We start from the raw sequence: 72,089 nt of genomic DNA, 5'->3' as shown, positions 1-72,089 counted from the left end.
TTCAGATCTCTCAAGCAAGGATCAATGACTGTGGCGGAATATCGGGACAAGTTCGCCCAACTATCACGCTACGCTCCTAATGATGTAGCGGATGACAAGGATAAGCAACGCCGTTTCCTCAAGGGACTCTATGATGGACTGTAGCTCCAACTGATGTCTAATACTTATCCTAACTTCCAGTCTTTGGTGAATCGCGCAATCGTGATTGATGATAAGCGCAAGGAGATGGAAGCTAAGAAAAGAAGGCTCCAAGGGCAAGCTTCTGGAAGCAACACTCGCCCACGTGCTTATCCCCAGCAAGGTTTCCAGTAGAGAAATCAAGGACCAACTCACCAGGGAAACCATGGTCAGTATCCTCTGTGGAACCAGTTCCAACAACGCCCTCAGTACCAGCAACTGTTTGGAAATCAACGTCCCCCGCAACAGACTAGCAATCCTGCAACACGCCAAGGAGTGCCCAACAATGCTCCTGTGAAGAGTGGTACACCCAACAATCCCAATGCCTGTTACCGATGTGGAGAAGTAGGTCACTATGCTCATCAGTGTCCTAAGAAGCAGAACCAACAAGCACCTCAGAACCAGACCAACAATCAGAAGTTCAACGCCCGACCACCTCTCACAGCGAAGGTGAACTATGTGTCATCTGATGCAGCTCAGGAGACGCCTGAGGTCATGCTGGGTACGTTCAGCGTCAACTCTATTTCTGCTACCGTACTTTTTGATTCTGGTGCTTCGCATTCTTTTATCTCCCAAGCTTTTGTTAGAATGCATAGCATACCCTTGTGTGCCATGAAAAATCCTATACTAGTGAATTCCCCGGGAGGTAGTATGCCCGCTTCTTATTGGAGCCCCTCAACTAGCATTTCCTTAAGGGGGGTAGACTTCAAGGTGAAGCCTATTGTGTTGAGAACAGCGGGAATTGATCTTATCCTAGGAATGGATTGGATGAAACAACACCGGGCAGTGATTCAGTGTCAGGAGAAATCTGTGGTTGTGACATCACTCAATGGGGATAGAATCTGTGTAGAAGTGGTAGTGCAAGCTCAGCCTATAGCCACAGTGAATCAGCTAGATGGTGAAGTCAATGAACAAGATCGTGTCGTGGAGGAGTTCCCGGATGTCTTCCCCGATGACTTGCCAGGTATGCCACCTGACCGAGACATTGAATTCATTATTGAATTATTACCTGGAACTGCACCAATAGCTAAACGTCCATATAGAATGGGAGTTAATGAATTAGAAGAGCTTAAGAAACAACTAAAAGAGTTGCAAAAAAAGGTTTCATACGCCCCAGTTCTTCCCCGTGGGGGGCACCTGTGATCTTTGTGGATAAGAAGGATGGTAGTCAACGGATGTGTGTGGATTACCGCTCACTTAATGAGGTTACCATCAAGAATAAATACCCTTTGCCTAGGATTGATGATTTGTTTGATCAATTGAGAGGAGCCCATGTGTTCTCCAAGATTGATCTCCGATCTAGGTATCATCAGCTTAAGATTCGGAACTCGGACATACCCAAGACAGCATTTACTACACGGTATGAATTATATGAGTACACTGTTATGTCTTTTGGATTGACCAATGCACCTGCATACTTCATGTATCTGATGAATAAGGTGTTCATGGAGTTTTTGGATAAATTTGTGGTAGTATTCATAGATGACATACTAATATTCTCCAAGACTAAAGAAGAACATGCGAAACACATAAGGTTGGTCTTGCAAAAGCTTAGAGAACATAAGTTGTACGCTAAGCGAAGCAAGTGTGAGTTTTGGTTAAAGGAAGTCTCTTTTCTGGGTCATGTTGTCTCCAATGGTGGAATAGCAGTGGATCCAGGCAAAGTGCAAGATGTACTGAATTGGAAACCACCAACTACTGTAAGTGAGATTCGTAGCTTTTTGGGATTAGCTGGTTATTACCGAAGGTTCATTGAAGGCTTTTCCAAGCTAGCCAAGCCCATGACAGCTCTGTTGGAAAAGAATGCTAAGTATGTATGGTCGGATAAATGCTAGGCAAACTTTAAAGAGTTAAAGAAGAGATTGACTACAGCTCCAGTATTAATCTTGCCCGATTTAAGCAAGAACTTCTCTATATATTGTGATGCATCCCGTTTGGGTCTCGGATGTGTGCTTATGCAAGAAGGAAGAGTGGTTGCATATGCATCTAGACAACTAAGGAAGCATGAGTTGAATTATCCTACTCATGACTTGGAATTGGCAGCTGTGGTTCATGCTTTAAAGATCTGGAGACATTATCTGATTGGACATAAGAGTGATATCTATACTGATCATAAGAGTTTGAAGTATATCTTTACCCAATCAGATCTGAATCTAAGAAAACATCGTTGGTTGGAATTGATCAAAGACTATGATTTGGAAGTGCATTATCACCCGGGAAAGGCAAACGTCGTAGCTGATGCACTTAGCAGAAAGAGCTATGCCAATGGAATTCAGATAACATCTATGTCGGCAGAGTTGTGTGCTGAAATGGAGTATCTCAACTTGAGTCTGGTCACTAATGCAATGGAATTGGTGATAGAGCCTACTTTGGAAAAAGAGATACGCAAAGGTCAATTGGAGGATGAAAAACTTAAAGAGATAGCAGAGAATGTAGTGCTTGGAAAGGCTCCCGGATTCAGAATGGATGAGAATGGTACTCTTTGGTTCGGGAAAAGGATATGTGTACCTGAAGCGAAAGCTATCCGTGATGCAATTCTGCAAGAGGCCCATGAGTCTGCTTATTCTATACATCCCGGAAGTACCAAGATGTACTTGGATCTCAAGGAGAAGTATTGGTGGTATGGTTTGAAGAGAGATGTGGCAGAATATGTGGCTTTGTGTGACATTTGTCAAAGAGTGAAAGCTGAGCATCAAAGACCTGCAGGGTTACTACAACCAATGAAGATCCTTGAATGGAAATGGGAAGAAGTTGGTATGGATTTTATTGTAGGACTGACTCGCACTCAAAGAGGTTATGATTCAATATGGGTAATAGTGGATCAACTCACCAAAGTTGCTCACTTTTTACCAGTCAAGACTACCTATAATGGTGCAAGATTAGCAGAGTTGTACATGGAAAGAATAGTGTGCTTACATGGTGTTCCCAAGAAAATTGTGTCGGATAGAGGCACCCAATTTACATCGCAATTCTAGCATAAAGTGCATAGATCCTTGGGGACAAAGTTGAATTTCAGTTCTGCTTACCACCCACAAACTGATGGACAGACTGAAAGGATCGACCAGATTTTGGAAGATATGTTGAGAGCCTGTGCACTTCAGTATGGTGATAGTTGGGATAAGAGTCTGTCTTACGCAGAGTTCTTATACAACAACAGTTATCAGATGAGCCTCAAGATGGCACCTTTCGAGGCGTTGTATGGACGTAAGTGTAGAACACCTTTGTTCTGGAATCAGACTAGAGAAACTCAAGTGTTTGGTCCCGATGTCCTTAGAAACGCGGAAGAACAAGTGAGAATGATTAGAGACAATTTGAGAGTAGCTCAGTCCCGACAGAAGAGTTACGCTGATACCCGCAGAAGAGAGCTGACCTTCGAGATTGGTGATTATGTGTACTTGAAAGTGTCACCAATGAGAAGTGTGAGAAGATTCAATATGAAGGGAAAATTAGCACCAAGATATATAGGACCTTTTAAGATCCTAGAGAGACGTGGAGAAGTAGCTTATCAGTTGGAACTGTCTGAGAGCTTGTCCGGTGTGCACGACGTGTTCCATGTTTCCCAGTTGAAAAGTGTCTGAGGGTACCAGAAGAACAAATTCCTTTGGAAGAACTTGCTGTCAAGGAAGATCTTACTTATGAAGAGTATCCGATAAAGATCTTGGAAACTGCCGAAAGAGTTACGAGAAGCCGAATCATAAAGATGTGCAAGGTGCAGTGGAATCGGTATACAGAGGATGAAGCTACTTGGGAAAGAGAAGAGGATCTGAGAAAGACTTATCCCCAACTGTTTGAGTAAGCAATCACCCGAATCTCAAGGACGAGATTCATCTTAAGGGGGGGTAGAATTGTAACACCCTAAATTTGCATTTTCTAGAAATAGCCAAATTGATTTATTTAAGCAATTTTGGTGAGCATTGAAATATAGGAAACAAATAATTTTTATAAAACTAAAATCAAATATAAGATTAAGATTAGCTACAAGTGATGCATACATGCTGCTGCATATTTATTTTTGTGATGAATGGTTTTGATTCAAATTCCAAATGAATTCAAAATCTAATTGAAAATGAAATTTGGAAAATCGTTGGAAAAAGGAAAAGAATTCTTTTTTTCTTCTCCCCCTCCTTCCTTGTTTTCGGCCCGCTGGCCCCTCTCCCTTTTCCCCGCTCGGCCTGCAGCCCAGCCCAGCTCTCCCCTTTTCCCCGCTCGGCCCAGCACCGCAGCCCCAGCCCAGCAGCCGCGCCAGCCCAGCGTCGCGCCAGGCAACCGCCCACGCTCCCACGTGCCCTGTCGCTGACGCCCGGGCCCCGCTTGTCGGCGCCGTCTTCATCCCCGCGCGCCTCGGAACCGCCCGCGTCCGGCCTGGCCGCAACTGCTGCCCACGATCAGCGTCGTGGGAGCGCCCCCCCCTCGCGCCCTTGCCTCTACAAAAGGAAGCCGAGGTCGTCCCCGCACCCACTGCTGCTAATCCCCGCTCCCTCTTGCGTCGCCGTGCCCGAGAGAACCGCCGCCCCGAGGTCTCCGAGCTCCCCCGTCCGCCTCCGCGCGAACCACCGTCACCGAGCCCCCTCCGCTCCGATTTTTCGCCGTGGTGAGCATCGCCGTACTCTCCCCTCTCCTCCCATGCTTTTCGTTTCTCGTTTCTTGGCTTCTCGAGCCCTGGCCGCGAGCTCCGCGAGCCGTGGTCGCCAGCCATGGCGGCCACCGCTCTAGCCGCCGTTCCCGGCTGCCGTAACAGCATGGCCGCGACCCCCCTTCTTCCCCCGCGCTCACCGGTGCCCTCGGATGTCCGTTTGGTGAACCCTAGCCCCTAACCACGCGCGATCGAGTCCTTCACGCTGCTGGCCATGGCGCCTGGCCGCCTGGGGCACCGTTTCGGCCAGCCCCCCCTTGTTCTCCCTCCTCGGTTTATTCTCAACCGCCCATCGCGAGATCAACGGCCAGGATTAGAAGTTACCCCTTTGCGTGGCTGTTCTGCAAAAGTGTCCCTGGACTTTTCTAAGTCCTAACCCGTAGTCCAAAGCGTATTTCCCCGAATGCGCATTCTCGATTGGAAAGCGTAAACTCCACGGCTTAAGTCAAAAATACGTTTTCAGTATTTACAGAAATGCCATTTGAACTGTTTCGCTTATAAAATTGTCGTTTTAGCTCCGAATTGATCCATTCAAATCGTGTTAGCTTCGTAATTTCATAAGCTACATGTTGGAGCTACTGTTAGTCAAGTTTGGAACTTTTTAATTTCATGATTAGATTTAATTAAATATATGGCTATAGGAAAACCCGTTTAAATCATAACTTTCGCATTTTAGCTCCGTTTTTCGTGAACTTCGCGTTGACGTGATCATAGCGAGACGTAGATTAGTTTTACAAACATTTTATCTTGATTTCAATACTATTGATGTACTATTCTAATGATAGGAATGTTTGCTTTGCATGAATGCTTTTGGAATGTTGTATGTTGCTGTGTTGGTCGCGTTCAGACGGTGAGGAAAACGTTGGAGACCAAGAACTCTTCGACGACCAGCAGGACCAGCACGAGTTTGTGAACCAAGGCAAGTATAGCATGGGCCTTCCTTGCTGTCCTATTTCACTTTAATCAATTACTCATTTGCATGTGTCTAATTTTGATACCCGTAAGGACATCCTAGTGATTGTTTATCCTGTTCCTTGTCTCCTATGGGTTAAATGCATATGGGTAGATTGCTAGTGCTCTAACTAAACTTGATATACATGTTGATGAATGATACTATGGAACAAAGTGAGTAACATGATTTATAACAACTGTTCCATAGGGCGAAAGTGCAAATGACCTTTGTTCATGTTGCTCCCGGCCCTCCATAAGGACTTATCTGTCGGCAAAAGCTGGGACTGACAGTGCAACCGGGAGAGTCATATGGCTCTGACTTTAGCTCAGTAATAGGATCTTTCCTAGCTAGTTAGAGGTTACCTTTTTGGCGCAAATGGGGCTTGCCACTTTGGGTATAGGGCTGCCTCTGTTCCTATGAGTATAGCCGCGATGGATATGTGCCATAGGAAAGGGGGGTTCCTACATCTGCCTGCCAAGGAAACCTAGCGGCCCTAACTTGTTAGGGAAACCTATGAAATGGCTTCATAGTGTACCCTGCCCGCTCACCTTGGTAGTGACATGGGAGTAATTAACCCGGGCATATGGGGATCACGACTCGCAGTGAATGTGCACCACCTCTGCAGAGGGTAACAAACTATTATAACAGCCGTGCTCACGGTTACGAGCGGCCCGGAAAACTCACAGAATAACTAGATACTTGATGATGATCTTATAAAGTTGTTTAATGATGATATATGGTACACATGACTCTGATATATGTTCTTATGGGAATTAAATGGGAGCTTAAGCAAAACTTGATAATACTTGAGAATAAAAGTTTGACCTATTAAAAATGCTAACTGCAGTAAACCAGAGTCTATCCTTTTTGAGCTTCATAACCCCATGTTAGCTTGCTAAGTACGGAATGTACTTACACTTGTTTATTTTCTTTACTTGGATAAAAATCCCGGATGGGTAACAGATGACAGCGGGTATGAGGATTTCCCGGAGGATTATTAGGCTTGTGGTCAACCAGTTGACCTTCCCTGTGATGACGCCCACGAGAGTTTTATTATCTTTTTATTTTTCCGCTGTGATGTATTAGACTAAGTTTTATTATAACTCTGATGTATGAGACACCGTGATGATACTTTATGTAATTTGTCAGCTTGTGTGTGTGATTGATTCCTGGGCACACATGAGTTTTCTGCATTCAATTTTATCCTTAAAATTGGTTGTGACACCCTAGCCTGGCACCCTAGAGCCAATTTTAGCCTATTTGGTTGCCTAGAAGTGGGCTGGGGCCTGGCTAGGGCTGGCCATCCGTACCCCTTTAGCCTAGCCAGGATTAAACACCCTAATCGGTCGTTTTTCTGAAGCCTGGCTTAGCTAGGCACCGGTCCCCGTTCTCCTCACCTTCGACGCGCTCACCCTCACCCGCGACCCTGATCTCCTCCATCGCATCGGCCCTGCTCCCCTCCACCGGGGCCGGCCATGCTCTCCTTCACCGCTGGCGGCGTGGAGCCATGGCCACCGTGGAGGCCCCGCCGGAGCCGGAGCAGTGGCCCAGAGCACCTCGTCCCAGTAGCCGTGGCTGCCATGGCAGATCTGCACGGGCAGCAGCAGTGCCTTCTCCTTCACTGCAGATCCACAAGGCCAGCACGAGCCGCTGCCGGCTCGTGCCTTGCCGAGCTCGTGTCGTGCCTTGCCGAGCAGTTGGCCCCGGCCCTCCTCCTCCCGGTTGTCCGCTTGTCACGAGCTCGGAGAGGGGCACGCACGGTGAACCGGGGGAGCCATGCTGCACCGGTACTCGGGGACCCGTGGTCAACGCCGGTCGTGCCCCTGCTTCTCCATGGCCGAGCTTCGCCCTATCTCGAGCTAGCCAGCAAGGAGAAGGGTCGGCCATGGCTTGCTCTCTCTGCTCGCCTCAAAGTTGTTCGACGAATTGCTTTAAAGGGGATGAAGTTACCTGCACAAAGAAGAGGTGACTCTATCCAAGCCAAACCAGCCGACCAAACAAACTAGTTGCTAGCCAGGCTTAGGTAGTGTAAGCAACCAAACAAGTTTATCTTGGCTTGCTAGAGGCAGGCTAAGGCTCTAGCTTATTTCCTAGCCAGGCTAAAAGGAAACCAGAAAACCAAACAACCCTTTGACTATAGGAGCAACGGCCCTACTTGAGCCATATCCTACTTTTGTGGGATATGTTGCAAAAATCAAGCTCTAGTCTAGCATGGACACCAGTTGCCATTTTGCTTGACAAAACAACCTACACTTTGCACTGCGCATTGTACAGCATGTTCGGTTGGCTGATTCATATCGTTGCTGGTTCGTGAAGAAGTACTGCTAACTGGTTTATGTGAGAAAAAAATAATATTCCAACTGAAAATTTACGATCGTTTACGATAAGCCAGAGCTAAACGAACGGACTGTGTAGTCTCGAGAGAGTGAGTGCGGTATCGGGCTGAGATCATAGCGATCGACACTTCGCACGGCATGATTCGTTCTCGGCAGCTGGGCTTGCAGGTGCTGCAGGCCTGCTCTGTCAGGCCGGGGGGAGCCAGCCAGGCGAGCAGCCAGTAGCGGTTGGCCTGTGCACGCTCGCTGAGCTGTGAGCGGTGACGTGTGAAGGGCGCGTGCCACTGGGCCGGTCACCAGCAGCCTTGCCCGCTCGCCGGCAGAAATCGACCATCACGCGGGACCAGGCAGCGGTCGACGGTCGCTGACTATGATTAGTCCAAGATTGGATGGGTCCGAACTAGCTAGGCGGCACGCAGCGGGCTTTTACTGTTTCATTGCCATTCCACTGCACTGCCTGCATTTCGATCATGTCACGTTGGACTCGACCTTTTAATAATATTCTCCTCCGGCCTAGCTACTGCTTTGGAGTAGCCACATATACGTTGTGTGCAAGGCCTTTATAGAAATGTAGCATTTTCCACATGAATCAAAATTTTGAGGACTACAAGGGAAATTATTTTTAATATGGCTTCTTATTCTCTTCACATGCTACTATGTGTGTTCATCTTTGTAAGGAAGACGATGCTCCTCACGACACAACACAAATAAATAGGCATGTTTTCGGTTCAAGCCCAAACACACCGTAACTAAGCTTTGACAAGTGTGGTTTACCTACAGCAAAAGAATCAGCCGCCTTAGTAGCAATTGCGTCTATGAAATGCTAAAACAATGTGCTAAGAAAGAATGTTGAGCCACAACCGTGGCAACGAACCAAATTAGATACCTAAAGTATTTTTAAATTGTGGTCTGGCACTGTTTGGCAATGAACTCACAACCATACCATTCTCCTATAAAGACAGATTTAGGGGACTAAAAGAGTTACGGCTACTTGTATCCATCTACTCACGTTACCGATGTTGACAAATAATTATAAGAGAGAGGCGATATACATTCGCAGATAAATCTGGGGACTACAACTAATCAAAATTGTCCATCTTTTAACACAATACTCACATAGATGATTTCTTATCTTTATATGGTTGTGATATATAGAATTTTGATACTCATTACGCTAGATATACTTTCCCACCAAAATTCATAGTTTTCCCTTCACAGTGTGCATGTGTGTTTGATATGTGCTTAGTTCAAACTCTGCCTCATGTGTTCATTCTCTACAATACTCATATTCATGCTTTCTTATCTTTGTCTGAGTGTTGATAGATTTTAGTTACCAATTACTTGATATTCTTTTTCATCCCCTTCATAGTATTTCCCCTTCGCATCACGCCTACAAGTGAGTTAGACATGTATTTAATTGAAACCTTATTTTGAACAATGTGCTTGGCATGGAAATCAACATGTGTTCATTGCTTCGTGCACGCGCACACACACACACACACACACACACACACACACACACACACACACACACACACACACACACACACACACACACACACACACACACACATATACATACATACATACATACATATATAGCTATTTTTTTTCTATATTAACAATCATACAATTGAGGTCTCTGCGCTTATTTCCTATATCAAAGCATATATAGGTGTGATTTGGAGTATTTTTATAATGACATATGTAGGTTTAGATGCAATTTTAGGGTTATTTGGTTTTATAATAATAACGAGTTAGGTAATTTAGATGCAATTTAGGGATAGTTTACTTAGATAATTTTTCATAATGACATATGTGAATAATATAGTAATGATTGATTTTATTTTTAAAAATGTTAGATGTAGATAATTTAGATAAATATTTAAGGGTATACTTTTATATTAATTTCATACTGATATGATAATGGTGGCTGATTTTTTAATAAAACATGATAGATCTGATGGCTATTATCATTAAAGATGATTAGAGTATATTGAAATTGATGACAAGGGTTTATATTTTTTACAAAAAATTCTAGAATTTATTTTCTTCCATGGAGGCTAACTTTAGATTCTACTAGAACCATACCACACGTTGCCGCTACATTTTCTTAAAAATAAATCTATTTTATATATAGCATTACTATATGGTATTCGGTATAGTGTGTGTGTGTGTGTGTGTGTGTGTGTATATATATATATATATATATATGAATTTGACTTGCATGTTATTTTATTATATCGGATCTAGTAAAAAATCGTAAGCTAGTAGAAGAAAAGCCAATAGAATATTTGATCACGTTATACAAGAGTAGGTGACGAAACAAATAGCATATGTAGATGACTTTACATTAATAGATTAAAGATTAAAAATATTGCACATAATAGAGATGACGTGGACCTTTTTGTAATTAATAAGGGATGATATGGATAGCTTGCATGAAAGGATTGCAAGTTAGTGGGACACTTAGTGGAGAATGATGTGGACACCTTGCATGAAGAGATAAACATCTAGTGGGATTTAGCTTTATAAGATAGTGTATATATATATGAATTTGACTTGCATGTTATTTTATTATATCGGATCTAGTAAAAAATCGTAAACTAATAGAAGAAAAACCAATAGAATATTTAATCACGTTATACAAGAGTAGGTGATGAAACAAATAGCATATGTAGATGACTTTACGTTAATAGATTAAAAATTAAAAGTATTACACATAATAGAGATGACGTGGACCTTTTATAATTAATAAGGGATGACATGGATAGCTTGCATGAAAGGATCGTAAGTTAGTGGGGCACTTAGTGCAGAATGATGTGGACACCTTGCATGAAAAGATAAACATCTAGTGGGATTTAGCTTTATAAGAGTATATAGATATAGATATAGATATAGATATAGATATAGATATAGATATAGATATAGATATAAAGATTCTTGTTGAGTTGCTAGGCAAAGGAATTAATATGTTCCAACCAAACCCTATGCACCTATACAAAAGGCCGCTCCACATCGTGCCTTCATCTAGGACCCCTCTCCTTCTCTTCTATTTTATCTAAGCTTTTAGTTCTTGTTTGCTTAAAACTAGTCCAAATATGACGAAATCAGATGACTTTTGGTCGGAATCTTGTTACCTGCGATGACTTCGGTGTTTACTACGACGAGGTCACAATTGCAGGCGTCAATTTCATTGGTAGGAAGCCCATATGTGGTCATTATCTGCAAGGAGAGGGGTGCTCCTGAGCACTTCTCACGAGGACAGTAATTTGTTGTCATCAATCTCATCGTCGATGGTTACGAAGAGAAAATCAGGCATACATGGCGAACTAGGGGTTAAAGGTGACGTATCTGCGGCATGTGTTATAACAATGATATATACAGCCGATGTTTTCTCATTGTTTTGGATGCATTTTGGATTGATTTCGTAATGCTGGATCTTGTGGCATGTCCAGTATTTAGAAGTTGATTGTTGAATTTAATGTAAGGGCTGTACTTTGGTTTCTAGGTTCAGTATGCTCTATTCTGCATCAAGTAAAGCTGACAATGAAAAAAATTTGGATAGTATACGGAGTTCTAATATAATTTCCGCTCCACTCAGAAGAAAAGGAAGAAAGCAAAACCTAGTGATACAAGGCATGGTTTCAAGAGAACACTTCCCAGTAAAAGTGAACGGGAACGGCAAAGCACGCGTAGTACGTACGCTCCTCCCGTCCCGTGTAATCAAGTACCTGCACCAAACCATCTGCGGGCACTGTATACGTCCCATTTCCTCTCCACCAGATCGTCGCGAACGGTCACTGACAAAGGGCCCAGAGTGAGCGGCTCATCAGCATGCATGGCCCCGCCTGGCCGGGTGCGATCTGGGACAAGGCAAATCGTCCGTACCCGACTACGCGTGTGCCAGTGTTTCACCAGTTTTTGCTAGGGTTTTCGTCGACATCCATGTAGCCCAACAGTGGTGTAGTTGGAGCGCGCGTACGTCGGGTGATCTGCGCGATGACTGCGTTGTATTGCCAGCCTTCATTCATTACTTTCATTCACAATCGTCTATCTTCTCGCTAACATAATTTATATATCGTTTAGTGCTTGTTTAGTTCCCAACAAGTTTTCTAAAAAGTGCTACAGTAGCCATCACATCGAATCTTGCGATACGTGCATGGAACATTAAATGTAGATGAAAAAAAACTAATTGCACAGTTTGGTTGGAAATTGCGAGACGAACGTTTTGAGCCTAATTAGTCCATGATCGAACAGTAATTGCCAAATAAAAACGAAAGTGCTACGGTAGCCAAATTCCCAAAATTCGCGAACTAAACACGCACTTAGTTCCTCCCTCAAGTTGAGTCCCTATCACATCGTATGTTTAACATATGTATAGAGTATTAAATATAGACTAAAAAAATAACTAATTGCACAAATTACGACTACTTTACGAGACGAATTTTTTAAGCCTAATTAGTTCATGATTTGATAATGTGGTGCTACAGTAAATATATGCTAATGATAGATTAATTAGGCTTAATAAATTCGTCTCGTGGATTCATGAGGACTTCTGTAATTTATTTTATTATTACTATCCGAACACTCACATGTGACATCCCCATGTAACACCTGATGTGACATCCTAAACTTTAGCCTCTATATTTAAACATCACCTTAATCATGTCATTTTTTATTGTGTATAAAAAATGAGTAGGTTAGCTGACACATCGCTCCAAGAAACCTGGAATTAAAGTTCAGGATAATTCTAGGAATAAATAAAAGGAAATGGCATACTCCCAGAGGCCCTATTTAAATGTCGCCGTGAATCGTGCTGATTAAACTTAGGTTAAATAAGTTTCTAAAAAATATTAGCAATATTGATATCTTTTAATAAATTAATTATAAAAACAAATTTAAGGATCTATGACACTAGTTATGTACAATAAATATTAATATATTTAGTCAAATTTTCAGTAGACGAGAACGGCATATAAAAAGGGACATATACGTCTGAACCAAACTCGGCCCTCGAGAGAACCGAGCGTAGCTCGGGTGGCAAGGTCCGGTGGCTAGGACCTTGCTGGCCAGGGATCGAGCTCTAGTGGCTGCGATTTTTTGGTGTCTCACCAGGGTTCGCCCCTAAATAACTCCGTTGCCTCTCGCACGTGGAACACAGAGGGAATGCGACGCACCTCGTCGTCTACGGATCCATGGACCCGGTGATCTAACAAAGAACGCGATCTTAGAATCTAGGTGTAGTTGTAGGATCTATTTGTGTACTTATGGTGTATGTGGCGTTGATGTGTGTCTGTTTACGAACAGATACATATAGATAAGAGACGGAAAAAAAAACTCGGCCCTCAAAGAGAGAGGGGCAGGGGAGGGACAATGACAACTACGAGCTCTAGGCTGCCGCAACAGTATGGCAAATTTAAGGCGTCATTCAATACTGTCGTACACATATTCTCCAGCAAAAACAATGCCGACCGGCGCCCAATGCAAAACCATGCTCGTATGTATGGCGTGTGACGCTGACGCCACCTTTCAGTTGGTGGCTGATGGACGCAGTTTGACTTGGCCTACGATACGAGAGGCTACACGGATCGATCAGCACGAGTTGCCTGTGCGAGTTGCTACAGTGCTACGGCGAAGCGGCGCAGGTGATGACTGATGAGAGTGTGGGAGGCGGCGGCAGCAGCGTGGTTTGGAGTAGGCAACCGGGACTTACCGCGGCCGGATCGGAGGCGGACGGGCGGGGCGACCTGGTGCTGGCGCGCCATCAAGCGCGTCCGCGGGGAAACATTGCGGCAGCAGCGCAGCTACCGTGCATCAATGGCGCAGTAAAGGGAGGTGGGGAGGGCCGGGGCCGGGCGCGCGCGCTTCAAACTCGCCGCCTGCTCCGATCCTGCGCCCCGGCCGGCCCCCTGCTCTCGGAGCCTGCGTGGCCGGCCTCCGCCTCGATCGGCCCCGCATCTCGCATGGCCCGGAATTGATCTGCCGCGGCGTGCGGCGCTGAGACATGCAGGAACGCGGCGTGCGGAGCTGGAGTCATGTACGTAGGACGGTAGGAGACACATGCACGAACCCGGCGCGCAACAGGTCGCCTGATTTGGTGAGAAGGGAAGGGAATAAATCAACGGTTGGGATGGGATCTAGCGTGTTGTGTTGACAAAATTTGTGGGGCTGGGTAGTGGACCAGCGTCCTGTTCGTTTGGACTTGTTTGACTTATAAGTCGTATTTTTTCAGCGAACGAACAATATTTTTCTCTCACACCAAATCAGCCAACGGTACTTTCAGCCATGCCTTATCAGCCAAACAAGCCTGAAATGATCAAGATGCCCAAGAGAAGGTGAATTGGGCTAATTCTAAATTTCTTTGCAATAATTAAGTCATACGGTTAGCTCAATTAACCCCTTATGCCTAGAAAGTGTTTCTATTGATCTACCGCACAAAAATTTAGCAACCTATGTTCCAATTCTACTCTAGTATGACAATTCTATGAATGTAAATGACAAGAATTTAATTGCTCAAAGTAAATGCTCAAAGTAAAGAGAGAAGGAGAAACGCGGCGATATTTTTGCCGAGGTATCGGAGAGTCGCCACACCCCACTAGTCGTCGTTGGAGCACCCACGCAAGAGTGTAGCTCCTCCTTGATCCGTGCAAGGATCAAATGTTCTCTACGGGTTGATTCTTTGACACTCCGTCGCGGTGAATTACACACAACCGCTCACAACTTAAGTTGGGTCATCCACAAGCTCCGCCGGATGATCACCAAGCTCTCAATCACCACCAAGCCGTCTAGGTGATGACGATCACCAAGAGTAACAAGCACGAACTCTCACTTGACTACGACAAGCCTAATGAGAAGGGTGGATGCACACTTTGCTACTCTTGCTTTCACTAATGAGGGCTCTTTTTGGGGTTCTCAAATCTCAATCACCTCACTAAGACCTTGCTCTTCTTGGCACTCTCAAAGATGTTTATTAGCTGTTGGAATAAGCAAAAGTACCCCCTCACACGAATAGAGGAAGTATTTATAACCTTGGTTGAAAAATGAACCGTTATGTGCCTCTGCGGGGTCACCGGACGCTCCGGACATGTTGACCGGACGCTCCGGTCATGTTGACCGGACGCTCCGGTCAGTTCTTCCCGAACTCTAGTGTTTAAGTTGTGACCGGACGCGTTCGATCACGATTTTCCCTCTCGAGAACCTTACTGGAGTCAATCGGACGCTAGCATCCAGCGTCCGTTCACACACCTCTCAGCGTTCGGTCGCGTCCAGACGATTTCACCTTGATCAAATGAACTGACCGAACTTTGCACCAGCGTCCGGTCACTCCGAAACCAGCGTTCGGTCTGCATTTGACCCTCCATTCACTTCCAACTCTCGATCATACTTGAATGAAGTTTGCTCCAATGGATCTAACGGCTTTTTAGAAGCTACCTAGTGCTATATTTAGCAAGTGTGCACCACACCTAACTCACTAGACTCACCTAGGTCAAGCTACCCGTTCATACCCCCTTAATAGTATGGTCAAAGGAAAAACAAAGTCCTAAACTACTCTAAGTGTCTCCTCAACACCAAACGATACTTAGAACTAGTCCATCCTTAACCTTGTCGTCCATCCTTTGAAAACCGAAACGATTTCCATCGTAGGGTATGACCACCATGATTGCCCAATCGATCTCTATTACCATGACCTAACTTAATTACCTCTGTAAAACACACGTTAGTCATAGTAACCACGTATTGTCATTAATCACCGAAACCCAACTAAGGGCCTAGATACTTTCGATCTTCCCCTTTTTGGTGATTGATGACAATACCACCTCGAGTATATGAAAGAGATGAGGTTTTTAACATTCTTGGTTCATATAAGCTTTTAACAATAAGAACAAAAGAGTTAGACAAGCTTATATGACCCAAGCCAACATAATGTACTCCAAAGGTATGAAATAAGCATGAGTACAAGTAATAAAGCTTATTTACATCAGAGTAAAACGCGGAAGCAAAGCAAGTGAGCATAACACAAGTGATATGACATATAAATAATTCAAAGTAGAGAGCACACATGTCACATATCACATAAATATCACGATAACGATCACACTTAAGTAGTTCAATGCATAATAGTAAACATGAATGCAAAATGTATCACACATAAAACTCCAAATATAATAGATAAGCTATAAGCTAATACATAGACTCTTCCTAAATGTATGGCTCCCCCTAAGACTAACAAACTCGATCCCTCTCCCCCTTTGGCGTCAAACACCAAAACCTAAGGGTCGGTCGGCGGGGCTACAGTGGACGAGTCGGGCGCTGAGGTGCGAGGAGCGAGCTGGAACTGTGTGCCATCATCATCTGATCCTGAGCTCTGAGTAGTCTAACCCTCTATAGCTGGAAGCGATGCTGAAGTGGTCTGGATCGGATCAGGGACAGGTGCGGCCTAAGACTCTACAGGTATGACTATAGCAGGCGGCTCTGATGATGCAACAGAAGAAGGGAGCGTCTCTATAGTCCCGGTAATAGATGCAACTGTGGAAGGACTTGGGACATGAAGCTTTAGCGGAGTAGGCTGCCCTGTCAACTCACTGAATGAAGCACCAAGGCTCCTAAAAACTGGGGTGAGCACTGACAAACTCTGAGGCGGAGTAAAGCCCATATGAAGAGGAGTGAACTGCAGGGCTGGCAGTAGCGAAGCAAACCACTGGGACACCTGCTCTGTAGGTGAAGGAAACTATGGCGCTGGCTATCCCTGACTTTGAAGCCCACTAGGCTGTAAAGCTGGAGTCATAGAAGTGGTGGCAGGCTGACCAAGCTGGGGTCAAGGCTCTAGCGGTGGAGCCCCAATAGCTGTCACAACATGCTATATAAACCCAAGTAGCTGCTGCTGCATGAGAAGCTGCTGCTGATGCATGGCATGCTGCTGCTGCTGCTGGATCGCCTACTGCTGTCGCTAGAACTCATCCTGCCGAGTCTGAAACTGTGCAAATGTAGCAGCGGTCTCCTAAGCCTGGCGAGCCTGATCCTGCCTCATCTGCTCAAGTATGGCAAGTAGAGCGGGGTCCGTCTGCGGTGCAGGTGGAGCTGAACTGGAGCTACCGGCCTCATGGTCATGTCGTCGTGGAGGCATCTGAGGAATATCATGGTAGTCATCATTTGAGATGTCACTGGGGTCGCTCTCGACCATCCCCTCCTGCTGAGCATCTAATTGCTCCTCCTCTGTAGCTGCTATGGCCCTGATGGTCTCATCCTGCTGGGCTACAGTCTCTGGCACCTCTGGACGATGGCGCAACTGGCTGGGTGTCCTCACTGCACTATGGCGGATCATCTGAGTCATGTTGTATGCAGAGAACTCTATAGTAGCACCACTAAACTCTACCAGCATCTTAGGTGGCCTCACAGTAACTGCCCTGTGGATCAAGAATGTAATCCAGTGAACATATGGCAGCTGCCTATGACCCTGAACCCCTTCTGCAATAGTATCCTCCATCTCTGATAGAAGGAGATCCCAAATGTCAAACATAGTCTACTACATCAGAGAGTTCAGTAGTCATAGCTGTATGCGTGTCAAGCCCTCGTGATACCCTATCATCAGAAGCAGGATCCTCCTCATAATAGCATCAAGCACTCTAGCAGTAGGAGTGAGATCACTGGGTGTCCTGCTCGACCCCTCGCGTGAAAGGCTCTATGAAGCAATGGTGGACTAGATCTGTAGGGGGCACCATACCGCCATGAGGGTGTCTAGGAGGCGTTGTCTGTCCATAGCAAACCTCATGAAGCCGGACTGGCTGCTCCTGAAGCCTGAGAATCCTCTGACCCTTGAGCTCATCAGCCTGTAATCTCTGCCTCTGAAAGCAAAGTGAATGAATCTGTGCTGCGGGTCAATCCAGAGTGTAGCATAGAACTGACGGACCCAAGATGGAACATATAAGCCTATCCATCCAAGTAAATCTGTCAACCCTAGCAGGTAAGCTAGGTAAGGGCGAATATGCTCTCCAGCTGCTGCTACAATGGACTCAATGTTGCATAGCCTCTAAGATCTGAATACTACCCTACTGTTAAGATATGCATTATAAAAATCTTCCTGCAGTAATGTGTAGAAACCCTCTGAAGCTCGATCATCTCTCCTCGGCGGGAACCACTGCTCAAAGTCCACAAATCTGAGTTGTTGCACCTGTTTGGCCGTGGCGGCCCTCAAATCCAAGTGAGTCACTGGAGGCGGGCCCTGTGGTCTAGGCGATGGACGAGAACCCCTCCGCTGCGTCTCTAACCTCGGTGTGACTAGAGCACGGATACGACCAGAGCGGCGAAGCTATGGCTAAGGTGCCTGCTCTGTCTTCTCGGTCTGCTCTCCCTCCTAAGTCTGCTCTGCTGGCTATGGCTACTGCTGTGACTCCCCCTGAGGCTGACTCTCATCAATAGCCACACGCCGTCCTCCAACCATGACAGTCCTAGCTAGACCACCATGACGGCGCTCAACCTGCTCAAGTGCAACCCTCATAGATGGAGAAAGCTAATCTACAATAACAACACCACTCTAAGTACCTCCTCTCTCTGTGCGCTTTGCGGCCTCTACAGCTGCGGCTGCTCTCGTTGTATCTGCATCAGGGTACTTGCACTTCTTTGTCGCTAGCTTCTTCGTCACCTTGCCTTTTGCATCTGTAGGCTGGCGAGGCGTGGGCCTCGAATCCTCATCACCGAGACCTCCTTCGATATTCTTGACATGAGCCATCTGATGGATCTGAAAAGAATAATTGTCGCTGACAAATATCATCTGTCAATAGTAACTTCCGAGGCTTGGCCTCGATCCATACTCGCGAGCTTGGCCCCAAGTTGACTATCATCTGCCACTAAGACCTCAAAAACACTGACTCGCTGCACGTTAGAATAGATAGGATATATAAATAATTATAATATATCTAGAGATACGAAACCCTAAGAAGCAAGCATTAGATAAGAAATTGGAATCGGGGGCTTGCTACCTGACAAACCGGCGAACCGAAGAATAAGGAACGGATCGGGGAACCACTGGACCGGCACTATGAAGCTAGGGTTCACAATGCGCAGTGAATCGATGGCTAGGGTTCAGGCTGGGCTCTAGGCTCTGGTGAAGCTGGTAGCGTGGCTCGGCGGTGCACTGCGATGAAGAGGCGCGGTGAGCAGTGGCTAGGGCACCAGCGGTGCTTCTTGCTAGCGTAGAGGCTCAAGCATAGGCGGCACTGCTGCTTGGTACGGCGGTGGCGCTGGAGCACGGCATGGGCATGGAGACGTGCGGGGCGTGTGGCGGTGCGTGGGCACGGGAAGGAGCGGCGTGGCGGTGCTGGAGACACGAGCTCACGGCAGGGCAGGCATGGGAGCAGGGTGCGGCGACACAACTGCGGGCAGGCGGCGCATAGCAAGTGGCGTGGGCAGGAGCGTCGCTGGCGGATTAGGTGGCTAGGGCGCGGCGCTGTGGCTCGAGACAGCGAAGTCGGCGCGGGGGTGGCGGATTCGCGGTGGATGAAGATTAGGTCAACCGGTGATGGCGTTATATGGGGTCCCCGACGGATTGGATTAGGAAAGAAGAAAGAGTCCTAAAACCACATGATTTCTACTGACCGGACGCTCCGGTGGCAACGACCCGACGCTGCCACCTAGAGTCCGGTCGACTCCAGAGAGGTACAAAACTCCTAGAATCACGTCCGGATGCGTTCGGTGAACCCCGACCAGACGCAGCCAGAGTGCAGTCCACACTGCTTCCATTATCTTCGCTCGATCGGACGCTAAACCACCATCTGACCGGATGCTGAACAATAGAGTTTGGTCACTCCATCGCAGCAGGTTCACCTCTTGTGAACTGACCGGACGCCGGACTTCAGAGTCTGGTGCAGCGTCCGGTCACTCTTTTTTTGGCAAATCTTCAAAGTCCTTCGTGCTGTCTGTTCTCAATCAAGTCCCAACATGAATAAGACCCAAATAAACACCGATTGGGACTGATATGAGTGACCTCTCTCAAACCCTCATATTTTTCAAAATATTTTGCCTTATGCTATAATTCTTTTAAGAAAATAGGCAATAAGAGGGCAATTGAAGAAAAATGACAAAGCAATATTCATGGATATGCAATGCAATACTTGATAGTAAATCTAGTTGCTTGTCAAGTTTGATCCAAGGTTAAGCTTCTTCACATGTTTTACGGCAGTTATTTTAACCATGTTAGACAAGCCCTATATGCATTACCAAAAATTAAACATATTGTATATTACAATGCAATGCAAGAGACAACACAAGCTTATTTTTTAGTGAAGTTACTAAAATCAAGAACATTGAGGTCATTCCGCAATCGACAAAAAGTCGCCTCATCTAACGGTTTAGTGAAGATTTCCGTCAATTGATCATCGGTCCTTACACCTTCTAATGAAATATTATTCTTTGCAACATGATCTCTAAGAAAGTGATGGCGGATATCTATGTGCTTGGTGCGAGAGTGTTAAACCGGATTATTTGCAAGTTTTACCGCACTTTCATTATCGCACAAAAGATGTACTTTTTTTTAGAACTATACCATAGTCTAGCAAAGTTTCTTTCATATAAAGTATTTGTGCACAACAAGCACCCGTGAAAATGTATTCCGCTTCGGCGGTGGACAAAGCCACACTATTTTGTTTCTTGGAGGACCAAGACACAAGTGATCTACCAAGCAAATGGCACCCTCTGGATGTGTTTTTTCTATCAACTTTGCAACCGGCATAATCCAAATCGGAATAGCTAACTAATTCAAATATAGCTCCTTTGGGATACCAAAGGCCAATGCTTGGTGCGTGCTTAAGATACCTAAGGATCCTTTTAACGGCAATCAAATGAGTTTCCTTATGATTAGCTTAAAATCTAGCGCACATACACACACTAAACATGATGTTGGGCCTAGATACGGTTAAATATAACAAGCTACCAATCATAGAGCGATAGAGAGTTTGATCAACCGTGTTACCTCCCTCATCTAGGTCGAGATGTCCATTAGTTGGCATTGATGTCTTGATTGGCTTACATTCATCCATCTTGAATCTCTTGAGAAGACCATTTGTATATTTCTCTTGAGAGATGAAAATCCCTTCTCTCATTTGCTTGACTTGAAAACCAAGAAAGAATGTAAGCTCTCCAATCATTGACATCTCGAACTCCTTCGACATCAATTTACCAAACTCTTTGCAAGAATCTTCATTTGATGATCCAAAGATGATATCATCAACATACACTTGGCAAATGAAGATATGTCCATCAAGCTTCTTGGTGAATAGTGTGGTGTCAACATTCCTAATGGTGAAGCACTTCTCAATGAGGAAGTCTCAAAGGCGCTCATACCAAGCTCTTGGGGCTTGCTTAAGCCCATATAACGCCTTGGACAACCTATAAACATGATTAGGATATCTAGGGTCTTCAAACCTAGGAGGTTGATCAACATAGACTAGTTCATTAATAAAGCCATTTAAAAAGCACTTTTCACATCCATTTGATATAATTTCATTTCATGATGTGATGCATATGCAAGGAGGATACGGATGGCTTCTAGTCTTGCAACCGGTGCAAAGGTCTCTCCAAAATCCAAACCTTCAACTTGAGAGAACCCCTTTACAACTAGTCTTGTCTTGTTCCTCACAACAACGCCTTGATTATCTTGCTTGTTATGGAACACCCACTTTGTTCTAATGACTCTTGCACCTTTTAGTCGCTCTTCAAGAGTCCAAACTTCATTGCGGGTGAAGTTGTTCAACTCTTCATGCATGGCATTGATCCAATCCGGATCTTGAAGAGCTTCTTCTACCACTTGAGGGGGAGGTTATGGAGCATCAACATCTTGTGCTTGTACCAACATTTGCACATGGGAGACATGAATGTCTTCATTTTCTACTCTCCCATCTTTTTCACCATATTGTGGCACACTTGATGAAGAAGGTGGATTGATCACTTGTACATCATCTTCATCATCATTAGGTTTGATGTCTCCAACCAAAATATTCTTCATGGCCTCCCTCAATGGTTCATCACCTACATCATCAAGATTCTCATGGCTCCTTGGGAGCCATTAGATTCATCAAATTCCACATCATATGTTTCTTCAACCAAGCCGGTGGCATGATTAAATACTCTATATGCTTTAGACTTTGATGAGTAACCAACAAGAAAACCAATATCACAACATCTTTGGAACTTCCTTAGGTGTTGCCACTTCTTGTAGATGTAGCATTTGCAACCAAACACCGTAAAGAAGGAGACGTCCGACTTCTTCCCATTGAACAACTCATAAGGTGTCTTGCCAAGAAACTTTTGAAGGAATAGGCGGTTGGATGCATAGCATGTGGTGTTGATAGCTTCCGCCCATAGAGCTTCGGGAGTGTTATACTCATCAAGCATTGTTCTTGCAAGAGTGATCAATGTCCGGTTCTTCCTCTCAACTACACCATTTTGTTAAGGAGTATATGTTGCGGAGACCTCATGCTTGATCCCAACTTCATCACAATAGGCTTCTATGTTTATGTTGTCAAATTCTTTACCATTGTCACTTCTAATCTTTTTGAGCTTCACATCAAATTCATTTTGTGCTCTCTTGGCAAACTTCTTGAAGCAAGATGCAACTTCGGATTTGTCATGGAGGAAGAATACCCATGTGTATCTTGAATAGTCATTAACAATCACAAGACAATAAAGATTTCCTCCCAAACTCTTGTATGTTATTGGTCCAAATAAGTCAATGTGAAGGAGTTCTAGCACTCTTGTGGTTGACATGAAAGCTTTTATTGGATGAGTCTTTGCAACTTGCTTACCGGCTTGACATGCACTACAAAGCTTGTTCTTCTCAAACTTCACATTCTTCAACCCTCTCACCAAATCATTCTTTATTAGCTTCTTGAGTGAGCTCATCCCAACATGAGCAAGTCTTCTATACCATAGTCACCCAAGTGTTGTTTTGGTGAATAGGCAAGTCTTCAAATTAGCATCTTCATAGGTGAAGTCCACTAGATATAGGTTGTTGTATCTAAATCCTTTGAATATCACTTGATCATCATCCTTCTTAGATACAACAACTTCCTTCTCGGTAATCAAGCATTAGAAGCCAAGATCACATAATTGTCCAACGGATAGCAAGTTGAAGCTCAATGAAGCAACATATACCACATTTAAGATAGAATGATTATTTGATATTGCCATTTTGCCCAATCCTTTAACCTTACCCTTTGAATTATCTCTAAATGTGATTCTTTCTTGTTCATCTACTTCTTCATCTAGTGAGGTGAACATATGAGGATCATCGGTCATATGTTATGTGCAACCACTATCAATAATCCAATGACTTTCACTGGTCTTGTAGTTCAACTACACACAAGAGATCAAGCTTTAGGAACCCAAACTTGTTAAGGGCCCTTCACCTTCTCAACAAGTGACTTTGCTACCCAAATTTTCTTAGGCCTATTCTTGTTGGGAGGTCCTAAGAACATGACTTTCATCTTTCCACTTGAATCCTTTCTAAGCATGTAATGAGCATTGAAGGCAAAAGGTCTAGCATGGTTGGGCAAGGGTTGTGGTGGTGGAGTTTGGCACTCATGGGAAAGTGGCCTTCTTGTCCGCACTCAAAACATCTCTTTGGCTTTGGCTTTGACTTGTGTTATTGTTGAGCTTGAGCCTTCTTCTCTTGGTTTGCTAAGTACCCAATGCCACTTCTATCCATCTTTATGATGGTGTACATTAGTAGTTCACTTTGAAGATGCTTGCCTCTTATGAACTTGCTCAATCCAATCTTGAGATGCTCTTTCTCTAATTTGAGCTTCTTGTTCTCTTCCTTGAGTGCATTATTATTTTTCTCTTCCTTGAGCTTCTTGTTCTCTTCTTTTAACTTCTCATTCTCAAGAATCAAATCACCATCATGATCAAGAGTTTCTAGCACTATGGTGTTGGTGGTTTTGAGCTCTTTAAGATCTTTCTTTGGCTTTTCATTGTCATTCTTGAGCTTGATATACTCATCATAACTATCGGACTTAACCACTTGCTTGCCCTTGCTACTAGAACTTTGCTCAATGCTCTCAATGATCAAATCATCACATGATGTAGCTATATCAATCTTAACAACATTGTTAGTAGCATCATGTGGCTCATTGGATAAATATTCTTGAGCAATGATAAGATTATCATGATTAATCTTAAGAGTAGTATATTCTTCTTTTAGCATGTTGTGGCTAGTGACGAGCTCATTGTGTATCCTCTCAAGTTTATCATATTTATCTTTAAGCTCTTTCTTAGAAGATTTGAGCTCCTTGAGTTTGGATGATATAGCATCATTTGCTTCTCTAAGCTCAACACTAGTCTTTTTGGCTATATCACATTTAGCTTAAAGAGAATTATTCTTAGCTTCTAGTTTTTCATTCTTAGCTCTACTCTTTCTAATGATCTTAGTGTATTGATTTAGCAATTTAACAAGATCATCATAAGAAGGTGATTCATATTCATCATCATCACTATCGCTATCATCATTGCTAGCATGTTCATCACCACAACTATCATCATTTGATACCTTACGATCACCCTTGGCCATAAGGCATAGGTGTGTAGAGGATGACGGCGGTGGTGGCGGTGAAGATGATGAAGAGTCAATAACAATGGCGGCCACCTTCTCATTGTCACTATCATCATCGGATGAGCCACTAGATGAATCAATGTCCATGAGCCAATCACCGACGATGTAGGCCTTCCCACTTTTCTTCTTCTTGTGGAATTCCTTCTTCTTGACATCCTTCTTCTTGTATGGCTTATTTTTCTTCTTCACATCTTCTTCTTTATTACTTGAGTCATCTTTCTTGCCCTTATACTTGTTCTTGTACTTTTCTTTCTTGGGCTTTGTGCATTAGTGTGCTATATGACCAAGTTCTCCACAATTATAGCAATCCATCTCCAAGATTGGCTTCCTTCTAGAGCTAGCGAAGAACTTCTTTTTCTTCCCATCAAACTTGATGCCACTCTTGTTGAGCTTCTTTAGCATCTTGGTGGTTCTTCTCACCATGAGAGCAAGACTAGCATCATCAACTTCATCATCACTTGAGCTCTCATACTCAAGCCTTACTTTGCCCTTCTCTTGGCTAGCTTTGAATGCTAAGTCTTTTTCTTTCTTCTTTGTAGAGGATGAGCCATCTTGAGGTGTGATGTGCATGTACATCTCATGAGCATTGATCTTTCTCAAGATTTGTGTTAGTGTAGCGGTGGAAAGATCACCTTGACGAAGCACGGTCATAATATGCCCACATTTGTTAATGGGGAGGACACTTAAGATTTTTCTTACAACATCAGATGGTTGCATTTGAGTGAGTCCAAGCCCATTGACTTCCTCTATAAGAACATTCAAACATGAGTACATCTTATTAGCACATTCTTTAGAAAGCATCTCAAAAGAGTTAAGCTTTTTCATGACAAGATGATAGTGTTCCTCACGCTCACTCTTTGTTCCCTCATGGAGCGCACAAACATCCGACCATAGTGCATGGGCGTCCTTGTGGTTCCTCACCCGGTTAAACACATCTTTGCAAAGGCCTCTAAAGATGGTGTTTTGAGCCTTTGCATTCCATTTCTTGTAATTCACCTCATCGCCTTGTAGGTGTGTAGCATCCTGAGGTTTTGGAAAGCATTGTGAGGCGGCTCTAAGTATTCCAACATCTAGAGCTTATAAAATACGCCTCCATACGGATTTTCCAATATAGAAAATCATCCGCCTTAAAGATAGGAGGAGGTCCATCCCCGTGAGACATCTTTCTCTAGATAGTTAAGTCTAATTCGTGAGCACGAGGCTCCAATACCAATTGAAAGGATCAAGATGCCCAAGAGGGGGGTGAATTCGGCTAATTCTAAATTTCTTTGCAATAATTAAGTCCTACGGTTAGCCTAATTAACCCCTTGTGCCTAGAAAGTGTTTCTATTGATCTACTGCACAAAAGTTTAGCAACATATATTCCAATCCTACTCTAGCATGGCAATTCTATGAATGTAAATGACAAGAATTGAATTGCTCAAAGTAAATGCTCAAAGTAAACAGAGAAGGAGGAACGCGGCGATGTTTTTGCCGAGGTATCAGAGAGTTGCCACTCCCTACTAGTCCCCAACGATGTAGCTCCCCCTTGATCCATGCAAGGATCAAGTGCTCTCCATGGGTTGATTATTTGACACTCCATCGCGGTGAATCACCCACAACCGCTCACAACTTGAGTTGGGTCATCCACAAGCTTCGCCGGATGATCATCAAGCTCCCAATCACCACCAAGCCATCTAGGTGATGGTGACCACCAAGAGTAACAAGCACAAACTCTCACTTGACCACGACAAGCCTAATGAGAAGGGTGGATGCACACTTTGCTACTCTTGCTTTCACTAATGAGGGCTCTCTTTGGGATTCTCAAATCTCAATCACCTTACTAGGACCTTGCTCTTCTTGGCACTCTCAAAGGTGTTTCTCAGCTGTTGGAATGAGCAAAAGTACCCCCTCACACGAATGGAGGAAGTATTTATAACCTTGGTTGAAAAATGAACCGTTATGTGCCACTGCGGGGTGACCGGACGCTCCGGTCATGTTGACCGGACGCTCCGGTCAGTTCTCCCCGAACTCTAGTGTTTAAGTTGTGACCGGATGCTAGACAGCGTCCAGTCATGGCCAGACGCGTCTGGTCACGATTTTCCCTCTTGGGAACCTTACTAGAGTCGACCGGATACTGGCACCCAGCGTCCGGTCACTCAGCTCTCAGCGTCCGGCCGCATCCAGACGATTTCACCTTGATCAAATGAACTGACGGGACTCTATGCCAGCATCCGGTCACTCTAGAACCAGTGTCCAATCAGCATTTGACCCTCCATTCACTTCCAACTCTCGATCATACGTGAATGAAGTTTGCTCCAATGGATCTAAGGGCTTTTTAGGAGCTACCTAGTGCTAGATTTAGCAAGTGTGCACCACACCTAACTCACTAGACTCACCTAGGTCAAGGTACCCGTCCATACCCCCCTTAATAGTACGGCCAAAGGAAAAACAAAGTCCTAAACTACTCTAAGTGTCTCTTCAACACCAAACGACACTTAGAACTAGTCCATCCTTAACCTTATCGTCCATCCTTTGAAAACCAAAACGATTTCCATCGTAGGGGCATGACCACCATGATTGCCCAATCGACCTCTATTACCATGACCTAACTTAATTGCCTCTGCAAAACACATGTTAGTTATAGTAACCATGTATTGTCATTAATTATCAAAACCCAACTAGGGGCCTAGATGCTTTCACAAGCCTAAATGAACAAGGCGAGGCCCGTGGCTGCTGTGTTGAAGACCCTTGTTGTTTCCTTTCCACTCAAACAGTAGAATTTGGAATGTTAGAAGTTAGAACTTAGTCAAGTGGTGAGCTCGCGTCTTGCTTCCTACTCACGATAGTTATAGTAGTGGACTTGCTAACATCCGGACGTCCGAACTGGGATGCTAGCATCGGAAGGTGCTCCCACGCCTACGTCTAATGCACGCAGCTCCCCAGTGGCGGAGCCAGGATATTTTTTTAGTTGGGGCGAACTCTATACACAAGCTAAACTAAAAGTGCAAAAAACATACTTAAGAAGGGTACCAGACAATATCAATCACCCAAACCTAGTGCTTTCACTAGTAGGTGAATGCGATCGTTCAGAGCCCAAACTAAAACAGCAGATGACTAGTATATCCTGTTCGGCAGGCCGTAAACGTTCATATACGATCATGGATTATAAGCTGGAATAGTATTTTTCTCTCACACTAAACCAGCCAAACCAGCCAGCAGTAAATAATCCACGATCCAGCCTAGCCAGCCGAACATGTTGTACTAGGGGCACATTACTACATAGTTGAGATTTTAAGAATTGCTATCCCAAAGCATTGTTGTAACCATAAAGATGGGTGCAATTTATTTAGAGTCTTAACTCAAGTAGCCAGCCAGTGCTAATCCTAGACACATCTCTACTATGAAAAGAATTCTAAGTCTAACATAGAAATTCAATCAACGCTTTACTCTTGTCAAATTGACATGCTCTACTACTACTACAGAATGTATAAACTGTTAAATTGACAAATTGAGATGCGATACTCATGAATAATACCAATTGTTTTGCTCTTCTTGCCAATGCCTCATCTCCCTCCATTGCTACCAGAGTCTACACTCTACGGACTAGCAACAGCTCCTGGCCGACGGTGGGCAGGGCTACTGTCGGGCCGCCGCACCAGGCCATAGCTTGCCTGCTTGGTCACACCTCCTAGGTGTTCCTGGTTGGCAGTAACAGGCGGGCGACTGTCGGGTGGTGCTACAGCGGCCGGTGCAGTGGTGGGAGGCGGGCGGGGGTGCGGCCGCGTGGGGCCATAGGGGAAGCAGGTGAGCCGGCGAGTGGTGACTCCATGACAGTTGGGCAATGGCGCAGCACCATGGTTGAAAGGTCCTAAATAGCTAAAGAGGTAAATAGCCTATAGAAGTTTCTACAAGATCACTACAGAAAATTAGTACAACAAATGGCGAGAAGCAATTTAGCTCTAGCTCTACTTTGAGTTACAAGCCACCTATCCAAACAACTCTAGTCAATTATAATCTCTAGGCACACAATGAGCTAAGTCGATCTCTACTTCTACTCTAGTTTAGCTAGCAACAAAGCTAGTTACCACTAAAACAACTAACTAGCAAAGCAAGAGGACTACTTCCATTACACAAGAATAGAACAAATGTAAATACAAAGGTAATGGAGGAGTATACCAAGCTGGCAAGAGAGAAATCAACAATAATGGGGTCCAATTGACACCGAGATTTATCCCAAGGTTCACTTGCTTGCCGGCAAGCTATGCCCTCGTTGTGAAGGCCGGTTGTAGGGTCGAGATGGCGAACTAGAGGGGGAGTGAATAGTCCTTTCTAAAATTTAAACGCGTCGGCTAACCGAAACAAATGCAGAATTAAAACTATCGGTCTAGCCAAGACTACACCCCTCTATCTAAGTTCACAAGCACCTTATAAAGATCCTAATTATGCAACAAAAGTGTCGGGCTAGCTAGAGCTCACCTAAATAATTCTAGAGCAAGGTCACACAAACTTATGCACTAGTACTCAAACAACCGAGGGAGCTCTTACATAACTAGTGATGCAAAAGCACAAAGTCATCTGAGCTCATTAGCAATGCTCAATAACAAGGCTACACAAACCAAATTAGAGAGCACAAATTACTTAGCTACACAAACTAAGTAATGTGACTAACAAGGTTACTAAAACCAAATTAGCCACGCAAGGGAGCTACTTCTATGCTACACAATCAATAAGGCAACTAGCAAGCTACTGAAGCTAAACTAGTCACAAGAGCAACTACATAAGCATAATGTAAATGAAAGTAATACAAGCTTGTATTTCATGAAAAGTAAACCACCGAGAAGATGATGAAAATAATGTTGACACGGTGATTTTATCTTGAGGTTCACTTGGTTGCCACCAAGCTACATCCCCGTTGTGTCGACCACTCACTTGGTGGTTCAGCGGCTAATTGGCATCACCTACCAAGCCCGCACATCGGGCACTACCAGAACCTACCCTAAAAGTGAGGATAGCTCAATGACACCCTCAACTAGAGTTGTTCTTTGTGATCCCCGCGGGGTGAGCATAACCCCCATCACAAATCCTCCTAAGCACCGCACAATCTTCTCACGTGCTTCAATAGAGTAACAAGCCACCAAGCCATCTAGGAGGTGGCAACCTCCAAGGGTAACAAGCACCACCAGCTTACAACATGATCACCTAGGGTCACTTGATGCAACCTTATGATGCAATCGCACTAGAATCGCTCACTCACTCAATCGGATGAACACTATCAAGCAAGAGTGAGTTAGAGGGCTTCCAAGCACACCTACACAAGCCACCAAGGCTCAAGGGTGCTCAGCTACTGGCCAAAGGTCGACCAACACTTCTATTTATAGCCCCAAGAGCTAAAGTAGCCGTTACCCCTTCATTGGGCAAAATTCGCAGTGATCGGGCACGCTGGTCATGATAACCGGATGCGCCAGGCCCTACGTCTAGTCACTCCTGGTCGTCCACGTGGCGCCTGTGTTCAACGTTGTGCATCGATCTCCAATGGTCGACTGTCGTGTGCTAATGGTCAAGTGATGATCGGACACACCTCTGCGCCAAGACCGAATGCACCTCTATCGAGTCCGGTCATCATACGCCCGCGCACAGCACAACAGACTAGCAGCACCGGACGCACCACCCTCATCAAGACCAGATGCACCGACTCTAGCGTCCGATTATTTTCAGAGAGGTCCCAAGGAGGCTAAAACATGACTAGACGCATCAGGTCTAGGGTGACCTGACACGCCCCCACGTCCAGTCCTCACAGCACTGCTGCCCGAGCGCCATGCGCTGCCACATCAGCAAAACCAGACGCAACCACCGTGCATCAAGTCACAAAGTGACCCAGCGTTCAGTCATGCCATAGAGGTAGACCAAGAGCACCACCAACTGACTGGACACGCTAGTCCTCCTGAGGACAACGTCCGATCACCTCTAGTGACATGTTTCACCTCCGTTTCTTCACTGAGTTGATCTGTTTCAACTCTAACTCCTTTCTCCTTTGCAAATGTGCCAACACCACCAAGTGTACACCTCCATATATATGCTTGTTAGCATTTTCACAATCATTTTTAAGGAGTTAGCCACTCAACTTGTCACGCCACTCGATCCTAGCAATGATGCAAAGTTAGATCACTTGAGTGACACTAGATGACCGATATTGAAACAAGTTTGCCCCTCTTGATAGTACGGCCATCTATCCTAAACCCGATCATCAACTTCTCTACACATCTATGACCGATGAAATCAAATGTCCTATAGGTTATACCTTTGCCTTGCATATTCCATTCCATCTCCTTTGTGTCAATGCAACACATTCACCAACCAATCACCAAATGATATGATTACTTCATATCATCACGTGACTGTATTGGTTCATTGATCTTGACATCATTTGCTCTTCACCGTTGCTTCAGTCCATCGGTGCCAAGTCATCACTCAACTTACCCTTCACACTTGCAACCGGTCCATCGAGCCAAGTCTTGTCTTGATCTTCTCCACCTTAGTCATATGACTCAATGTCATGTCTCATATGCAATGAGCTTCTTCATCACATGTGTGACCCTTGCAACAAATCCAAGCCATCTTCACCGTCATGGCATGAGTTACACAAGTACCTATGGACTAATCACCTGTGTATCTCGCATTAAACACAATTAGTCCACCTAAGGTTATCACTCAATTACCAAAACCAAACAAGGACCTTTCAATCTCTCCCTTTTTGGAAATTGATGACAACTCTACAAAGATATGGAAATTAAGCTCATTTCAAGCTAGCACTTCACACAAGTGTGAATTGCTAACTTGATTTGGATTTTATTCTACTTATCCAATATTTAAGCTCTATGTTAAGATTTGGATAAGCATCATAAAACCAGACTTGGTAGTGATAAATCCTCCTACATGTGTGCTCAAATGGTTTGGTTTCAAGTTTGCACACATGCATAAATATGAAATTTGTGGGAGTGTTACCACTACTAAGTGATGCTAAGGTGTATAGAATAACCTTTGAAGCATGATACCAATCGGAGTTGCACTTTTAACACTATCCTTAGCATCATGAGTAGCTAGACAACAAAAACACTAGAAACCCCATAAGATCAACATTATAAGCAAGGTTCTAGTACCACTTTGTAAAAACACAAGTCTAGCTACCATCCTATGCATGCTAGTTATCAAATCATCATTCAAGTCAAATAACTAGCATACAACACACAAGCATACATATCAAATTTAAAAACTTATGCAATGCAAGCAAGCACATGACTATGCACATATCAAATGCAATCAATAAAAATTCATGAGCTTGCTCTCCCTACTTGTATACTTCTCTTGTCCAAGAATTTTGATCCTTCTCAATTCCTCAATGTTGCTCCCTCTTTGTCCATATTCATGTCCAAATCCAACTTCTCTCAATATCTTTGTACTAATCTCTCCCCCTTTGTCATCAATTTCCATAAAAGGTGTGCATATCTTGATACAAAGGGTTGCATTGGGGTGGATGGTTGACACTTGAATCTTGCATTTTTTATGGGAAACACCACATATGTTGGAATGACACCATTTGTATAGCTCTTGGGATACCATAGATAGGATCTTTGACCTTGATACCAATTGGTGGGACACCTCCCCCTATGTCATAGCATGGGTCATCCAATTTGATAAGCTTGAGCTCTTGTAGTGTGAGGGAACTTTTCTTCATTTGATGATCACATAAAGTTGAGGATCACTTGTCGAACCACAATCTTGTATGATTGATACCACGTGTAGAAATGTGATACCACTTGAAAGAATTTACTAGCATAGAACCACTTGATGGATTTGTCAATAAACACCATTTCTTGAACATTCGCTATCTTTATGAGTACAACTTGTAGGATATCATTTGTTTGTTGATCTAGACACCACTGGTGAATATCGCTTGATAGATCAATTGAGTCTAGATACCACTTAAAAAACTAGATATCCATTTGCATTGTTGTCTTGTGCTTATACTATTATTGCTATCATGAGCTTCTAAGTTGACTTGAACTAAATTGATTTGCCTAAGCTTCCAAGTCTGGTTTGAACCAATGACAAGCTTCTTCACACCTCTTTCAAGGGTTATCTTGCTAATGTTGTACTTGTTACTTGTTAGCAATCCAAAATAAATCAAGTACTTGGGTTCACTAGCTCGTGAACAAACTCATACACTAACCACTAGATCAATTAATCATTCAAGTAATAGTAGTAGGCTATGAATTTCAAAGATTTTCATTTGTCATGGATGATCCTAATAAGCATGTACTATATGCACTAACCGAAGGGATGAAATGATCATGCACATTACAATGATACCTTTGCTATATGAAAGTAGAGGATAGTCACTAGTTTCCAATTAAGCTCTGTAATAGCAATGTGAAGTTCAATTTATAGCTTGGCGAAGACCAATCATCATAGATAGAGTACATTCTTCACCCATATGAAATGAGAACCATTAACGATCAAGTGCATTATCATGATGTGGTTGGCTTACTTCTTCTTTTATCAATGCTTGCATGAGAGAACTATATGGAATACCACTTGAATTTTCATGACTAGCCCTCTTTGGGGTGTTACTTGCTTTTTTATCAACCCTTTTGATTGCTTCAACTAAGCATCTCAAATGTTCTTCGGATCACCACTTCCATGTTAGCCTTCTAAGTAACACACTTGGTTTACCTACACATAGGCGGCAAGCCCCTATACTAGGGAGAAGTGACCTCTCTCTAAAGAACCATTCTTGATACTCACTTGAAATGTCTTGATTGATTGATCCAAGTAATGGACTTAACTTAATGAGTAACCTTAATTCCTTCTTTAAGTCCTTTTCTTTCTACTTGTTTAAGTCCTTTTCTTTCTACCAAATGATTTTCAATTCAGCGCGTGTAGGTCACTATGTGCTCGCCGGCAACACGGAGCTAGGTGGTGCCGCACAGAGGGCGGGTATGGGTGCAACATGGGCAGCGGTGCACGCAGAGGGTGGGTGGGTGGCGTGTGGAGGTCACGGTGAGCTCACCGATGGCGTGGAGCTCGCCGGCAAAGCGAAGCTAGGTGACGATGCACGGAGGGCCTAGTGGGGGTGGCGGTACGTAGAGGGTGGGTAGGTGCAACACGGGTGGCGCTGAGAGTGGGTGCAATATGTCTGGACGTCGCACGCTCGGGTTAGAGTGCTTCCATTATAGTAGAGCATCTATTGGCTTTGAAATATGCCACCATCATGTGAGTATGATTGATGTGGATGTCCTGGTATTCGAAAAATCCGATATCCGTATCCAATTTTTGTGTAAATATGGATAGCTGTATTCGTATTCGACTTAAATATGGATGAGAATGGAGGTATATATATTCGTTTTTAAAGATTATTCTCTATCTGATTCCACGTCCGTATCTGACAAAAATGTAAAATATCCGATAATATCCGTATCGGCGAAGTACAAATTATTTTTAAAACATCTAAATCTTACAATTATGAATAAGTAACTATGTGAATGAAAATAAATTTAATATAACAGATGATATGTATTATTATTTAAAAGTTATCTAAGGCTAATGTAATTTAAATATTATTAACAATATATAAATCTTAAATTTAATTAATTTTAGTATGGCTGATCATATTAATTAGTATTATATATATTTTTATTTATTCAATTCAGTAATTAATATATGTAAGCTATAGCTTTCTGATATTTTATATATTTAGATATTAAAATATTGAATAAAGTATTTCCTTGTAATACTTGACCCTTTTGAGATCCTTAGCCTTTGATCTTGAATCCTAACTACTTCACAATGCTTGACTCCCCCTTGATCCTCATTATCTTGAGTCTTGAATTGCTTTGCATTGATTGACTCCTCCGAGATCCTTTGCTATGATCTCGAGTCATTGGTTGACTTGCTTGACTTTTTAAAGATATTCTCCTTCAATCCTGAGTTCTAGGTCACAATGACATCAACTCTAAGTATGTCACCATCTTCATCACCATCGGTTGCATTTTAATCCAACAAAAAAATGTTTCTCATGAACACACATGTTAGTCACAGATGCATTGTTGTCTTTAACCATCGAAACCACCTACCTGAGGGGCCTAAAAGATTACAACAACAAATGATTAACTACATCTAGAAGTGTCATGTGGCCTTGATATCGTTGCTACTCCCACTATTATCTATGAAGATAATGCAGCATGTGTTGCACAAATGCAAACAGGTTATGTTAAGAACAATTTAACAAAGCATATAGCTCCCAAGTTCATGTGTCCTCATGATCTCTAGGAGCAAGGTAAGGTACAAATATTGCAAGCTAGGCCATGTGACAATCTAGTCAACTTATTCATAAAATCTCTGCCTACTACTACGTTATGAAAATTTGTCAAAGCGAGTGACATTAGATTTTTTTAAAGATTTGCAATGCTTAGGGGGAGAACGCCCCTAAATATTTGCCCATGGTTTGGATCTGAAAGATCCCTAACCATATAATCATGAATACTCCCTCCGTCGAAAAATAGATGACTCTATGGTATTCGTGCCAGTCAAACTTTCTCAAGTTTGACTAGATTTATAGATAATATTAGAAATATTTCTATCTTCAAATAAGTTTATTATAAAAATAGATTTCATGATCTATCTAATGATACTAATTATATACTATAAATATTAATATTTTTTATATTTGGTCAAAGTTCAAAACATTTGACTCCTCGGGAAGTGAACGACATCTATTTTGGGATGAAAGGAGTATTGTATTATGTAAGACATTCTTTGAACTCTTTTTCCCATTGTAAGTTTTCCTCATAAGTTTTTTTAATGAGACAACAAGTGTGGTGCATAAGGCAGCATCAATGCACCCTGTTCTCCATTGTTTTTTCTCCTCGTGGGCTTTAGACATAGTTTTTAACGAGACATGAGCTGGTTGCGCTATTCGCTCAAGGAAGAGTGTTAAGATATCCCAAGATTAGGGATAATTATGGGTTTATACTGAATATACTACTCTGAAGGGTTGACATTGTATAAAGGAGCCTTTACCCATCTATTCTGTGAGTTCGAGATCAATTCCTTCCTTATTTCTTGTCTCTCGTGTGTTTTTCAAACGTGCTTCGCTTGTGATCGAAAAGGGAGACAGGTCATCTACCATCTTGTCAATGTCCGTTGTCGAAGGGAAACACGAATGAGGGCATTCATCGACGACATCTAACATCTCAACATAAATGTCTTTGAGCTCTTCGCACTTCATTTCTATTATACTCTACTCCAACTGCAATCGTTGAGGCATTTCATGATCATCCCAAATATATCTTGTAGCCTTCATGACCTCCACCAATCCATCCTGTAGTAAAGGTTTAGCTGTAAGGCTGCATTGTTGTTGTATCACATTTGCTTGTTGCTCGATCGTCACCAAAAACAAAACAGAAAAGAAAATGCGGCCATCCAAACAAAGACCAACATATGTTGGGCAATTGCATCTGTAGATGGCCATATGGCCCGAGGCCCAAGAGAATGGCCCATGCCCTGGTGATTTGGCCAAGCCTAAGCACGACACAGCCCGACACTCATCGTGCCCATGTCGGTCGGCCTGATGAGAAGATCGCTACTATAGATTTAGTCACCTCGAATGCCTCTATCACTATCGTTTTTATTGAAATCGGAGGTGATGAGAGTATCACCGCCGGTTCATAAGAGTGTTGGCGGTGATAGTCCATCATCATAGCCGATTTGCACCACCAACCGGCAATGATGTTGTGCTCCTCATCACTCTGGGCTCACCGTATGAACTGGTGGTGAATGAAAGCATCTAGGCCCCTAGTTGGGTTTCGGTGATTAATGATGACACGAGATTACTGTGACTAACGTGTGTTTTGCAGAGGCAACCTGAGTTAGGTCATGGTAATGGTAATTGATTAGGCAATTATGAGTTTCATGCCCCTATCAATGGAAATCATTTTGGTTTTCAAAGGATGGACGATAAGGTTAAGGACGGACTAGTTCTAAGTGTCGTTTGACGTTGGAGAGACACTTAGAGTAGTTTTAGGACTTCATTCTTCCTTTGGCCGTACTATTACGGGGGGTATGGACTAGTAGCTTGACCTAGGTGGGACTAATGGTTTAGGTGTGGTGCACACTTGTCAAACTTAGCACTATGTAGCTCAAGGATAGTCCACATGTCAATTGAAGTCGATGTCGTTCACAAAAGTTGTCGAATTTGAAGTGAACGGAGACTTGGACATTGACCGGACGCTGGACCGAACACACGGGTGCCGCATCCTGTCAGCAATGTAGCACGCGCTGTAGCGGCAGAAGGACGACCGGACGCTGGTGTAGGCAAAGGATCGGACGCGCAGGTCCTGACCAACCATAGCAGCGTGGACTCGCTGTTGACTAAGGACCGAACGCAGAGACAAAATGTGAACGGACGCACAAGATGCCGAGTCCGATTGATATCAGAGAGTGTCCAGAGACTGTTTTTGTTGACCTAACGCGTCAGGTGGATAGGGAGTCCGATCACAGTAATGGTCATATTTTAGTGCTTGCTACTGGTACGGTCACATCGACCAGTGTGTCTGGTCACCCCAAAAACTATTGAGTTGGACAGTAACGGTCATGTTTTGATTGGGGGAGTATAAATACTTCTCCTACTCGTCTAACTTAGCGCTCTTGCCCATTTGTTCAACTGAGGAAACCATTTGGTGTGCAGGGGAGAGCAAGAGCCTAGTGGGGTGATTGAGATTTGCTAATCCAAGATTAAGGACCTCATTAGTACATAGAGAGTAGCAAGTGTGCATCCACTCTTCTCATTAGGCTTGGTTGGGTCAAGTGAGAGTTCGTGCTTATTACTCTTGGTGATCGTCATCACCTAGATGGCTCGGTAGTGATTGAAAGCTTGGTGATCATCTGGCGGAGCTTGTGGATGACCCAAGTCATGGTGTGAGTGGTTGTGGGCTATTCACCACGATGGAGTCTCAAAGAATCAGCCCGTAGAGAGCACTTGATCCTTGCGCGGATCAAGGGGGAGCTACACCCTTGCACGGATGCTCCAACGAGGACTAGTTGGGAGTGACGACTCTCTGATACCTCAAAAAACATTGCCACGTTCCTCTCCTTCTCTTTACTTTGAGCATGTACATTTGAGCAATTCAATTCATGTCTTTACATTCATAGAATTGTCATGATAGAGAAGGATTGGAATCTAAGGTGCAAAACTCTTGTGCGGTAGAACAATAAAAACACTTCTAGGCACAAGGGGGTGAAATGGGCTAAGTGTAGAGCTTAATTATTGCAAGAAATTTAGAATTAGCCCAATTCACCCTCCTCTCTTAGGCATCGTGATCCTTTCAGTGAAGACGTTTTTCACTGCTAGCTTATTGTATGATATGATATGGTGGTGATAATCATATTGCAACACAATAAAATTCATGACTTTTTGGATGAAGTCGGGTAAAAACAAACTTTATATCAAAGTTGTAGATCCCGACCAGGTCTACAACTTTGTAGTTTATGACTTTTTCATTTGAAATCATTTATGGTTCTAGAATTCTGCTTGAAGCTGTCAAATTTTGAAAATCAATTTTTTTAATTGTACAAACGATCTCAGATGAAAAAATAAACGAAAGTAAAGTTGTAAATCTCGATGAGATGTAAAACTTTGTAGTTGATAACTTTTTCGTTATACATTATATATGGTCTCAAAAGTGTGTCTGAAGTTCTAAAATTTTGAAATTCAATTTTTTCAAACGACCTCGGATGGAAAATCGACCAAAACTAAAGTTGTAGATCTCAATGAGAACTACAACTTTGTAGTTGATGAGTTTTTTCATTTAAAATCATTTAAGATCCCAAAAGTATAGCTGAAGTTTTGACGATTTGAAATTCAAATTTATCAAACGACCTCAGAGGTCAAAACGACCAAAATCAAAGTTATTAGAACAGCAAAATTTATAGTTTATGACTTTTTCATATGGAGTTATTTAGGGTCCTAAATATCCATTTTAAAATCCTGAAAAGTGAATAGTAGGGGAATGGATATGCTATATAGACATATGTGACTTAGGTGTGGAGTGGCTAGAGGAGCTACACGCGAGGACAAATGTCTCAGGTCCAAATCCCATCACTGTGTAGCGTGCGTATATTTACGCGAAAAATTACGTGACTTGTGATGCGCGACCGCGGGGCTAGCTGGTGGGGCTTCATGGGATCAAAACAAAAAAATCATATTTTTTGTCTGTTTTTGGGATTTCTAGGAATCCTAATCACCGTCGGCTGGTAAGACAAATCGACGGTGATAAGATATTATCATCGTCGGTTGTAAACCGACTGTGATAACCATGCCATCACCGTCGAGGCTGAAAACTTGTTCTGATGGGGGGTTTATGAACCGGCTGTGACATGCCTGGTGTAGTAGTGGATCATGCCTAGGCTGTTGTCTAGGTACAACATACCGGCCTAGCCCAGCCCAACAAGCCTACACCTATATGAATAATAAAATATATCGCAACTTCTAAACACTAGCCCAACACTATCACGATTCACACCATCGACGCCCCTTCGGCTCCTCTTTCCCCTCCTGAGTTTTTTGGTCGCTCGCGATTCCTCCTCTTCAACAACACTGATCCCATCGGAACCCCACTTCCATTTCCTTCTAACATCCCCGCTCTCGGGCAGTCTTTTTATTCTCTACTCTATCCCGGCTACCCTCACCCTCCTCTCCCTTCTCGACTTCACTAGCGTAGGGCGCCGGTGCACGACCCTGGCCTTCTTGGGAGCGACAGCAGCAGCGGTAGCCTGGCAACGCCGGAGCACGACCTCAGCCTTCTCGGAGCGGCAACAGCCTGGTAGTGCAGATGCACAACCTCGACCATCTCGTGTAGCAGCAGCGCGAGGCGCGTAGCCTGACGGCTCAGTGGGCTCAACGGGCCATCAGGCCGACCCGACACAATTAAGCCAGCTTAGTGTGGTGCCTGGGCCGAAGGCATAGCCCATGGACAGGCATGACAAGGCACGGAAGGGTCATCGGGTCGTGCCAACTGGACAGTGGTCATGTCATACCTTCATCGGACTTGTGTCGTGTCGGGCTAGGCGGCCCGTTTGACCATCTATAATTGTGCCATATGCATAATCATTTCTAAAAATAAATTGATCATGGAGTCCTTCCGACCCCCCCAAATCCAAATGCGATGATTTAAACTGTTTCTTTATCGGCTTGACACCAGGAACATTGTCACGATGTTCTTTTTACGCCTAGGCCACTTTTGGTTGTCAACAACACTCAACACAGGTCGGTGAACCCAAAGTTCTACTAGCTTTGCGGTAAACACTAAACCAGCACCTTAAATAAAAAGATCGTCAGAGTATCGCGGGCGTAATAAGACGGGAGAAAAGTGGTTTAAAATCTCGAACAGATCCCTAGGCGGAACGAAGTAGGATCACTATTTCGGTTTCAGTTTCATGGCTCAAAAAATGTAGAGTACATACTACAAGCTAGCGATTCTTTCGGACGTCCGTTCCCTGCTGAACCCACGGGCCCAAGACGCGCGCAGTCACGCCGTGCGGGATACCATGGAGCATGGACTACGGCCTCGTGCATGCGTGGGATGCCGATCCCATCACGCTGCCGTAAGCTCTGTAGCCTTGCCTTGATCCCGGGCTGGCGGCCCAGCCAACCACCGTATTAAAGCGACCGTCGCAGGGGCTAGCACGGCGATGTGTGTGCCAGTGCCACCCACTTACGACTGCGCGCACTTGAATCGCAGTGGCGTCGGACGCCGCCGCGCGCGGGCGCGGCAGCTAGAGGACGTGCCACCTGCACCTGCCTGTCACAGCGCGCCTCACAGGTCGGTTTCTTGACGATACAAGAGGCAGGCGAGCGCCGGCCTGGTCCGCCGTCGTTGCTACCGATGAACGACAGCGACGAGACAGGTTGAGGGCAAGCAAGCCGAACAACAAGTCAACCGGTGCTCCAGCAATAGCATCTCCCGGAAAAAGGAATCAGGGGGGCCATCAGGCCATGAACACACATGCATCTCACAGCTTTTTTCCAGAACTTGTTTTTTTTTTTCCTTTCCATTTATATAATCGAAATGAATGTTCATTGAAGGCTTTACATTAATGGAGAGAAGTCAATACCCGAACCATTCATCCTCTGCTGCGGCACCAACGACAATGGGACATGACAAGGATGGGCATGCAAGTTTACTCCAAGGAAAAGGAAGAAGGAACTGTGGTGGTGGCGAGGAAAAAATGGCTGCAGCGAGAGGAAAGGGACACGGTAGCATGGTGCGTTCTTGACTCCCTCAGTCTCATAAAGCCTTCGATGGATCTTTGGCGCACGAACGAATGCCTAAGGAAGAAAGAAGGAAAAAGGGGAAAACTTGGCGAATCCTGATGCGAATTTTAAGCAAAGGAAAACGACACTGAATCTAAAGGAAGAAAGCTGTTATGGTGGTGGTGGTGATGGATCATGGATAGGTTGATGGAGAGTGAGAGAGTTGCGTCAGCTTCGGGAGCAGCGGCAGGTGGACTCCATGAATGCGAGCATTCAACGGGCCAACCAACTCTCCTCAGTCACTGTGGCGACGGAGGGTGGCGGGGGTGAGGCGGGGCGAGGCGGCGGCGGTGGAGCGAGTCGATCAAGGGCCGGCGCAGTTGAGCGCCGCCTTGATCTGCTGGACGGTGGTGCCGATGAGGCTGTTGACGGTGGCGACGGACTCGGCGTTGAGCCTGGACGACGGCAGGTTGCTGACGAGGATCTGGAACGCGACGGTGACCACGCAGCCCGGCGGCGACGCGAGCGGGACGACGGCGCTGCTGGACGCGCCCGCGCCGGACCCCGGGCGTCCGTCCGGCAGGATGGCGAAGCCCGACGGCAGCAGCGGGATGCCTGACGGGTCCTCGCCGCTCATCACCACGTTCGCCGCCGGGATGTCGATCGGCGAGTACACCACCAGCGCCCCGGACGCGTCCGTGCAGCTCTCCTGAAGGATCAGCATGCTGTTCTGGTTCGCGTTCAGCCCCTGCGACGTCGCACACCATCATCAATTCATCATCATCAGCATCGTCAAGGTCGTCAACGACAGACACGTCGTCGAGGGGGGGATTAATTCAACAAGCACAGCACAAGGCGCGTTTAATGGACGACGGAGGACCAAGAAATGATTGATTGGTTGCTCACTCTCAGCAGGGAGATGCAGTTGCCGGGGTTGGAGCCGTTGGGGATGCGCGACACCTCCTGAACCTGATTGCCGTGCGACAGGACGTCCCACTGCAATGGCAAGGCAGCAAACCATTCAAGGCGTGAGCGTTAAATGACGAGCGCGATGCATGCGGCCGCGGGTGCCGGGTGGTGGGGGTGTTGTGGAGCGGTGTGTGTCCGGACGGAAGGGAGCGTACCTGGGATCGCGCGTTCTCGTCGCGGACGAAGGCGAACACGTGGTCGCCGGGGACGGGCAGCCAGATGGAGGTGGCGGCGCTGAGGACGACGCCGTTGGGCTGGCCGGAGTCGGTGCTGCGGTGCGTGGACACTCGGACGCTCACGTCCGTGGTGCCGGAGAGCAGCGTCCACCGCTGCAACGGCGACGAGCTCAGGCTCGCGCAGAAGCTGCTCACCATCCGCTGCGACAGCTTCATCATGCTCCGCTTCCCCTCCGGCGTCACTGCCAATCACAACAAACCAGGAACGCTCACATTCTAATAATTCTATCCACAGAACTGCTACCATGGATGGACGGTGCGCAGGCATTATACCTCCGGCGACGTCGTGGTGCGGCACGCCGAGGGTGGCCAGGGCCGCGAACCGCTCGCACGCACGCTGCAGCGCGGCGAGCCAGCGGTGCGCCCCGAACGCGGCGCCGCTCAGCACGAGGTTGCGGTAGAGGACGTTGATCGGGAGCATCTGCTCGATCTCCATGTGTTCGACCCAGGTCACCTGCAGCACACAAGACACGAACGTGTCAGGTCAGGCCAAGGGCACCAACCATTGTAGTGTAGTGTAGCACAGGGCAATGCACGTGCGCGTGGAGTACAGCCTTCACAGGGGCATGAGCTGCTCGCGTCGCGTCGATCACCTTGGAGTAGCCATTTGACATGTCGGCGATGAGGCACCCCGACGGCATGCGACAGGAGCGGGACGGCATGCCGTAGTGGGCGTCGCGCTGCCCGTCCAGGGAGACGTCGGCGACGGCCCACAGCCCCTGCTCGATCTGCTTGCAGTAGCGGAGGAAGCTCAGCTCGCGAGTCGGGACGACCGGCGTCATGATGTGCAGCTCCTCGTACATCTGCGCGACGACGACACGACGCCATTAGTTTTTCCTTTCAGTGATCACATATTCACACGAGGAGAAGGCAGCATTGTTTGTTTCCAATGCAGAGATTCGACGGCGGCATTACCATGATCAAGGAGTCGCTCCTCCCGCCCAAGCCGTTCACGAGAACATCGACGGTCTGCGCCTTGGACACGATGCCCGGGAAGAATTCCATCCACTTGTTCTGCAACAACAACAACAACATCGATCAGCCCCTGGCCATCGCCATGGGCACGAGGTGCTGGAAGACGAAGGGAAAGGAAGCAATGCGTAAGTGTACCGTGTCCATGAAGACGTCGACGAGCTCGACGGCGCTCATGAAGACAAGGCCCGAGTCCCTGGAGCCCTCGACGTTAATGTCCGGCGGGCGGAACGCGCCACCGGGCTTGGCAAAGAGGCTGTCGTAGGTGGCGACGTTGAGCACCTCCCTGGCGTCCCCGGGCATGCCCTTGACCCAGATTTGGTCGCCGGCCTGCGCGAGCCGGATGAGCTCGTCCATGGCGCGCGTCGCCATGTCCACCATCATGGGGCGCTCCATTTCCGTCACGGGCGCCGGCATCTGGTACGGCATCCCGGACGAGCAGCCGCTGAGGAGGTCGAGGTCCAGCGACGGCCCGCCGAGGGGGCCCTGCTGCCCGGGCATCCCGCCCATGGACAGGTCCAGCGACGACACGGACATGGTCGGCACCGGCGGCATCTGCGTGAACGGCCGGCCGAGGTACTTGGACGTCATGCTCGACACCCAGTCCAGCTGCAGGTCGGCAGGCAGGCACCATTCAGAGACGTACAGTACAGAAATACACAAAGACGGACGGACAGACCGGCGAGGACGTCGCCGGAAACAGCGCGTCGTTGGTCAACTCATGATTTACCTCTTCTTTCAGGCGGGCGTTCTCCATGCGCAGCTTCTCCTCGTCGAAGTAGTCCTCGGCGACGGGCGGGCCGCCGCAGTTGGGGCAGATGACGTTCTTGAGCGCCTCGCGCATGGTGATGTTCTCGCACCGGATCTTGTCGTTCTCCGCGCGCAGGAAGCAGTTGTCCGCGCGCTCGTGCTGCGCCTGCAACTCGCACAAACACACAGGAGCGTCGTCATCCATCAAGAACCCGTGGAAAACAAGCCGACAGAGGTCGAGATGAAACACGGCGACCTCGTGAATGAAAGGGAAAAAAATTCAAAGGAACTGGGACACTTTACCTTCATCTGGGTGCGGCGGTTCTGGAACCAGAACTTGATCTGGCGCGGCTCCAGGCCGAGCTCCCGGCTGAGCGCGGCGCGCTGGTTCTCGTCGGGGTGCGGGCACTCCTTGAACATCCTGCAGTCACCGGCGAACACGCACCCATTACATTCCTCTCCGTCAATCATCACGGCTCACGAGCACGACGGCGCCATCAACAACCACAAGGGCGCGCGGCCGGACAGGATGAAGAAACAGCAAAAGAAATGGAAACAAAACGAAAAGAGAGAATTGTACGCCTCGAGCTGCTGAATCTGGCGCGGGGTGTGGCGGTGGTAGCGCTTCCGCTGGCGCTGGCTGTCGGAGCCCTCAGGTTCGTCGCCGAAATCCATTGCCGGAGGCTAGCGACCCACCTACTACTACCAACCTTCTCTTCTCCCTCTTGCTCTCGCTCGCTCGCTCTCCCTCGCTCTACAGCTGTAGGCGAAGGAGGAGAGATCTCTGTGCTGTGCTGCTGCAGTGCCTTCTGTGGCCTGGCCCCTGGCTCCTATTTATACACGACGATGAGCAGGCCGGGCAAGACAGCGCCGGGGTGGTAGCCGCCTTCCAACTCGAGACGAACGCTGCAGAATAGGAAGGGTCTCGTGAAACCTTGGACCCAGCCATGCTTCACGCCATTTCCCCCACCTCCGCTAGCTTCCACCTGGTTTCCTTCCTTGCCAGCGCTTATCCCTCCGTCTCTCTATCTATCTCTATCCCTATTCCACGGCAACAGTTACACTTGCTCGCGCTCGCCGTCTTTCTCTCTCCTCCGGTCCTCGCCGGCCCGCTCCTTGGTCTATGAACTGCTGCTTCCTGCCAATCTTTCTTCCTCCTGCCTGCTCTGGCAGGAGAGGGAGGGTGGTGTGAGGAAGCAGGAGCAGTAGTAACCGGTGCGAGCGAATTAAGGGCCGAGGTTTTTAAGCAGGGCAGGGCGCCCGGCGAGGCCATGACTGCTCTCTCTCTCTCTCTACAGTCCCTCTGTTGGGTTTGGATGGGAACAGCTGGAGCCATTTAAGGCCAAACGGGTCGGGTCTGCATGCTGCATTTCCTCATCAGATTCCCCTCTCCCACTCCACCCGCAGACCTCTCCACGGCTGAATAAATGATATATTTGTTTTCTTTTTTTATTTTTCAAAAAAATTCATATAAATATTTGACGACTTTTTTACATGGGATATATAGGTGTATTTAAATATGTGACTGCTCATATTTTTACTGAATTAGGAGCTCACACTGATCAACCATAAGTAGGTTAATTCGCGTAAAACATTTTGTTTTTATTCATCTGGGCACTAATCCTATAACGTAAATTTGCAAATTTGTGTAATGTTTAGATCTTGTAACGTAAATTTGCACGTTTTGTTTTTATCTGTGTCGGCATCTAATCCTATAACGTAAATTTGCATGTATTATATGCAGATTTAATATGCTGTAACATAAATTTGCGAATTCGTGCAGTGTTTAGATCTTGTAACCTAAATTTGCATATTTTGTTTTTATCCGTGTCGGCATCTAATACTATAACGTAAATTTGCACGTATTATATGGAAATTTAATATGTTGTAACGTAAATTTGGAAATTCTTGTAATGTTTAGATCTTGTAACGCAAATTTGCACGTTTTGTTTTTATCCGTGTCGTCATCTAATGTTTAGATCTTATAACGCAAATCTGCACCTATTGTTTTTATCTGTGTCGGCATCTAATCCTGTAATATAAATTTGCATGTATTGTATAGAAATTTAATCCTATAATGTAAATTTGCACATCCGTGTAATGTTTAGATCCTATAACGCAAATTTGCACGTATTTTGTTTTTATTTGTGCGGGCACATAAACCTATAACATAAATTTGCACGTATTATATGGAAACTTAATTCTAGTAAATTTGCACATACTATTTTTAATCCATGCATATACCTAAAATGCTAGTAACGTAAATGAACACGTATATTCGGCTTACCCTATATTCGGCTTGTTCAGCTTCTTTTTTCAGCCGGAACAGTGTTTTTCTCTCACAACAATTCAGTCGGAACAGTATTTTTCAGCCAGTTTTAGCCAAGTTTCAGACCAGCGAACGGGGCCAAAATTTTGTTATCTGGATGTCTAGTACTATAACGTTAATTTGTGTGTAGCATGTAGTGCTTCTTTCTTATTAAGAGAACCAAGTTTCAAAACTTAACGTGTGAATCAGAGGATGGATATGCTAAATGTTCTGTTGTCATGTTTTCATGCTTTCATTTGAGCGGGAAATGTACATTTGAAGCATGTAGTTCTTTGTACTTACTAACATGATTAGAACTCTGTGTGAATTAGATTATGGATGCATGAGCAATGCTCCATCATTCTCATATATTTTCCATTCAATCAAATTTTCATAACATAAATTTGAAGCAGGCAATGGTTCATACTTGCTAATAGATTTCGGTTAACAAATTGTTGATCCAAGATTGTTTTAGGTTGCGCAGTATTTTGTAATGTAAATTTGATGCATCATACTTCGACTTAGTAAACTCTGTTGTGAATTTTGTAACTGGTTATCAAAATTCTCCATTAATGTTTGTATGCTTACTATCAAGAGAATTTTGTATTTTTTATTGTATACTCTCCATTTGAGAGAAATTTGTATGAATTTGACTATATGCTCTCTATTTGAGAAAAATTTGAATTTGTATCGATTTGAAAATTTTGGAGCTTCATACTAATGGAAATAATTTTTGAACACTATGTGCGAACTATGTGACGGATGGTCAATGAGCTTTGCTAACAATTTCATATTAATTCACTGTTCATGGTGCACGGTTGATATTTTGTACTATAAAATTTACATCACTTGGATAACATGTGAGGTTCCATTTGTGTTCATACATACACCTTGGAATATATAGCATGGGGATTAGAGACATATTGCTAAAAGTAACATCATAGTTATTTAAATTACACCCACATGTCTATTCCTATCAGTGTTACCAACTACCATGTAAACTCATAGTATGGTGTGAATGGATGAAAGAACTAGAGGACATGATATTGACAACAAACTCCATTAGTTTCCATCTCTATTCTACTTGATATGTGGCTCTTCAAGTAATTTATAGTCCTATAATCACTCAGAGCTTTTCTTAATGTGATCAGAACTAGAGAAATGATTACTACAACAATGCATTATTGTTACTGTGTTTCCATTTGCATAGTTATTTCGAGTGGCAATTCATCTTAATAATTTAAAGTTCTAGCTTTTTATTTATGATGTTATTTAACTAACTCAAGTTTGAAATTCATAACAATGAGCCAGAAGTATGAATTGTATAAAATGTAGCATGACTTATCTTCTGGCTTCAATTTCTTCACATCACTATATTCATTGTGCAAGATGGCTGTCTTCACTAGCACAGATTATTGGTTATTTCTCACATTCTAAAACGAGCATACTCTTTTGAAGATATGGCATGCGCATCAAAGAAAATATTATCAAAATGTTATTTGTTGGTCTTGGATTATCATTCTAAACGGCAAACCTTGTATATTCAACAGCAACCAACACGGTCTTTTTTTAAAAAAAGAACAATTACCATGGACATGCTAAAAACTTTGTATGCAAACAATATAATTGGATTGACATTCAAAAAAATTTCCTTATGGTTATATTTTTTTATTGCAAATTATAGTATAAGAGAAATTATATTGTGAAACAGGAACTAGCATCAACGGTAATATTTCATAACCATGACTTAGCACTAGCAATGATATAAATCAGTATAATTCCTAAATGGTTAGAATTGATTATGTTGGATTCAGGTGCGAATAGATGGAGATGCTTTGACCAAATAGGCTTATCGGGTTTGGTTCCTTTTTTCTTTACATCCGAAAATCATTCCCCGCATCTTGCTAATAAATCTTTCCATAGTTTAGTAAGTATTTAATATGCCAGTAGGTTTTTTCTACTTTGATACCATCTTAATATGGCAATCTTGATTTTCGTACTAGAGAGGAAGTAACCAATATATCATCATATTTGTACTCTATAAAGTTATAAAGTTGCATATAATTGGTAACACTATAATTGTATACCTAGCAACTAGCATATTAATGTAAGCATTGTGACGACCAAGAATGGCTAGGTGTGATGATACGATGGACCATAATGCATTCTTCTAGTTTAAGATGTAGTCATTAAATTTAGTTGTAATCAGGTTAAAGCATAAAACCTATATGTTCATCAGTACAAAATTTAAATCTTGTTTTTAATTGGAGTCCTTGTAAAATAGAAGGGCTTGGGTACATATGTTTTATCCCAGATAGCATACCCCCATAAAGTTGTAATTCAGCGTGCACTTTAATTTGTGCAGTCAAAATAAACCATACATGGATGTAAAGGTACTAAAATTTTAAAAATAATACATCTCTATGGTAGTTGACGATCAATATGACTGCCAAAAATAAACATCCGTACCTTATTTTTGCTAATAAAGGATGACTAAAGGAAAAAAAATAGCAATCAATGAGGATATAATCCAGTGCTCTTGTTCCTTGTTCCTTAACTCCAAATCACGGTTGATTGAAATTCCTATGTGTGAGTTATTGATAATCTAATAAAGTTTCCACTATATTGTGCTCACCTAATGGATGATTGTAATTTGTATATATATACATCAAAGAGTATATTGTTGGACTAAACGTATGCACGTACAATTTATTGATTTTTAAATTAAAACAAGATATTAAATATATTTATAAGAAATGTGTCAACATAAAGTTTTAATATATTTTTATATATTATCAAATACACCTAGTTCATAACTAAACTCACAAAACTAGCTAGCACTATGTATTCATGGCTTAAAAATTGTAAGACCATGGCTTAAAAATGAATTATCCTTGTGGCTTTAAAAGTTCTTTTTGGGTTAGTAACATCTCACAAAACTAGCTAGCACTATGTATTCATTTGTTGTAGAGGCAACATTTCAATATGTCATTTGGTGATCAAGTATTTCAAATACAAAAGTAAATAAATTTTATTTTGTTTTTAATTATTTTGATAAGTTATCAATATGTGTGATATACTTGATAATTTTTTGAATTTTATAGATTTGGAGAAGAAGTACATAATCCATGCCACTGGTTCTCAACAGTGAACATCAAAATTTCCATGTTCTACAATATATAATTACAGACCATGGGTGTCCAGCTTACTGTCCAATTGAGCAAAATTCTAAAAAATAGTTGGAATTGATTATGTTGGATTTGGGTACGAACATATGAGGATGTTTTGAATTAAACAAATAAGATTATCAGATTTGATCTGTTTTTCTCTTTCCGTCCACAGCTGACTCTCTAGAAAATCATACTACTAAAGTTTTCTATCTTATAGAAATTGGCAAGCATTTAATATGGCATTAAGTTTCTGCTAATTATGTTACCACCTTAAAATAGGAATCTTGATTTTGATACTAGGCAAGAGTAAACAATATAGGATCATATTTACACTAAGATGTTAGCATATTAAATGTGCTACTATATTTCAATGCATAGCCACTAGCATATTAACGTGAGCACTATTGTGAAAAAATGGTTGTATATCATGATAAGATGTATTAGCATGTGACTTTCTAGTTTCACAATATAGTTATCAAATTTGATCGTAGGAGACTTTACTCATATATGTAGTCCATATGTTATCAACTTATGAAGATTGAGGGCTAGTGGTTCAAAACCTGGACTAGTTGCCTGGGTTCAAAATCTGCGTGTGAACTACCTGTACATGATTACAAAAATGCCTGATCAGGCACATGTTTAGTACTATTTCGTTGGTGACCTGATACATTGCCTGAATGGCGAAAGGGGTAGGCGCCGTTTGGTTGAGTTTGCCTGTGTTGGTTGATGTTGAGAAAGTAACTGCGAGCATTAATTGGAGCCAGGCAACTCTCAACCCCCTAGGAGATCCCAGGTGATCGATTTTGAAGGACTGGCACCAGGCAACACATCCAGGCAGCACACCCAGGCAGCTACAGTCAAGCAATAATCTTAGGATTTGAACCAAACATATCACAAGAAGATCTCAGGCAGAGATACTTGCCAGACATTTTTTGTTAGGGTTCCAACCAAACGTTGCCCTAAATCTTAATTTTGCATGGAGTCCTCAGAAAATTGATTAGGTTTGATGATTGTGTTGTATCCTAGGAGAGTCCTTTCAAGATCCAGTAAAACTCCTAAATTAGATCCATCTTTTCTGTTTATGTGGTGAAATAATTAACTAGACACTAATGTAAAATAGTCCCTAGATTAGTTTTTTTCTCATTTGGGGTAGTTGGTGGTTAAGACGATGATTGCCCAATATAACTTTTGGTGGCTGCGTTTTTACTAAAAAAGTGTTATCAAGCAAAATAAGTAAAGAGGATTAGTTTGTGATAAAGCCTTTCTCCTTACATCTACTTTGAACTAGTGCTCCTATACCTGAACTCCATATGACTATTGATTGAACTCTCATGTCTCAATACGTAAGTTATTGATAAGTGAACGAAATTACCTGTACAACCAAGTGAGAAATTAAACCATATTCTTTATATGTAAATCAAAGAAGATATCATTTGATTAAGTGTAGTGCAAATATGTTATTGCATGACAAATTTGAAACAGGTTTGACATTAAATCTATTAATAAGAAATATATGAGCACAAAGATAATTACATGGTGTATGCTTTCAGTCATGCAAGTAGTGAAATAAAGACATCTAATATATAACTCGACATATTGTGCATCACAAGCAATGTTATAATTAGGTATAGATGACCCTGTATTGGGGAAGATCAATGAACATGAGATGTACATACACATCACTCCACAAGATGGCTCTTCTTCCAGCAAGAAGAAAGATTTGGCATTCAAGGCTAGCAAAGAGAAGAGGGGCAAAGCAAGAGTTGATCATGTTAGCTCAAGTGATGATGAGATTGATGATGCAAGTCTTGCTCTCATGGTGAGAAGAACCGCCAAGATGTTCAAGAAGCTAAACAAGAATGGTGTCAAGTTTGATGGCAAGAAGAAGAAATTCTTCACTAGTAGTAGAAGGAAGCCTATCTCCGAAATGGATTGCTATAATTATGGAGAACTTGGTCATCTAGCTCATCAATGCCCCAAACCCAAGAAAGATAAGTAGAAGAAGAAGTATAAGGGCAAGAAAGATGACTCAAGTGATGAAGATGATGATGAGAAGAAGAACAAGCCATACAAGAAGAAGAATGGCAAGGCATACATTATTGGTGATTGGCTCACGGACATTAAATCATCAAGTGGCTCATCCGATAATGAAAGTGAGAATGAGAAGGAGAAAGTGGCCACTCTTGTGATTGATTCTTCACTATTTTCACCAGCATCGCCGCCATCATCCTCTACACACCTATGCCTTATGGCCAAGGGTGAACGAAAGGTACAAAATGATGATGATAGTAGTGGTGATGATAATGGTAGCAATGATAAAAGTGGTAGTGATAGTGATGAAGAATTTGAATCACCTTCTTATGATGATCTTGTCAAGTTGTTAAACCAATACACTAAAATCATTAGAAAGACAAGAGCTAAAAATGAAAAGCTAGAACTTGAGAAGGACTCACTCTTAGCAAAATATGACATCCAAAAAGCTAGTGTTGAGCTTAGAGAAGAAAATAAAATTGTGTCATCCAAACTCAAGGAGCTCAAAACCTCTAAAAAGGAGCTTAGAGAAAAACATGATAAACTTGAGGGGATACATAATGAGCTAACCACTAGTTACAATTTGCCAAAAGAAGAGCACATCAATCTCAAGATTAATCATGACAATCTTGTTCTTTCTCATGAGTTATTATCCAATGAGCCACATGATGTTACTAATAATGTTGTTAAGATTGATATAGCTACATCATGTAATGACTTAATTGTTGAGAGCATTGAGCATGGTTCTAGTAGCAAAGGCAAGAAAGTGGTTGAGTTCGACAACTATGATGATTATATCAAGCTCAAGAATGTGAATGAAATGCTCAAGAAAGATCTTGAAAAGCTATCAACCACCAACACAATTGTGATAGAGAATCTTGACAAAGATTATGATATGGCTCTTGAGAATGAGATGCTTAAAGAAGAGAACAAGAGACTCAAGATGGAGAAAAATCATGATGAACTTAGAGAAGAAAACAAGAAGCTTAAGTTAGAGAAAGAGCATCTTAAGACCGATTTGAGCAAGTTCACAAGAGGCCAATATCTCTAAAGTGAGCTACTCATGAACACCATGATGAAGATGGATAGAAGTGGTATTGGGTACTTGGCAAATCAAGAGAAGAAAGCTCAAGCTCAACATCAATAACAATACAAGTCAAAGCCTAAGCCAAAGAGATGCTTTGAGTGTGGACAAGAAGGTCACTTTGCTCATGAGTATCAAACTCTACCACCATAACCCTTGCCCAAGCATGCTAGACCCTTTGCCTTCAATGCTCACTACATGCTTAGAAAGGATTCTAGTGGAAAGATGAAAGTCATGTTCTTAGGTCCACCCAATAAGAATAGGCCTAAGCAAATTTGGGTTGTAAAGTCACTAGTTAAGAAAGTCAAGGGCCCTCACAAGTTTGGGTCCCTAAACAACAAGCTTGATCTCTTGTGTGTAGGTGAACTACAAGACCGGTGGAAGTCATTGGGTTATTGATAGTGGTTGCACTCAACATATGACCGGTGATCCTCGTATGTTCACCTCACTTGATGAAGAAGTAGATGGTTAAGAAAGGATTACGTTTGGTGATAATCAAAGGGCAAAGTTCAAGGATTGGACAAAGTTGCAATATCAAATAATCATTCAATAATAAATGTGCTATATGTTGCTTCATTGAGTTTCAACTTGCTATCCATTGGTCAATTGTGTGATCTTGGCTTTCAATGTTTGTTTACCGAGAAAGAAGTGGTTGTGTCAAAGAAAGATGATAATCAAGTTATATTCAAGGGTTTTAGATACAACAACCTATATCTAGTGGATTTCACCTTTAAAAATGCAAACTTGAAGACATGCTTATTCATCAAAACATAACTTGGGTGGCTATGGCATAGAAGACTTGCACATGTTGGAATGAGCTCACTCAAGAAGCTAATGAAGAATGAATTGATGAGAGGTTTGAAGGATATGAAATTTGAGAAGGACAAGCTTTGTAGTGCATTGTCAAGCCAGCAAGCAAGTTGCAAACACTCATCCAACAAAAGCTTACATGTCAACAACAAGAGTGCTAGAGCTTCTTCACATGGATCTATTCGGACCAACAACTTACAAGAGTTTAGGAAGCAATCTCTATTGTCTTGTGATAGTTGATGACTACTCTAGATATACTTGGGTGTTCTTCCTTCATGACAAGACCGAAGTGGTCACATGTTTCAAGAAGTTTGCCAAGAGAGCACAAAATGAATTTGAAGTGAAGCTCAAGAAGATAAGAACTAACAATGGAAAAGAATTTTACAACACAAACATTAAAGCATATTGTGATGAAGTAGGGATCAAGCATGAGGTCTCCGCAACATGCACTCCTCAACAAAATGGTGTAGTAGAGAGAAAGAACCGGACACTTATCACCCTTACAAGAACAATGCTTGATGAGTACAATACACCCGAAGCTCTATGGGCAGAAGCTATCAACACCGCATGTTATGCATCCAATCACCTATTTCTTCAAAAGTTTTTTGGCAAGATCCCTTATGAGTTGCTCAATGGGAAGAAGCCGAACGTATCATTCTTTCGGGTGTTTGGTTGTAAATGCTACATCTACAAGAAACGACAATACCTAGGGAAGTTCCAAAGATGTTGTGATATTGGTTTTCTTGTTGGTTACTCATCAAAGTCCAAATCATATCGAGTATTTAATCATACCATCGGCTTGGTTGAAGAAACATATGATGTGGAATTTGATAAATCTAACGGCTCCCAAGGAGCACATGAGAATCTTGTGGATGTAGGTGATGAACCATTGAGGGAGGCCTTGAAGAACATTTCGGTTGGAGACATCAAGCCCAAAGATGATGAAGATGATGTACAAGTGATTGATCCACCCTCTTCATCAAATGTGCCATAAGATGATGATAAAGATGGGAGAGTAGAAAATGAAGATACTCATGTCTCCCATGATCAAATAGTGGCACAAGCTCAAGATGTTGATGCTCCACAACCTCCCCCTCAAGTGGTTGATAGAAGAAATTCACCCCTACTACAAGCACATCCACAAGATCTCATCATAGGGAGTTCTTCAAAGGGTGTAATGACACGCTCTCAAAAACTTGTTTCATTTATTGAACATCACTCGTTTGTTTCTTGCATTGAGCCTAAAAATGTATAAGAAGCTCTTCAAGATCTAGATTGGATAAATGTCATGCATGAAGAGTTAAACAACTTCACCCAAAATGAAGTTTGGACACTTGAAGAGCGACCACAAGATGCAAGAGTCATTAGAACAAAGTGGGTGTTCCGCAACAAAAAAGATGATCATGGCATCAGTTGTGAGGAACAAGGCAAGGCTAGTTGTGAAGGGGTTCTCCCAAGTTGAAGGGTTGGATTTTGGAGAGACCTTTGCACCGGTTGCAAGACTTGAAGCCATTCGTATCCTTCTTGCATATGCATCCCATCATGAAATGAAATTATATCAAATGGATGTTAAAAGTGCATTTTAAATGGTTTCATAAATGAACTAGTCTATGTTGATCAACCTCCTAGGTTTGAAGACCCTAGATATCCTAATCATGTCTATAGGATTGTCCAAGGGCACTATATGGGCTTAAGCAAGCCCCAAGAGCTTGGCATGAGCACCTTCGGGATTTCCTCATTGAGAAGGGCTTCACCATTGGGAAGGTCGATACCATACAATTCACCAAGAAGCTTGATGGAAAGATCTTCATTTGTCAAGTATATGTTGATGATATCATATTTGGCTCATCAAATGAAGACTATTGCAAGAGTTTGGTGAATTGATGTTAAAGGAGTTCGAGATGTCTATGATTGGAGAGCTTACATTCTTTCTTGGTTTTCAAGTCAAGCAAATGAGAGAGAGGCATTTTCATCTCTTAAGAAAAATATACCAAGGACCTTCTCAAGAGGTTCAAAATGGATGAATGTAAGCCAATCAAGACACCAATGTCATCTAATGGACATCTCGACCTAGATGAGGGAGGTAAATTGGTTGATCAAACTCTCTACCATTCTATAATTGGTAGTTTATTATATTTGACCTGTATCTAGGCCCAACATCATGTTTAGTGTGTGTATGTGTGCTAGATTTCAAGCTAATCCTAAGGAGGCTCACATGGTTGCCGTTAAAAGAATCCTTAGGTTCCTTAAGCATACACCAAGCATTGGTCTTTGGTGTCCTAAAGGAGCTAGATTCTAATTAGTTGGCTATTCCAATTTAGATTATGCCTGGTTGCAAAATAGATAGAAAAAGCACATCCGAAGGATGCCATTTGCTTAGTAGATCACTAGTGTCTTGGACCTCCACGAAGCAAAATAGTGTGGCATTGTCCACCGTCGAAGCAGAGTACATTGCCATGGGTGCTTACTATGCACAAATTCTTTACATGAAGCAAACTCATTTAGACTATGGTGTAGTTCTAGAAAAGGTACCTCTCTTGTGTGACTAATGAGAGCGCGGTAAAGCTTGCTAATGATCCCGGTTCAACACTCTCGCACCAAGCATATAGATATCCACCATCATTTTCTTAGAGATCATGTTGCCAAAAATGATATATCACTAGAAGGTGTAAGGACCGAGGATCAATTGGTGGATATCTTCACTAAACCTGCTGGATGAGGCTATGTTTTGTCGGTTGAGGAGTGAGCTCAATGTGCTTGACCTTAGTAACTTCAATAAAAAATGAGCTTGTGTTGTCCCTTGCATTGCATTGTAATATAAAACATCTTTAATTTTTAGTAATGCACTTAGCGCTTGTCTAACATGGTTAAGATACCGCCAAAAAGCATGTGAAAAAGCTTAACCTTGGATCAAACTTGACAAGCAACTAGATTTACTTTCTTGTATTGTATTGCATATGCATGTGTGTTGCTTTGTCGGTTCTCTTCGATTATCTTTTGAGCATCCATTGTGTTCATCCACAAATAGAGAGAGCATTTGAAGCTCCCAATGGTTGATTTCTCTATTTGTGTGGCCACATGTTGCTCCTCACCCTTTTGTTGCCTATTTTCCTAAAAAGAATTATAGCCGAAGGTAAATTATTTTAAAAATTTTTGAGGGTTTGAGAGAAGTCCCTCGTATCAGTCCCAATTTGTGTTTCTTTTGTCTTATTGAAGTTGGGACTCGATTGGGAAAAAGCAGGGCACAGGATCAAAGCAAAACAGCAGCTGAAGAGTGACCGGACGTGGCACTAGACTTTGCTACCGAGCGTTCGGTCAGTACTTCTGAGGAACTGCTGCTGAAGGAGGACCAGACACTAAACAGTGTTTGCCCAGCGTCTGGTGTGACGTGCCTCCACATCCGATCATTTGTGTGTTGATTCTTGAGAATGATCGGACGTGTCCGATTGCCATTTGGGCGTTTCTGGACCTCTTTGTACTCGACCGGACTCTAGTTTGCTACATTCGGTCATTTCCACCAGCACGTCTGATCGCTTCAACACATGTGGATTAGATCCATTTCTTCTGTAACTGTCATGAGGGGGGCCCTCATTTATATCACCACGTCTACGCCTCTCTGCCCTAGCTGACACGCCACCCTCGCATCTCCGCTGCCATGCCCATGCCTGTGCCTCCACCATCGAGCCCACGCCATACTGCCCTAGCCGACACGCTACCCTCGCATCTCTACCGCCATGCCCACACTCTCTGCATTGGAGCCCTTCTCGTGCTCCCGATCCTGCTCTCATCAGTGCCTAATCGTGCCCACTCGGTGCTTGCCTGCCACCACTAGAGTTTCCTCCTCGCCTCGACTCATCAGCGTCTCGGCTCCCTTTGGTGACCTCATGTGTCTTTATCTCAACATCCCATGCTCACGCATCGGTGATTCTCTTGGCCAGCTACCATTCCTCCAGGTGCTCCACCTTGACATCCAGTGCCATGCACCAGCATTTCCATGACCTGTAGCACCCCTATCTTGTTCTGGTTGCCTTGATTCGTGGTGCCCCTGTGTTTGTCAGTGACTTACCTTTTCACAGGGATTCTTCTTGTTCTAAGGTAGTAAGCCAAATTCATTCTATTCATACCTCGCTGCTTGCTTCTGATTAGGATCTTGCGCATCTCTAGAATATAATGTGATGCTTATATGTATTCCATATATTTCTATCCATGTAGCGAGATGGTTCATTTGAGTTTACTTAGCAGCTACCAGTGGCAGTTAAACCTAGGGCCAAGCCCACGAGTACATAATAGAGGCCAAGCCTCTTGAGTGTTAGTGGTTCTTGTCAGCTTCAGAGATGGCCCATTGCAAGAATGTCAGGGGGTGGTCCTCGACGATGAGGATCTAAGGCCTCCACTTTCGCCTGACTGCTCAGCAAAAAGGAAAGGCGAAAAAGACTATAAAGAAGAAGTGCAAGTTCGATGATGTTGAGGCAGAGAGGGCAGCAGTAGCGGCAGCGGCAGCCGTAGTGCATGCCGAGAGAGGTGGATCTGGCAGTGGCATTCGCATAGGCGATCAGTTGTCACTAGCTTAGAGGGCCACCATTGAGAGGATTGAGGCTAGTCTTGGTAGTCCACCCGAGACTATCATGCTTGGAGGACGGCGTGTCTCTTTAGAGGACACTCCAGAGGTCTCTCACGTAGAGGAGAGTTAGACTCAAGGGGGTGACTGAGTAGCAGACATAGTCGGTAGAGTAGACAGAGGACGCTTAATAGGGAGAGCAGGTTGAGGAGGCAGAGCAGGCAGCATAGCCACAGCTTCGACAGCTCCAGGCGCACATGCACTCAGGTGTCACCAAGGCCTCAAACATAGAGGCAGGGCTCTCATCCACCTCCTAGACCATAGGGTCCGCCTCCCATGGTACACCTTGACCTAAGGGCAGCCACGGTCAGACAGGTGCAGCAACTATGGTTTGTACAGTTTGAGGATTGGTTTCCACTGAGACGGGATGAGCGTGCCTTAGAGCACTTCTATACTATGTTGTAGGAGGACTTCTATAGTGCATATCTCAATAGCAGTGTTGCCTTTAGATCTCAGTGGGTCTGCTCCATAGAGTCTCTAGTTGTAGCTGCAGGTGAGCAGATCCATCCTCACCTTTCTTATCTGCCAGGCTTGTTAGATCTCCTTGGATGGACTGGTCGGTATGTTCCATCTTAGGTCGGTGAGTTCTACTCCTCCTTGTGGATTGACTTGAGTCACATGTTTATTCACTTTGCTTTTTGAGGGCATGACTATAGGCTCTAGAGCTCAAGGGTCAGAGAGATACTAAGGATTCCAGAGTCACCTATTCATCTTCATGAGGTATGCTATGGATAGACAGAGCCTCTAAGATGCCCTCACAGTGAACTTGTGCCACCTATAGATCTTGTCAGACCGTGCTTCACAGAGCTATTTGGCGAGGGGTCGAGTAGGACACCATGTGACCTTACACCTATAGCTTGGCTCCTTAATGCTATTATGAGGAGGACTCTGCTCCCAAGGATGGGCTACCACTGAGGGCCTGACTCGAATTCAGCTAGTGGCTAGTGCATTACCTGGTGTCTCAGACTATCTTTGATATTTGGGATGTGATGCTTTCAGAGATGGAGGACACACTAGTAGAGGGCTTCAGAGGTCACCAGTTAGCTATCTTATGCTCAATTGGATCACTTTCCTACTCTGAAAGGTAGTTCCACATAAGTCCCCAGAGATAATGGCAGAGTGGACCGATGCTACCACTGAGTTTCCATAGTATGACATGAGCTAGATGCTACATCATAGTCATGCGAGGACACCTCGCCTAGCTGAGTCATCGCCCAGAGGTACCAGAGACAGCAGCTCAGTAGGATGAGATCATTAGGGGCATTGCAGAGATAGAGGAGGAGCTAGATGCCCAGTAGGAAGATGTGGTCGAGAATGACCCTACGACAGCTCAGATGATGACTATCAGCCAATTCCATAGATGGCTCCTTGACCACATGATAGAGAGGCTAGTGGCTCTAGCTTAGCTTCAACCATAGCCGCCGTAGACTGACCCAAGCATTTCTAGCTGTACTTGAGCAGATGAGATAGGACCAGGCATGCTAGGCATAGGAGACCACAGCTGCACTTGCTTAGGTTTAGGCACGACAGGATGAGTTTCAGCGGTGGCAGCAGGCCGTGCAGCAACAGCAGCTTATGATTCAGCAGTAGTTACTTGGCTTCATGCAGCATGTATTCCCTGCTATTAGGGTTGCTCCTCAGTAGTCTACACTTTAGATAGGCCAGCCTACCACCACCACTCTGGTGACTCCAGCTGTATAGCCTAGTAGGCTTCCAAGTCAAAGATAGCCAGCTCCTCAGTTTGCCTCACCTACAGAGTAGGTGTCTTAGTGGTTTGCTTCACCAGGGATAGCTCAGGGTCCGCACTTTACTCCTATTGTTACGGGCTTCACTCTGACTCAAACTTCTTTAGCGTTACTGATGGGCACCCTAGTCTCTAGGAGTATCGACGCTACCTTTAGTGAGCTTAAAGGGTAGCCTACACCTCCAGTGTTCCGAGTCTCTGTCCCTACCATAGCTGCTCTAGTTACCGGGACTACCGAGATGATTCCATCATCTGTTGCATCATTTGAGCCACCTCAAACAGTCACTCCTACACTTGAGGCTTCAGCGACAGCGACAGTGGTAGGTGTGGCTCCACTTCCTACAGTGACACCTCTAGAGTCCCAGGCCATGCCAGTTACTGAGCAAACCTAGACTACTTCACCTTCACTTCCAGCGACAGAGGGTTAGACCGCTCAGAGCTCAGAGTCAGAGGGTGATGCAGCTCAGTTCTAGATCTCTCATCGCACCTCAGCGTCCGACTCGACTACTCCTATCCTGCCAGTCCAACCCTTAGGTTTTGGTGCTTGTCGCCAAAGGGGGAGAGGGAGCGAGTATGTTAGATCTAGGGGAAGTGTGTGAGATGGTCTTGATTCAGTTTCTTTTGGTCTTTTGTGTGTGATACTTCATGCATTCACATTTACTTTCATGCATTGTATAATATACATGTGATGGTGAGACTTACGTGACATCTAGTGCTCTCTACATTGATATATATTGAAAGCATCTAGGCCCCTAGTTGGGTTTCGGTGATTAATGACAATACGTGATTACTGTGACTAACGTGTGTTTTGCAGATGCAATTAAGTTAGGTCATAGGTAATGGCAATTGATTGGGTAATCATGGTTGTCATGCCCCTATGATGGAAATATGTTTCGGTTTTCGAAGGATGGATGACAAGGTTAAGGATGGACTAGTTCTAAGTGTCGTTTGGAGTTGGAGAGACACTTAGAGTAGTTTAGGACTTTGTTTTTCCTCTGGTCCGTACTATTAAGGGGGGTATGGACGGGTAGCTTGACCTAGGTGAGTCTAGTGGGTTAGGTGTGGTGCACACTTGTTAAACCTAGCACTAGGTAGCTCTTAAATAGCCCTTAGATCAATTGGAGCAAACTTCATTCATGTATGATTGAGAGTTGGAAGTGAATGGAGGGTTAAATACTGACTGGACGCTGGTTCTAGTGTGACCGGACGCTGGCGCAGAGTCCGATCAGTTCATTTGATCAAGGTGAAATCGTCTAGTGCGACCGGATATTGAGAGGTGAGTGACCGGACGCTGGGTGCCAGCATCCGGTTGACTCCAGTATGGTTCCAGAGAGGGAAAATCATGACTGGACACGTCCAATCAGTGCTAACCAGATGTTGTCCAGCGTCCAGTCACAACTTAAACACTGGGTTTCGGGGTGAACTGACCGGAGTGTCCGGTCACCCCGTAGAGGCACATAATGATTCGTTTTGAACACGGGTGTATAAATACTTCCTCCATTCGTGTTTGCTCATTCCAACAGCTGAGAACACCCTTGAGAGTGCCAAGAAGAGCAAGGTCCTAGTGAGGTGATTGAGATTTGAGAATCCAAAAGAGAGCCCTCATTAGAGAAAGCAAGAGTAGCACAGTGTGCATCCACCCATCTCATTAGGCTTGTCGTGGTCAAGTGAGAGTTCATACTTGTTACTCTTGGTGATCGCCATCACCTAGATGGCTTGGTGGTGATTGGGATCTTTGTGATCATCCGGCAGAGCTTGTGGATGACCCAACTCAAGTTGTGAGCGGTTGTGGGTGATTCACCGCGATGGAGTGTCAAAGAATCAACCCATAGAGAGCACTTGATCCTTGCGTGGATCAAGGGGGAGCTACACCCTTGCGTGGGTGCTCCAACGAGGACTAGTGGGGAGTGGCGACTCTCTGATACCTCAGCAAAACATCGCCGTGTTCCTCCTTATCTCTTTACTTTGAGCATTTACTTTGAGCAATTCAATTCTTGTCTTTACATTCATAGAATTGCCATGTTAGAGTAGGATTGAAACTTAGGGTGCAAGACTTTTTGTGCGGTAGAACATTAGAAACACTTTCTAGGCATAAGGGGTGAAGTTGGGCTAATCATAGGGCTTAATTATTGCAAAGAAATTTAGAATTAGCCCAATTCACCCCCCCCCCTTCTTGGGTATCTTGATCCTTTCAATTGGTATCAGAGCCTCATGCTCAGTGAAATTAGACTTAACCGTCTAGAGAAAGGTGTCTCACAGGGATGGACCTCCTCCTATCTTTGAGGGGGATGATTTTCCTTATTGGAAAATCTGCATGGAGGCTATTTAGAAGCTCTAGATGTTAGTATACTTAGAGCCACCTCACAAGGATTCCCAAAACCTTGGGATCCCATGCACCTACAAGGCGATGAGGTCAATTGTGAAAAATGGAATGCAAAGGCTAGAAACACCATCTATAGAGGCATTTGTAAAGATGTGTTTAATCGGGTGAGGAACCACAAAGATGCCCATGCACTATGGTCGGATATTTGTGCACTCCATGAGGGAACAAAGAGCGAGCGTGAGGAACGCTATCATCTTGTCATGAAAAAGCTAAATTCATTTGAGATGCTTCCTAAAGAGAGTGCTAATGAAATGTACTCACGCTTGAATGTTCTTGTAGAGGAAGTCAATGGGCTTGGACTTACTCAAATGCAACCATCCGACGTTGTAAGAAAAATCTTGAGTGTCCTCCCCATTGACAAATATGGGCATATTGTGACCAGTGCTCCATCAAGGTGATCTTTCCTACCGCTACACCAACACAAATCTTGGAAAGATCAATGCTCATGAGATGTACATGCACATCACACCACAAGATGGCTCATCCTCTACTAAGAAGAAAGACAAGGACTTAGCATTCAAAGCTAGCCAAGAGAAGGGCAAAGCAAGGCTTGAGTATGAGAGCTCAAGTGATGATGAAATTGATGATGCAAGTCTTGCTCTCATGGTGAGAAGAACCGCCAAGATGCTAAAGAAGCTTAACAAGAGTGGCATCAAGTTTGATGGCAAGAAAAAGAAGTTCTTCACTAGCAGCAAGAAGGAAGCCTAATCTCAGAGATGGATTGCTACAATTATGGAGAACTTGATCATCTAGCACATCAATGCACTAAGCCCAAGAAAGACAAGTACAAGAACAAGTACAAGGGCAAGAAAGATGACTCAAGCAATGAAGATGAAGATGAGAAGAAGAAGAATAAGACATACAAGAAGAAAGATGGACAAGAAGAAGGACTTCCACAAGAAGAAGAAGAATGGGAAGGCATACATCGTCGGTGATTGGCTCATGGACATTGATTCATCAAGTTGCTCATCCGATGATGATAGTGATAATAAGAAGGTGGACCTGCCATTGTGATTGACTCTTCATCATCTTCACCGACACCACCTCCATCATCCTCTACACTCCTATGCCTTATGGCCAAAGGTGAACACAAGGTATCAAATGATGATGATAGTAGTGGTGATGATCATGCTAATAATGATGATAGTGATAGTGATGATGATGAATATGAAACACCTTCCTATGATGATCTTATTAAATTGCTAAATCAATATACTAAGATCATTAGAAAGACTAGAGCTAAGAATGACAAGCTAGAAGCTAAGAATGATTCTATTTTAGCTAAATGTGATATAGCCGAAAAGGCTAGTGTTGAGCTTAGAGAAGCAAATGATGCTATGTCATCCAAACTCAAGGAGCTCAAATCTTCTAAGAAAGAGCTTAAAGATAAACATTGATAAACTTGAAGGATACACAATGAGCTTATCACTAGCCATAATATGCTAAAAGAAGAATATACCGCTCTTAAGATTAATCATGATAATCTTGTTATTGCTCAAGAATTTTTATCCAATGAGCCACATGATGCTACTAACGATGTTGTTAAGATTGATATAGCTACATCATGTGATGATTTGATCATTGAGAGCATTGAGCAAAGTTCTAGTAGCAAGGGCAAGCAAGTGGTTGAGACCTGATAATTATGATGAGTATGTTCAAGCTCAAGAATGACAATGAAAAGCTTAAGAAAGATCTTGAAGAGCTCAAAACCACCAACACTATAGTGCTAGAAACTCTTGATCATGATGGTGATTTGATTCTAGAGAATGAGAAGCTCAAAGAAGAGAAGAAGAAGCTTCAAGGAAGAGAAAAATAATGATGCACTCAAGGAAGAGAACAAGAAGCTCAAGTTGGAGAAAGAGCATCTCAAGATTGGATTGAGCAAGTTCACAAGAGGCAAGCATCTTCAAAGTGAGCTACTAATGAACACCGTCATGAAGATGGATAGAAGTGGCATTAGGGTACATGGCAAATAAAGAGAAGAAGGCTCAAGCTCAACAACAACAACAAAAGCCAAAGCCAAAGAAGTGTTTTGAGTGTGGACAAGAAGGCCACTTTGCCCATGAGTGCCAAACTCCACCACCACAACCCTTGCCCAAGCATCCTAGACCTTTTGCTTTCAATGCTCATTACATGCTTAGAAAGGATTCTAGTGGAAAGATAAAAGTCATGTTCTTAGGACCTCCCAACAAGAATAGGCCTAAGAAAATTTGGGTAGCAAAGTCACTTGTTGAGAAGGTGAAGGGCCCTCAACAAGTTTGGGTTCCTAAAGCTTGATCTCTTGTGTGTAGGTGAACTACAAGACCGGTGGAAGTCATTGGGTTATTGATAGTGGTTGCACACAACATATGACCGGTGATCCTCGTATGTTCACCTCACTAGATGAAGAAGTAGATGGACAAGAAAGAATCACATTTGGAGATAATTCAAAGGGCAAGGTTAAAGGATTAGGACAAAGTGGCAATATCAAATGATCACTCAATCTCAAATGTGCTTATATGTTGCTTCATTGAGCTTCAACTTGCTATCCATTGGACAATTGTGTGATCTTGGCTTTCAATGCCTATTTACCAAGAAGGAAGTGGTTGTATCCAAGAAAGATGATGATCAAGTGATATTCAAGGGATTTAGATACAACAACCTATATCTAGTGGACTTCACCTCCAAAGATGCTAATTTGAAGACTTGCCTATTCACCAAAACAACACTTGGGTGGCTATGACATAGAAGACTTGCTCATGTTGGGATGAGCTCACTCAAGAAGCTAATGAAGAATGATTTGGTGAGAGGATTGAAGGATGTGAAGTTTGAGAAGGACAAGCTTTGTAGTGCATGTCAAGCCAGCAAGCAAGTTGCAAATACTCATCCTACAAAAGCTTTCATGTCAACCACCAAGAGTGCTAGAGCTCCTTCACATGGACTTATTTGGACCAATAACATACAAGAGTTTGGGAGGAAATCTTTATTGTCTTGTGATTGTTGATGACTACTCAAGATACACATGGGTGTTCTTCCTTCATGATAAATCCAAAGTTGCATCATGCTTCAAGAAGTTTGCCAAGAGAGCACAAAATGAGTTTGAAGTGAAGCTCAAGAAGATTAGGAGTGACAACTGATAAAGAATTTGACAACACAAACATAGAAGCCTATTGTGATGAAGTTGGAATCAAGCATGATGTCTCCGCAACATATACTCCTCAACAAAATGGTGTAGTTGAGAGAAAGAACCGAACATTAATCACACTAGCAAAAACAATGCTTGATGAGTACAACACTCCCGAAGCTCTATGGGCAGAAGCTATCAACACCGCATGTTATGCATCCAACCGCCTATTCCTTCAAAAGTTTCTTGGCAAGACACCTTATGAGTTGCTCAATGGGAAGAAGTCTGGACGTCTCCTTCTTTAGGGTGTTTGGTTGCAAATGCTACATCTACAAGAAGCGGCAACACCTAGGGAAGTTTCAAAGACGTTGTGATATTGGCTTTCTTGTTGGTTACTCATCAAAGTCCAAAGCATATAGAGTATTTAATCATGCCACCGGCTTGGTTGAAGAAACATATGATGTGGAATTTGATGAATCTAATGGCTCCCAAGGAGCACATGAGAATCTTGATGATGTAGGTGATGAACCATTGAGGGAGGCCATGAAGAATATTCTGGTTGGAGACATCAAGCCTAATGATGATGAAGATGATGTGCAAGTGATCAATCCACCTTCTTCATCAAATATGCCATAAGATGGTGATAAAGATGGGAGAGTTGAAAATGAAGACACTCATGTCTTCCATGAGCAAATGGTGACACAAGCACATGATGTTGATGCTCCACAACCTCCCCCTCAAGAGGTTGATAGAAGAAATTCACCTCTACTATAAGCTCATCCATAAGATCTCATCATAGAGAGTCCATCAAAGGGAGTAATAACTCGCTCTTAAAAACTTGCTTCATTTATTGAACATCACTCTTTTGTCTCTTGTTTTGAGCCTACTAAGGTAGAATATGCTCTTAAGATTCAGGATTGGATAAATGTCATGCATGAAGAGTTGAACAACTTCACTCACAATGAAGTTTGGACTCTTGAAGAGCGACCACAAGGAGCAAGAGTCATTGAAACAAAGTAGGGTGTTCCGCAACAAGCAAGATGATCAAGGTGTTGTTGTGTGGAACAAGGCAAGGCTAGTTGCAAAGGGGTTCTATCAAGTTGAAGGCTTAGATTTTGGAGAGACCTTTACACCGGTTGCAAGACTAGAAGCCATTCGTATCCTCCTTGCATATGCATCACATCATGGAATAAAACTATATCAAATGGATGTGAAAAGAGCATTTTTAAATAGCTTTATTAATGAACTAGTCTATGTTGATCAACCTCCCGGGTTTGAAGACCCTAGATATCCTAATCATATTTATAGGTTGTCCAAGGCATTATATGGGCTTAATCAAGCCCCAAGAGCTTGGTACGAGCGCCTTTGGGACTTCCTTATTGAGAAGGGCTTCACCATTGGGAAGGTCGACACCACACTATTCACCAAGAAGCTTGATGGATATATCTTTATTTGTCAAGTGTATGTTGATGATATCATCTTTGGATCATCAAATGAAGATTCTTACAAAGAGTTTGGTGAATTGATGTCGAAGGAGTTCGAGATGTCAATGATTGAAGAGCTTACATTCTTTCTTGGTTTTTAAGTCAAGCAAATGAGAGAAAGGGATTTTCATCTCTCAAGAGAAATATATAAATAGACTTCTCAAGAGATTCAAGATGGATAAATGTAAGCCAATCAAGACACCAATGCCAACTAATGGATATCTCGACCTAGATGAGGGAGGTAACATGGTTGATTAAACTCTCTACCGCTCTATAATTAGTAGCTTGTTATATTTAACCGCATCTAGGCCCGATATCATGTTTAGTGTGTGTGTATGTGTGCTAGATTTCAAGCTAATCTTAAGGAAACTCATTTGATTGCCGTTAAAAGAATCCTTAGGTATCTTAAGCACACACCAAGCATTGGCCTTTGGTATCCCAAAGGAGCTAGATTTGAATTAGTTGGCTATTCTGATTCGAATTATGCCGGTTGCAAAGTTGATAGAAAAAGCACATCCGGAGGGTGCCATTTGCTTGGTAGATCACTTGTGTCTTGGTCCTCCAAGAAATAAAATAGTGTGGCTTTGTCCACCACCGAAGCAGAATACATTGCCGTGGGTGCTTGTTGTGCACAAATTCTTTATATGAAACAAACTTTGCTAGACTATGGTGTAGTTCTAGAAAAAGTACCTCTTTTGTGCGAACAATGAAAGTGCGATAAAACTTGTAAATAATCCAGTTCAACACTCTCGCACCAAGCACATAGATATCCACCATCACTTTATTAGAGATCATGTTGCAAAGAATGACATTTCATTAGAAGGTGTAAGGACCGAGGATCAATTGGCGAATATCTTCACTAAACCGCTAGATGAGGCGACTTTTTATCAATTGCGGAATATGCTCAATGTTCTTGATTTTAGCAACTTCACTAGAAAATGAGCTTGTGTTGTCCCTTGCATTGCATTGTAATATACAACATGCTTACTTTATGGTAATGCACTTAGGGCTTGTCTAACATGGCTAAGATAACCGCAGGAAAGCGTGTGAAGAAGCTTAACCTTGGATCAAACTTGACAAGCAACTAGATTTACTTTCAAGTATTGCATTACATATGCATGAATGTTGTTTTGTCGTTTCTCTTCAAATCACCTTTGTATTGCCTATTTTCTTAAAAAGATTTATAACCTAAGGCAAAATACTTTGAAAAAATTTGAGGGTTTGAGAGAGGTCACTCACATTAGTCTCAATTGGTGTTTATTTTGATCTTATTGAAGTTGGGACTTGATTGGGAATAGACAGCGCGATGGAACTTTGAAGTTTTGCTGGAAAAGAGTGACCGAACGCTGCACTAGACTCTAAAGTCCAGCGTCCGGTCAGTTCATAGGAGGTGAACCTTGCTGCAAAGGAGTGACCAGACTCTACTGTCCAGCGTCCGGTCAGAAGGCATTCTTGTGTCCGGCCGAGCGAAGATGAAGGAGACAAGTTAGACCAAACTCTAGCTGCGTCCAGTCAATGGTGATCAGATGCGTCTAGTCATGATTCCAGGGGTTTTGGACCTCTCTGGAATCGATCGGACTCTGGGTGGCAGCGTCCGGTTGTTGCCACCAGAGCGTCCAGTCAATAGAAATCATGCGGGATTCAAACTCTCATCTATTTCTTTTTCTATTCCATTGGGGGCCACCATAAAATTGAATCTCCAGTTGACCTAAGGCCTTATCCGCCGCTTGCCATGTGCCGACATCACCAACCAAACCCTAGCCACAAAGCGGTGACCTCACCCCATGCTCGTGCCCACGCCATCCGCGCTCGCGCCTTCCCCGTGTTGTCGTGTCCTGTGCCAGTGCCATCGCTGTGCTTTGCTCTAGCGTTTGCCCTGCCCTATGCTAGCGCCACTACCGTGCCCTGCGCCATGCGTCACCCCGCTTGTCCACCTGCTTCTAGCGCCGATGTGCCCAAGTCAAGAAAACAATAGCAATATAGTAACACAAATATATAACAGTTCAAATATAAAACACTACACATAATCCTACAAAATACAAGTAAGTGAAGTATAATTCATGTAATTCGGTTCTTTCGGTTAATTCGGTTAACCGAGAGTAGGAACCGAATTTTCTTCGGTTATTTCGGTTCTTCAATATCAGGAACCGAATAAGGAACCAAAATTTTTTGTTCCGGTTCATTTGGTTTCGGTTCTGGTTCTTTCGGTTCGGTTCTCGGTTCTTGGTTATTTTTGCCCAGCCTTACCTGTGCCAGCGTCACCGCCATGCCCTGCTCTAGCACCGCCATGTCCAAGCACCACCGAGCCTCACCTCACCAGTGCATGCCAGTGCCCACATCGCCTCTTCATGGCCGATTCACCGCATTGCACTACCAATCCACAACGCATTGCAGCCCTAGCCTCGCATTATCGATCTAATGGTTCCCTAATTCATTCCTCTTCTCGTTGATTCGCCAGTTCAACAGGTAGCAAGCCCTCGTTTCCAATTTTGTATCTATTGCTTGCTTTCTTAGGGTTTCATATCTCTAGATATATTGTAATTATTCATATATCCAATCTATTCTAACGTGCAGCGAGTCAGTGTTTCTAAGGTCACTTTAGTAGTTGTCAGCCAACTCAGGGCCAAGCTCACGAGTACGGATTGAGGCCAAGCCTCGGAAGTGACAGTTGGCAATTGATTCTTGTCAGTGCAGTTGTTCTTTTTAGCTCCATCAGATAGCTCATGTCAAGAATGTCAGAGGTGGTCCTGGTGATGAGGATCCGAGGCCCCCGCCTCGCCTGCCTTCTGAGGCAAAAGGCAAGGCGATGAAGAACCTTGCAACGAAGAAGCGCAAGTATCTAGATGCTGACACAGCAAGAGCAGCTGCAGTTGTAGCCGCCGTAGAGCATGCAGAGGCAGGTGCTAGGAGTGGAGTACAGATTGTAGATCAGCTTTCTCTAGCTTAGAGGGCTACTGTCTATGAGGTTGAGTGTCGTCATGGTGGTCCTACTAGGATAGCCATGGTAGGAGGATGGTGAGTCACTATTGATGAGAGTCAGCCTTAGGGGGAGTCACAGCAGGAGCCATAGCCAGCAGAGTAGACTCAGGAGGGAGAGCAAGCAGAGGAGGCAGAGCAGGTAGAGGAGGCAGAGCCGGCACCACAGCTTTGCCGCTCTAGTCAAACCCAAACCTAGGTGACACCAAGGGTAGAGACACAACGGAGGGGTTCTTGTCCGCCTCCTAGACCACAGGGTCCGCCTCTAGTGACTCATCTAGATTTGAGGGCTACCATGACCAAACAGGTGTAGCAGCTCAGGTTCATTCAGTTTGAGGAGTGGTTTTTGCTGAGGCGGGATAAGCGTGCTTCAGAGGGCTTCTACACACCACTGCAGGAAGATTTTTATAATGCATATCTTAGCAGTGGGGCAGCATTTAGGTCTCAGAGGGTGTGCAACATTGAGTCCATTGTAGCAGCAGCTAGAGAGCATATTCACCCTTACCTATCTTACTTGCCAGGGCTGATAGACTTACTTGGACGGACTGGCTTATATGTTCCATCTTGGGTCCATGAGTTCTATGCTACACTTTGGAATGACCCGCAGCATAGATTTATACACTTTGTATTCAGAGGCAGAGATTACAGGCTGATGAGATTTAGGGTCAAGGAGATACTCAGGCTTCAGGAGTTGCCCATCCGGCTACATGAGGTTTGCTATGGACATACAACTCCTCCTAGATGCCCTCATGGTGGTATGGTGCCTCCTATAGATTTAGTTCGCCATTGCTTCATAGAGCCATTCGGCGAGGGGTTGAGCAGGACACCCAGTGACCTCACTTCTACAGCTAGAGTGCTTGATGCTATCATGATGAGGACCTTGCTTCCAAGGATGGGAAATCATGAGGGCCTAACTCGCATATAGTTATGGCTACTGAACTCTCTGATGCAGCAGACTGTCTTTGATATTTGGGATCTCTTACAAGGATACTATTGCAGAGGGGTTTATAGGTCACCGATAGTTGTCCTATGCTCACCGGATTACATTCTTGATTCACAGAGTAGTTACAGTGAGGCCACCTGAGATGCTAGCAGAGTATAGTGGTGCTACTATAGAGTTCCCTACATACAACATGACTCAAATGCTCTGCCATAGTGCACTAAGGGCACCTAGCTAGCCATGCTATCGTCTAGAGGTGCCTAAGACTATAGCCCAGCAGGATGAGACCATCAGGGGTATAGCAGCTACAGAGGAGGAGTAGCTTGATACTCAACAGGAGAGGATGGTCGAGAGCAACCCCAGTGATAGTACTGATGATGACTACCAGGACATTCCTTAGATGCCTCCATGATGATATGATCATGAGGCTGGTAGCTCTAGTTCAGCTCTACCTACACCGCAGATAGATCCTGTGTAACACCCTAGGTGTTTGGCTTCCACATTTGCACTTGCATCTCATAAACATGAGCATCATTCATCCATTCATGAGCTTTGATTGTTTGGAACATGCTTTTGAAACATTGCAACATAGGTTTATATTCCATGTGTGTTTGTTTTATGAAATGAAAAGTGTGCAACACTCAAGTGCAACATGTGCAACTCACTCTTGAAACATGTCACATACCTTAATGAAACATGGTTAGTTAGTACTATGCAACAAACTCCTAAAACATATGAAACATGGCTTTGAAATAAAAGTAACATTTCACTTGTTCTTCCTTGTTTCAATACATGTGAGGCTTGATTTTTGTGTGACCAATGTGTGGTGTGGCTAATTATCCTCTTAAACAACTTAGCTACACTTAGAATGTCATTAGGAACAATGTTCATGTTGACCATAGTGTCTAATTATGCTTTCAAGTAATGGTTTGACTAGTGTTGACCCCTATAGCTCTTTTGTTTGACTGTTTAAAAAGTATAGCTTAGAGTGTTTGCATGTTTGAGCAACCTAAAGAAAGGTTGTAGCAAATTTTATAAGGAACAAAAGTTATTTTATGACCATCTCATAAAAATATGTAGAACATGCTCAAAAGGGGCCCACAAGTCAGTTTTGAGGTCTATTTAGAAACTTAGAAATTTTCTGTCTTGGAACTGATTTTTAGTTTCATATATCGATGTTTGGAACCTTGTATCTCACTAACCAGGCCGAACCAGCTCGAGCTCCAATTGGCAAAGTTGTAGTACTCACTTAGATCTCCAACTTTGTCAACTACACCTTAACCTAGATCATCACAGATTGGGAGTTTCATGATCACCAAGTCTCACTGTCAGGCCGAAATCAGAGTTCTGATGGCGCAGCTACAGTGCCGACCCATTTCAGAACATGAACGCCGCGTGGCATCGCGCGTCACCACCGGCCTGACCGACTGGGCCACATCGGGCCACTACAGGTCTTCACATGCCCACGCTCACCCGTGATGCCCTTGCGCCTCAGTTCCTTACTCCGCTTCTCCTTCGCCTC

The 72,089-nt window shown here is 43.9% G+C and overlaps 1 protein-coding gene across 1 annotated transcript; it reads right to left on the bottom strand.

Annotated features, from left to right (window-relative positions):
- Positions 1-40,766: 40,766 nt before the first annotated feature.
- On the bottom strand, positions 40,767-45,118 carry LOC136528333 (homeobox-leucine zipper protein ROC8-like). Its single transcript, XM_066521282.1, has 10 exons — positions 44,497-45,118; positions 44,220-44,337; positions 43,897-44,082; positions 43,305-43,775; positions 43,110-43,208; positions 42,788-42,997; positions 42,468-42,648; positions 42,114-42,376; positions 41,896-41,985; positions 40,767-41,737 (listed from the first exon to the last, which is right to left on the bottom strand). The coding sequence occupies exons 1-10, from the start codon at positions 44,589-44,591 to the stop codon at positions 41,354-41,356; spliced, it is 2,097 nt and encodes a 698-aa protein (XP_066377379.1). The 5' UTR covers positions 44,592-45,118; the 3' UTR covers positions 40,767-41,353.
- Positions 45,119-72,089: the final 26,971 nt, after the last annotated feature.

The sequence above is a fragment of the Miscanthus floridulus genome, chromosome 19 (genome assembly GCF_019320115.1).
Source record: "Miscanthus floridulus cultivar M001 chromosome 19, ASM1932011v1, whole genome shotgun sequence".
Taxonomy (NCBI): domain Eukaryota; kingdom Viridiplantae; phylum Streptophyta; class Magnoliopsida; order Poales; family Poaceae; genus Miscanthus; species Miscanthus floridulus.
This window is presented reverse-complemented; position numbering and strand designations above follow the sequence as displayed.

What these genes read in the sequence shown, in the direction of transcription:
- LOC136528333 (XM_066521282.1), bottom strand. Translation starts at nt 44,591, where the DNA reads ATGGATTTCGGCGACGAACCTGAGGGCTCCGACAGCCAGCGCCAGCGG. An exon ending in TGTCAAATGGCTACTCCAAG is followed by an intron (nt 42,649 to 42,787) that starts GTGATCGACGCG and finishes TGTGTGCTGCAG; the next exon opens with GTGACCTGGGTCGAACACAT. An exon ending in GCACCACGACGTCGCCGGAG is followed by an intron (nt 42,377 to 42,467) that starts GTATAATGCCTG and finishes TGTGATTGGCAG; the next exon opens with TGACGCCGGAGGGGAAGCGG.